This window comes from Nerophis lumbriciformis, linkage group LG05 (assembly GCF_033978685.3).
Source record: "Nerophis lumbriciformis linkage group LG05, RoL_Nlum_v2.1, whole genome shotgun sequence".
Taxonomy (NCBI): Eukaryota; Metazoa; Chordata; class Actinopteri; order Syngnathiformes; family Syngnathidae; genus Nerophis; species Nerophis lumbriciformis.
The window spans coordinates 45,939,146-46,010,487 of NC_084552.2; the positions used below are offsets into that span (position 1 = coordinate 45,939,146).

Here is a 71,342-nt window from a genome sequence, read left to right on the forward strand (position 1 = left end):
GACTCGAGTCACATGACTTGGACTCGAGTCAGACTCGAGTCATGAATTTGATGACTTTAGACTCGACTTGACAAAATGTAAAAAGACTTGCAACTCGACTTAGACTTTAACATCAATGACTTGTGACTTCACTTGGACTTGAGCCTTTTGAATTGACATGACTTGACATGACTTGCTACTTTCCCCAAAACCCAAAGATGAAAAAGTTATTCGGGAGCGCTCCGTATTTTTCATTGTGTACTTGTCTATAAGCGTTGTGTGTGTCAGCTGGTGTGGCCTCAGTACAACAGCCAATCAAATTAGATCTACCGGTACTTTGTTTTCATCACACAGCATTCATCCAATCAAATTGCAGGACAACCAACGAAGAAGACATGTCCAAACCACACGCCAGTGAACAAAAAATGATACCTAAAATAATTTTGTTTGGGTATAAAAATGACGAGGTGGTCAACACAAAACGGTTTGCAGTATGCAACACATGCGGTTCGAAAATGACTGATGGAGAGGCAACAACTTCCAACTTCGTCCGGCATTTGAAGTTGCACAAAGAACGGTAAGTTTTGAATGTAAGATAACGTTTATTGGCTAAGTAACGTGACTTTTATTTGCTGTGTAGTTAAATCAGTGAGGCTGTAAACTCACTGCTAAGGTTATAACGTTATTGCAAACACGGGAATCTGTTGCAGTTCACTACCTTATTCATACTTTTTGTTCAGTGATTTTTTTTAAGCAGGGTTACGTTAGTCAATATATCACACGTAACGTTAGACGGCGGTCAGCAGCACCGCGTATTTTAGCCACCTAAAAAAAGACAAAAATAGTAAAATAAAGGTCAGTTAAAATGTATACTATATTATGAATATGTGTACCGTTTTAGCTAGCTTTCTGACATACTGTTGGTTGTTTACCTCAGTGGTCCTCAACCACCGGGCCACGGCCCGGTACTGGTCCGTGGATCGATTGGTATCGGGCCGCACAAGAAATAATTTTTTTTCTTTTCTTTTTTTAATTAAATCAACATAAAAAACACAATATACACTTACAAGTAGTGCACCAACCCAAAACAACTCTCTCCCTCCTTGTTCTGGGCATTGAACATGAAGACTCTTCCTTCACTGTTCCGAGTGGCCATGAGAGTCTTGGCAGTGCCTGCCTCCAGTGCTCCAGTGGAGCGAGTTTTCAGCCATGGTGGCATCATACTACGCCCCCATCGTGCACAAATGACTGACAGACTCTTGGCTAATTTGGTCTTTTGCAAATGCAATGCAGCATAGGGCCCTGACATATAAAAAGTACAACTTTTTTGTTATGTTCACGTATATGTCATGTTTTTTCAATGTTAACACTTTTGTACAAATAAGTACATTTGCACTTTATTTTTCAATGTGTTTGTTCTGTAAAGGAATGAGTTAATGTTTAAAATGACTGGTTAATAGTGCTATTATAAAGTGCAATGTCAGCACAATTTTCTTTCCTGCAATTTAAAATGCACTTGTTTTAATAAATAAATACAGCGTTTGAAAAGCATACACAATCTGTGTTAATATATTAGTCTGTGGTTAAAAGGACTTGAAAGGACTCGAAACTCAAAATGCAGGACTTAGGACTTGACTTGAGACTTTCCAGTCTTGACTTTGGACTTGACTCGGGGCTTGCCTGTCTTGACTCGGGACTTGACTCGGACTTGAGGGCAAAGACTTGAGACTTACTTGTGACTTGCAAAACAATGACTTGGTCCCACCTCTGTTAGATACCCTTTAACCTGCACGCTGCCTCCCGCTGTCGTTTGCATATTGTGATCATGACAAAGCAATTAGCTACCTGCTGCCACCTACTGATATGGAAGAGTATTACATGGTTACTCTGCCGAGCTCTCGACAGCACATTGATTGATTGATTGAGACTTTTATTAGTATGTTGCACAGTGAAGTACATATTCCGTACAATTGACCACTAAATGATAACACGTACCAAATAAGTTTTTCAACTTGTTTAAGTCGGGGTCCACTTAAATTCATTCTTGATACAGACACTCAACAACGGCACATTATTTGCGGCTTATAATTAATGGTTTGCAAAAAATATTTTTAACCCAAATAGGTGAAATGACAATCTCCCACGGTTCACCAGTGGTTGTGACTAGGCCCACGCAGTCACGGGGAGAACATTCAAACTCCACACAGAAAGATCCCGAGCCCAGGATTGAACCCAGATATAATGTTACTTAATACTCATTACAATATGAATATGAATCTATTATAGCGTTGCAAAGCAATATTGGTACTGGTTTGTTTCCTTTAGCGGCGTAGAATATTGACATACCGAATAAAAATGTGTAGTTTATGGAATTTTACCAAACACGTGCTTAGTATGAGTTTAATGGTGAACATGCTTGAATTAAGTCAATATTTTTAGTATCGTGGACGTGTGAACATGTCGAGGGGTTGGGTACTGGAATGTTTGACTCTCGAATGCCTCCGTGAACGTCTCTCCGCCGCCATGTTGTCCCCTCCTTCATCACGTAGACCGCCTCTTTCCCTGCCTCTCAGCCTTTTCACTTGTCGGACGCCACGGTGAAGTGTAGACCCAAGCCTTTGCTTTTCTGGGGGTGGGAAAAGCAGAAGTCTTCCTCTCTATCTAAGGAAGATCCTCTTCGAGACCACTTTGACTGAGACCCGTGACATTTCATCTGCCTTTTATCGCCGCCGCCTTGCGAGCTCAGTATGGATCCAATGACTCAGTCCGCCCAGATCTCGTCGTCACAGGGCTTGGGAGATGGACAAAATTCTGCTTCGAAGGAATCAAAGCCAACCGGTGAGACATCATTTTTAAACCCGTTGTATTCTGACACCAATCTCTTTTTTTTAGCGATGTCTATTGTTGGACTAATGTATGTGTTGTCGTCGAGCCTACAAAAGCCGTTGCGCTTTTATTTTTGTCTGTCGAACAGTGCGTGGCCATTGTATGGCTTTTATTGACTACACATTTGACAAAACACTATACCAATGTGTCAGTATTCAGACACATTGTGTGTAATTGTTGCCAATATGTGTTACTGTTTGCAACAATACCAGCTTGCATGCAGCTTGCACGCAGTTCACCTAATTAGCGTAACCGTAATGCTTACAATAGTAGCGTCCCACAAAATGAATAACAACCGTAATCGTAATGCACACTTTTTGATGACATTTTTGTTTTGGGCGTGGGTCTAATTGAGCTGTGTGGCATGCACTGCAGATGAATTGCAGCGCAAGTGCCAATAAAGGCGGCATCTCTTAAAGCCACAGCTATCTAGATGTGTCATGAGTGATGACACTCCCACAACAAGATCCTTTCATTAGGAGAAATGTAATTTGCCTCTAAATTAGTTGTCTTCGCGTTCATGCTGGTTTTTCAGGTTACACTGTTGAGCTGGGATGAAGTAAAGGATGATCATATAGTTTTTGGTAGTCTACTGGTACTTATTGTTTAGAGTGGCATTTTCATTATTGCTTGAACATCCTTTAAATTTCATGTTTGATGTTTTTGTGTTTTGGAAAGGCTAAAAACCATTCCAAATGTGGTTATAGAAGTCAGCTACACTTGCTTGGGTGTGGCATGTAATACCTCATTCTACTGTAGCTCATATAGTATAGTTTGTCAGAATCTAGGAAGTGACCTGTTTTAATGGTTTTTATTTACTACTTTTACAATTATAAACATATTTACAATGTTCATTTAATTCATTCATCATTTGTGTTTTATTGTATTTAGATGTGTCAAAATGTAAGTTGATTTAATGTTTTTTTTTTTTTCACCTTGATGGCCAAGTGTCAGGTAGTATTCCTTTACTAGTAATATGATCCTCCTTTACAAGCAGCTGCCATCCTTCATGGCTCAGCTGTTCCACCAGGAGATACGCATGCACAATCTATTCTAATTAGGGATGTACAGAAATGAAAATGATTTGCTGCAACACAAAAACCGAACATGAGGAAACTTAGACGGAAACACCAAAATAAATTATTATGACAATTATTACCATTGCATGTATTATAGCTATGACTGCGTACTAACCTGCCTAAAATCAAGGCATTGCAATTGCTTAAATTAATATGAATCATTCAAAGAGTAGAATAATCACACAATTACAGTATTACAACAATATAAAACAAAAATGATAATGTACAGGCCAAATACTGAGTGGCGCTACAGACTCTTCGGGGGTGTACTTTTCTTTTCTTGCGATCGGAATGTTAGGATTTCAGGTGATTAAACCCGACATGGAGAACGTCTTTGCAGAAGATCCATCTCTTGATATTTCCACATTGCACATTGTCTGATATGAAAGTATGCCCACACTGCATACATGTTGCCTTCACTCCAGATAAGTGCATGCTTCCTGCTTACATTACAACATCCGGTTTCAGCATCGTTGTTCCGGTGAGAAGTGTTTAGCCAAAATTTGCTGCATTACTAATTTTAATTGAGGGTGCAATAGAGAGAAGCGTCTGTATGTTAAAAGCTGTGCCAATTGTTTTCCTTGAATGTCTCTGAATGACAATGCCTTTAATCCAGGACAGCTGACTGAACAAAGCTGCACCGTTCTAACACGGCTGAATGAGTCTCTTCAAAACACAGTTTTGAAGACCCTCCCTTGCATTCTCATTGGGGATTATTCCAAAATGCAGCTTTTCACGTGTCATTTACAACATAAGGCGCCAACAAGCTAAACATATCCCCATTCTAACACTTCTAGACTACATTGTGCATACTTATTGTTTCTTTATTATATGACCTAGCAATTGCATCTTGAATAGGAACAAGCTCATTTGACTGGACGTGGCCACTGATGAGCGACGCCAGTCGCAGAGGAAGTGGCACACTTTAAAATGAGGACCTAATTTCTCCAACGGCTTTGCATCACCAGAGGAAGTTTGGTACAAATTACATCTTTTATGAGACTGTGTGCAATCTTAGGAGAAAACTGCTCACGTGAAAGCTAATAGTATGGTTGGGTGCAATAGCAAATTCCAATATGGTTTTAGCACAGAGGTGTCCAAAGTCTGGCTCGAGAGACCATTTGCGACTCACAGGTGTGTTTTATTGGTGTAATGTAAAAATTGAATTAACTTTGACCAGCATTAAAATATTATGAAGAAGGATTTGGGAATGTCTTTGAGTTGGAGCAGAATCAATCTAAACTATGCCATGCAATATTACACTTGTTAATGTCATGTGAGTTTAAGTATCCCAGATTACTTTTGACTAATTTAATGCAGATAGAGATACTATAATGTAATAATATGCAGGGTTTTTGCTGCAGAAGTGGAATCCTGTTGCACAAGCACTGCCTATAAAGAGGCGACTGATCAATTGGATATAGACAGGTGCCAGAATATGGTGTTCTTTCAGCCTCCTGCTTTTCATACTTGGCTTGTTAGGTTCCCCCTCCTCTTTCCTGTAATACTTCTCCGCCCTGTTTTGAGCACGTCACAGACGCAGTCAAAGAGCCCTCAGTGGGAGAGCAAGCTAGTTGATAACTGTCACACAAGTTTAAGAATAGTGGCCATGGATGTTCCATTTTCACAGTTTATGTTGCAGGTGTGGTATATAAGAGGGTAAACCGCCTTATGAGCGCAAAACAAGGAATGCTGCTCCACAAGGGTGCACCAACCCCAACCTGCAGATCCTGTACCACGTCCACATGCTACACACCCCTCAGTCAATGTGACACACACACACACATTCCTCGCAACAAAAAGAAAAATAATTCATGTCCACTCTAACTGACGTGCTTATGGAACGGCAACCTGACTCTGGATTAAAAAAAATCTTGTCTCGAAAGCCCCCCCTCCAAAAATAAAATTCCATGCACCCTTTGACTCCACATGTATAGTCTAGTCAGATTTAGGTTGACTTCTCATTTGTCTTTTTAGCTATAAACTTCAATTTCATCACCATTTATGCCATTTAAAAAAATCTTTGTTTGCTAAAACACCAGTAAGATTTAGCCTGACTTTCCTCCTTTGTCATCAGATTTCAAACATTTAAAGGTCAATTTTGTCACAAGTTACGTCATCAAAGAACCTTTTAATTTGCTGATCAGCAGTGCAAATTCCACATTCAAGAGGAGAAGAATTGAATACTGTAATTTTTGCTTTCTAGAAACTTATACTTGATGTTTCAAGTTGTCTTTTTAGCTGTTAAACTGCAGCACAGGGAATGTAGTTCACGTAATATTGCTGTGTCATGCATTGCACCACGAGGCAGAAAAAGTAAGTCAGTGTTGTAAAGTGTGGTCTGTTTTAGTTAGGGTTCAACCTGCATGGTAAATGTTGTGATACTATGGTAGCTTGTGTAGCACATAAAGTTGAATAAGTAATATGTTTGCATAATTAATTGCTTATTTGAATGCTTTTGTCATACAGTACACTGAACAGGAGTTCATTTTTTTCATTTTTTCCCAGATTCCTTTCTTACCTCTTCGCCTGTATCTCTCATTCAGTCTTCACAAGGCAAGTGTTTGCTTCTCGTAAGGCTGAACGCCTGCTTTCTTCTACTTCTTTCTTGCTGGCTTGTTTTGCTGCTCAGCTGCTCCTCTCCATCCCTCTTTCTGGTAGCCATCTCTTGCTCCTCACAGGCCAGTAGAACTACATAATATACCTCTAAAGCTTGATTTTTAGTTCTACCCATCCTTCTTTGCAAGAACTTTGTCATGAAATGCTAGTCACAAGTTTGAGTCCGGCATGAAACATCATGTGAGATGCAAAATCGTGCAAAAAAAGTTTTCCTTGCACCAACAGGCGATCACATGAATTGGAACCTTTTTTTTTCTTTTCTACCAAGATAGAGACGGGTGGGCCTCTACAGCTGCTGGTAGCCTGATCTGTTTTTTTTTTATCGCCTGCGAGTGAGCATTATTGAGGTCAGCCACACTGACTGCAGGTTTAAGATAATCCTGAGATTGGCACCTTATTTTAAGAAAGCAAGACAAGTTCACATTCTTTGCGCAGGTGTAGGAATCTAAATATGGTTCAGGTTGGTGTCCTTTGGGGGGCTAGATTGGGCCCACCTTCCTTCTGACCCAGTATCTTAACTCTCCATAATCAGACCCAGCAGCAAAGGGGCCTCAGGAGAAGATGAGTGGCGCTGATGTAATCAGCTACTGCCCAGTGGCCGTCCACTATTTAGCTGCTTGTGGCTTTGTGCACATCTTTGCTTCAGCCATTAAGATGACATTAAGTTTTTTTCCATTCTTCTTTTGCTTATTGTCATGGGTTAGTGCTGTATTTAGTAGTTATGCTAGAATAGACATATAAAGTATTTATCCTAATACTTATCTATTACACAATCATTGCATGGTTTCACTTCATGTTAAAGCAACTTTGTGTTAATTTGAGTAAGAATACTTGGGAGTATGTCGACAGTAAAACATCTGATAACATCTCAATAGTTTATCTAAAGGAATACAGTTGTATCTCTAGACTGGCACAATATTATTATGTTTAGTTGGTTGCAAATAATTGGGTCAACTGTGCAAAATTGAACGATGGATGCATTGATTTGATCATGTTTTAAAGCAACTGAGGCAAAAGGGAGGCAGCACTAGGTTACAACCAGCAGAGCATGGGACACAAGATTAATTGGTGCTGTGATGCAGCTCGTGCCTAAAAGACTTGTATTGCTAAACAGCCAGTCTCATCCAGTGAATTAATATAATTTAATTAGCACTAGGAAATATATTGTATCAAACAATACACAAATGTACTACAACTAAATTAGTTTTATGAAGTACTGTAATCATGTACAGCAGACCTATTCAACTGGCGGCCTGCCAAAGCTTTTAATTTGGCCCGCTGAACATTACCGTGAAACCATTCAAACTAGGGTTGATCATGTATGAAGCACACTCGCCACCCTGCAAGGGGCAACAGTGAGGCATATATGTCCCAATAAAGCAGCAGTGGGGTGACTAGAAGACAACTGAAAAAATGGCACTGTTGACCCTTAAAAATCGAAATAAAATGGAAACTGACTGAACAACAAAGTTTGAATGTTCTGCCCCGAGCCACTGCTTGAGTCATTGTTTTCGGTCGAACCTTTAAAGCGGCGGACACACTGTTCCAGATCATCAACAACGGTAGAAATCCACACGTGTAAGCTTCATCGCGAAACTTGGTCAGATCTTTGTAAGTAGATATTGTGCATAAAGATATTTTGGTTTTTTTTGTATTGAAATTGCTGACTTCATGGTGTCTTTTGTATTTGTGGTTGTGTCTGAGTAACTCTCACTGGCAATCAAAGCTAATTTAATATATACAGAGCTAAATTTGACCAGTAGAAGGTTTAAATGTGTTGAGCCACAATCATGTTTGCTGTAGATGTTTAATTTCTATATACGTATTGCTAGGGCTGGGTGATATGGACGAAAAAGTATATCTCGATATATTTTTACTAGGGATGTGCGATAATATCGTACTGCTTTTTACAGCTTTTCACACACAAAGTGAATGCCTTGTATACTTGGTCAACAGCCATACAGGTCACACTGAGGGTGGCAATATAAACAACTTTAACACTGTTACAAATATGCACCACACTGTGAACCCACACCAAACAAAAATGACAAACACATTTCGGGAGAACATCCGCACCTTAACACAACATTAACACAACAGAACAAATACCCAGAACCCCCTGCAGCACTAACTCTTCCGGGACGCTACAATATAACACCCCCCCGCCCCCCTTCCCCGCCCACCTCAACTTCCTCATGCGCTCTCTTGGAGAGCATGTCCCAAATTCCAAGCTGCTGTTTTGAGGCATGTTAAAAAAAAAAGCACTTTGTGACTTCCCTAATAAATATGGCAGTGTTGACATTTTTTTTCCATAACTTGAGTTTATTTATTTTGGAAAACCTTGTTACATTGTTTAATGCATCCAGCGGGGCATCACAATAAAATTAGGCATAATAATGTGTTACCGGTAATTCCACGACTGTATATATCGGTATCGGTTGATATCGGAATCGGTAATTAAGAGTTGGACAATATCGGATATCGACCAAAAAGCCATTATCGTACATCTCTAATTTTTACTTAAACTCGATATTCAATAGACTGTATATCTCGATATATTTTCCGGTGAAAGTATAAATATAAAGATATTCATTTTTGAGCTAAAGATTCACTGAAATTGAACTGAATGACAACTGTACTGTAAACAGTCAGTGGCACTTTTATTAACCCAGTTAGTCAAGATGGGTATTAACAGCACAGAAAATAACCTGTTTAAGTAGCACAGAATTACATAACATAAATAAAATAGAAAAATATTATTTTTACGTAAAATAAATAACATAGCTATGCAAATAATACAAAATGTATCAAACTCAAGATAAAAAAATAATAATTTGCAGGCACTATTTAATTCCCAGTCGACGATGTAATTGACTGTCACACATGTACGGTTCTGGTCAGCACCAAGTCAGTGACTTGACTTAATTGTGCGGCTATGATCTTCCTCACTTCAGCATTCATTTTTGGCAGCATTTCTCGTACAAAATATTCCCGGTTTGGCAACTCAAGAACAGTTCTGATTTGGGCTTACATGGTAAACAACTCAAATTAATGTTTTATCCAGACGCATGCATTTGTCCAAATGTGGCCAAGTAGACACATTGTGGATTTCCTGGATGTCTACATTGCTAAAAGAAAAATCTAAAGAAGAGAATCCCTCTGCCATGTTCCACTAGTTTTTTAAATATATAAATCGCACGCTTGAATATTCCCTCTTTCTTTTCTCCGACTCTCTCGTCGTCATTTGGGATGTCTTTTGTGTTTTCCTTCCTGGTTCGATGACCCGCCCTATCTTGCCTCTGATTGGCCTGTCCCTAAGGTTTTGCCATAATCTCAACCAATCGTGACTCATCATAGTAAACAACCAACCAATCATGGATGTTCTTATACGTGCAAGCACGTCTTAGAAGGACGTAGGAGAGGGGTTTAGTAGCCCATGGAGTTTTGCGAGGCAGTGGGAAGCGGGGGAGAACAAGGAACACAACAAATAAGCGGTGTTTGGTCATTTTAACGTGAAATAATTTATAACGATATTACGATATTTTCTTGATTCACATCTTGTTTAAAAATATATTGATATCTCTTAAAAACTCGATATATCGCCCAGCCCTACGTATTGTGTAAACCTCTGTAGTTTGTGTGAATGTATTAACCTAAACCTTCTTTCTATTTTATTTATGTAAAATACACTATGGACGTTATACTTTTGTAATGTTTGTTTTATGTTTATAATTTCAGTCTTGCAAACTTCAATGAGGTAAGAAGTGTAAATAAAATTGAGAAAGGAAAATAATTCAAAAGGAACATCAATCCTTCAAAAGCTTCTGTTTCTTAATGCTGTTAAGTATTTTTCTAGCTGCACACGCTGGAAACGTGTAGCAAGGGCAGAATAATAAATTTAGTGACGGTGCAGAGTGAAAGGTGATATTTTTACTTTGCAATTAACAGTTTCAAAGGAATATAACCCGTGGATGCACTTTCTGACAAAACATCCAAATTTCGATGTCCGGCCTCTGAGCTCTTGGGCTCTTGAAACTGCGGCCCACTTCATTATGTAGTTGAATAGCCCTGATGTATAGCATTTACCATGGAGAGTGGACTTCTGCAGTATCTCCTTTAGGTGCACTCCATCTTTTGTATAAATGTACGCAGTTTAGATTTTTTTATCGTGCCATTGGCTGGCGTTCTTGACTCATTCTGCTTCGGTATGGTGCAGACTCGCTCAGCTGCTCTCCAACAGTTTTGCCAAGCCGAATACATACTCGGTCACCTTTTTAAGTTCTTTCTGTAATTTAATGAATATAATCTGCTTCTTCTTAGCACTCTTCTTTACTCTTACTTTCTTCGTTCCAATAGTTGGAAAAGCACTGTCCTTTACAGTCTCTTTCTTTGTTGCAATGGTTGGAAACAAAGTTATATTGATGTCTTGCTTAGGGGGTTCACTGTTGCGTTTACTACGCCAATTAGCGGTAAGGAGGCTCGTAACTCAAATTTTTGCTCGCATCCTAAAGCATAATAATCAGCCAAGAGACATCTCATGTCTGTATTCTGCTCAGTAACATCCGCATTGAAGCAGGACTTGACAGCATTCAGGGGTAATTCTCCCATCTTAAATATACCAATCATTTCATTTTTGTGAAATGCACTTCCTGAAGTAATATGTTAATTCAACAGACCTTAGGCCTGGGCGATATGGCCTAAAAATTAAATATTAGGGGGTTTTTTTCACAAAAAATTAGATTTACGATTTTTTTCCCTGATTTTTTTCCCTACTTTTTAAAGAAACCAATGAATACAACTGACAGTGGTAATTCTAAACAAGTATGGCTATTATTTAATCATAAACTAATAGTTTGAATTGACACTGCATCTTACTCTTAGCAAAGTTCTATTTTTTAAATTGTTGTACTTTTTAGACCAGATTTAATTTGTACATTATATGCAATCATTTTCAAATAACTAAGTGAAGAGCTTCCTCTGGGAGGCAATACTTCTGCTTGAATAAAATAGTTCTGTAAACAAAAATATAGCATGGTACATTTCATGCAAATAAATAATCTCCAACATCGAGATTAATAAAGTGCAAACTTAGAACATCTGTCTTGAAAAAGACTTCTGTAATAAAAAATAAGCTAAAAAATATGTAAGAAGTCCGTCCATTATGTTCATCTAGCTCACATTTTAATGATGCAATGCATGAACGCTTTGGCTGCAGTAAGAGTAAGGTCTTAGTCAATGATCAATAATGCATGGACGTTTAGGTGACATGTGTGACCTCCCCTACTTGTTCTTCTTCTTTGCTGTCGTCCTCCATGCGTGTCAATGCAGACAAAAAGCTGGTGCTGGGTCCCGACAAGCCCTGTGAAGGCACAGTGACATCCCTTCGCTTTTCTTCACAACCTGGCTCTTTTTCTCCCTATAATTACGGAAGTGATGTACAGCCAGAGTCTCCAATAAAGACGTCTCCTGTTTCGGAGCGCATAAAGGCTCTGGAAGCTCTTGCAGCCAAAAAGGAGACTGATTTTAGAAACAATGATTCTTTACACTTAAAAGATCGTCACCACGACAAATCTCCCTCTGATATCGCAAAGCCTCCTACAGGGTTTCAGAAGCTTTCCACTGAGAAAAATGTACCAATTGTTGAAGTGAAAAGAGGCTCCACTGATTATGATTCACCAGAATCCCCCTTTGAGGTTCTTGGGGACTTAAGACAAGTGAATGAATTTGAAGAAACCGAAGAATGGATGAAGGCTCATCTTCCGCCAGTGCCAGACTTCGATGCTGAAAGATTAGTTAAATGCACCATCACTTCAGAATTGAAGCTAAAGGTGGTCAGTCCTGATGCCCCTCCTTCGATTACTAGTGTCCCGGACACTTTAATGGATTTTCCAAGTGATCACAATCAGAAAGGTTTGATGGATGGTCCACAGAAACTGGCAAGTGTTGATGACCCAGACTTTGACCTTAACTTTCTGCCAACTACTGACATGTGGGTTCAGAAGGACCAGTCAGGGTTCCTTGATCCATCAGGGCAGGATACAATGCTTCCAGATTGCCCTGTAGCTACTCTGGATGTCATGGGTGACAAAATGATCACTTGGACTGAAGATTTGGAGCCAGCAGAGGCCAGGGAAGTAGACAGCTCAGAGGAGTCTGATGAAACCGTTATTGAAGATGGCTTCACCCCTGTTGTACCCCCTCCAAACTCTACGTCTTCTCCATCGGACATTACCTGTCCTGAGACCTCAGGGCTTCCAGAGGAAAGGGTGATGCCCCCTGCAAGATCAGAGAGAAAACTAATGCAGGTTCCCACAATTAATGTGATAGAAACGGAAGAGCCAAACTGCAGTGATGATGAGATGGAGATAGAATTTGAGACAGAACACGAAGCCTATGATGAGGTGGTCAAACAGGGTACAACAACTGCAGAACCTGCTTTAGAAGACCGCAATGAAACACATAACAGAAGGCCCCTTGAAACCGAATTCTTAGAAGGCTATTCTCCTCCTTCCTCTCCCATAGAATCAGAAGATGAATACTCTCCCAAGCAAAAGATAGTCAAATCTCCTTTTGATATTGTCCATGAGAAATCAGCGCCAACATTTATAGACTCTGGATGGGATGTGTCCTATCCACAACCTGAAAAATGTAAGACTACTGCCACCTCTTCAGATGTAAAGCAAGATGTGAATGTACCTGACAAAGATGAGTGGTCAACTGAATTCCAACAAAACTTTACTAAGACACACCAAACTGATTTTAGTGTCCGGGAAAGCCCCAACAACAAGGCAGTAGCTGGTTTTTCTAAAAGCTTCATGCGGGATGACACGTATGATGGGCAATCCTTTGATTATGAGCCTTTGTCTCCCTTCTCTGAGCTCGAGATAAAGCCAAAAGGTCTAAAGGATCACTTTCTGTCAGATTTTTCTGAAGTGGTCACTGAAACCCAGGATGCGTCACATGAGATAAAACTAAAAAGTGCAAAAGAACGCTTTATGTCTGACTCGTCTGAAACCAAAACTGAAAGCCAAGACCCATCGCAGAATGATAACGAGACAAAGTCAGTCAACCATCGTTTTTCAAATAGTCCCTCACAAATTACGAACAACAGTAACACCGGAGATGGTGCACATGAAAAGCCCACCAAGGTGCAGCAAGATTCTAAAGTAGCTGACTCCTCAATTTCTGAGCCTGTGGATAGCTTTGTAGAGTTCATGCGAGAGTGCCTCAAATCAAGCGATTGTGACGAGTCAAATGACACTCAAGATGTCGTGTATGGTCAGCAGTCCCCTCCCACGATGGTGATGGATATTGAACAGGAACATCTCACCATTAGTGCTCTCAAACAGTTGGGCTGCAGTCAAGAGGAAGAGGATGACACTACATGTATCCTGGTTGCTAATTCTCCACATATCCAAAGCAACACACTCTGCTGTGACAGCACGTACTCTGAGGGTGTTGAAGCCATCGACATATGGGTTGCAGAAGCCTATCATCTTGCGGAGCATGTCTTGACAGCAATACTAACCCACGTATCAGGTAATACTAATTCCCTTGGTTAGTTCCCAGAGCAGCTTTCACTGGCGGTGTCTTTTCACTCAAATAGTCCAAGGAAGAAACCAGCCTTGCGTAAAATTCCAAATTCAAATGTATATGTCTCTACCCCCAAAGGATGTTGATTTGGAATTTGGATTACAGCAAGTGGAATTCAATTAATTGCAATTCAAAGAAAATCCTTCTAGCTAAGTGACAGGAACTGAAAGCCAGTGCCCATCGCAGAATGGTAACGAGACAACGTCAGTCAACCATCGTTTTTCAAATAGTCCCTCACAAATTACGAACAACAGTAACACCGGAGATGGTGCACATGAAAAGCCCACCAAGGGCAAATCCTTATAGCTAAGTGACAGGAACTGAAAGCCAGGACCCATAGCAGAATGGTATATGTCTCTACCCCCAGAGAATGTTGATTTGGAATTTGGATTACAGCAAGTGGAATTAAATTCATTGCAATTCAAAGAAAATCCTTATAGGTAAGTGACAGGAATAATTTTTACATAAAAAAAATAAATACTACAAACACTAAAATAAACACACAGTCCATTGTGTTATTATTATTAAATATGTTAATATTATTAACATGAATAAATCAGGGATTTTGTCCTTGTGAGAATGAGCTCACGAAAATTATCTAGTACAAATGGTCCTTTTCCATGTTGCTGTTGTCACAAACTGAACTTTTTCCTTGAAACCAGGTCTGTTTAATCAAATTTGTCAACAAAGAGGCTTTCAAACAAATGTACTACATTATCTTGGCAACCATTTTAAATACTTGTACAAAGTACAGCAGTCTAGGAAATTCATTTCCATCACATTCCATAATTTGAAAGTTACTATACACCAAATTAAATTATCTATTTTTATATAAGATGCTTTTATTTTTAATGGTCAATGAAAAACATTTGCTGTAATTGAAAAACAATGTGTACATGAGGTTTATGGGAATATATTTTTTATGAAGTTTGTGACAATTAAAATCATCAATTGCCATTTTAATTCTACTGTAATTTGAATTGCATTTTAATTTCTCGTTTGCAACCTCAAATTAAGTTCATGGGATTGAATTGGAGTTTGGGAGACATTGTCAATGCAATTCGGGATTTTGCACAAGTCTGGAAATGTATATATCCTAGTGAGAGGACACCTATTTAAGTTGGTATTCTGTCAGAATGTCTACCGTACATTTTTAGACAAAATCAACACATATAACAGTCTAATATGTCCTAATCCGTGCTGATACTTTGCCCCCTGCTCTGGTCAAATTCTTACAACAACAAAGTATCAGTTAGTGGAAGGTACACCCTCTTCTGTGTTCAAACATGATCCAATCGCAACTGACTGTAAAGGTGCTGGTATGCACTTTTAATACTAGTTTATTTTAAACATTATTGTGGTTTTGTGTATGAGCTGGTGATCTTGAATGGTTCTCTGTTTTGCAAGTGTATTCAAATAGTACAACTATAGAGTTTCAGTTTTCAGTGTGTGTGCGCTTGAAATTACGAAATGGAAGGGACTGTTGTAATAAGTAAAGGGCGCTAACTTTCCCAAAGTGCTGTAATATGTATTTACAGTATATCCTGCCGTTTTACGGCTTTGAGAATGTAAACTACGGATTTTGTCAGCTAATTATAGCAATTTAGCCAAGTTGATCTACTTATTTTAGCTATTGTTGAATGTATAGCCTATTATAACATGACTGCAAATTGTTAGATGCTTGTCTGGGACAGTTTTTGTGTATGTGCTCGCACTCTGGGCGTGTACACATGGACGTGACATTTTTTTATTCAATATAATTAGTAAATGTGAAAAATTTAGACATTTTAAAAGTATATATATATACTCCTAATGGTAACAGAGGCTTGCCAGTGTTATATTTTGAGCATGTTGCAAACAGCCCCTTTAAAGGGGAACTGCACTTTTTTGTGAATTTTGCTCATCATTCACAATTCTTATGAAAGACATGACGATGGATGGATTTAAAAATAAAAAGCATTATATATATTTAAATAAACTCGATCAAAAGTCTCCTTACAAAGGAGCCTATGAGATCCGTTTGATGCCTATAGAGCCCCTAAAACACATCCAAACACCTCTATTAGGGTTTTATATACATGATGTAAGTATATACGGTATGCAATGTAGTTACAGGCACATTTATAATATTTAATATTTACATATTTTGATCATTTTAAGCATACACGGCGCATTAATTTCAAAAACGCATTACAACGTTAGCTTTTTTTTTTCCTTCATCACTGATTTCTGCTCACTGCAGACTTAATGAGAGCCTACTAACATAATAAAACATTACTTACTGTGCAAGGTCTGCCGTCATTAGGATGCCGACTGCTGGGATGTTCATATATTCCCATTTAGATGAAAAATTGTGTCATAGTCCTCGCGAAGGAACGGAGAGGGTGGGGGCAAGCGCTTTTAATGACTGTCAGTGTCCCAACTTGTCAGATTATATTCCCAGCCATTGACTTTCCAGATGAGAGGCATGATTTATTATCTTAAAAAAAAAATTACAAAGAGCAAGTAAGCAAGGAAACAGCAGACCACTCGATGATGTAAACATAGGGACACACGGAAGTGATTACGTTGCCGCTATAAATACCGGTAGTTTGTCTGCGTTAGCGCTTATAATAATATTACCAATACTGGGTTAATATTCAAGTCACAAAACGTAAATTGAGTATTGTTGGTGCGTTTTGAATTGTTACTTATCAGATTTTATGGGTGGAATAGTGTAGTTCCCATTGGGTCCGCTGTAAGCAGACTTTTATTTACGTTTATTTAATATTTATAATGCTTTTTTTTTTAAATACATTCGTTGTCATGTCTTTCATAATGATTGTCAACAATAAAGTGTAAATAAAAAAGTGCAGTTACCCTTTTAAGTATAGTCTTTCATATACATAACTTGAATATTTTTATACATTGAAATTACTGGTGGTGGAACAGCTTTAGGAGTTGCACAGTGAAAGTGGGCCATTACACAAGAGCACATTGGTTGTTGGTTGTTAAGACCAAACAAGTTGACGACTGCTGCTTCCCTGTGGGTACCTGCTCTGCAAAGCATGCTGGGAGCACAAACACACAGCCCTTCAGATACCGAGATAGAAAACCTCACATATTTCTGAGGCCTTAGGTATTACTATTTCCAGTTTGACCTGTTCTGCCTTTTATTAGTTCATTTTCATATCTGCTTATGCCTAAATGTGCCTAAATAGTCTCAGGCCACTGCGATGATCCAGGGGAAGTTTTTGGCGACGTGGTATGCACTATTTACCCAATCTGACTGTTGGCTTAACGGCCTGAATTAGCAACAATAGAGCCCCCTTTGTTTTCCTCTGAGGGCTTCAACTGTGCTGCTGCTGCCGCCGCCGCCACTTTTCTCCTGAACATTTAATCTTTCTGGCATGATCTGAATTATTAAGACGTTTCACCTTTAGACCATTTATTTTAACACATAATGATTTGCCTTTCGCCGTTTGACTACAAAATAGCAGGCAAGGAGAAACAAAAAACATAGGTAAGAAGAAAGAATGAAACCTTGTCATGGCCCAAGATTGGCTCATGGCCACAAAAGTTAAAGTCAATTGTCATAAGGCAAGTTGATTGAGTAATTAAATAGGTTTCAAGACAGTCAAGGAGCACTTTCCTTATCTGGTTCTTGTGTTATTTGTGTTACTACAACACTGTTGTCCTTGTGGTGTTTCCACTGTTACACTGGGCCTTTTAACACACAAACACACACCTCGCCCTTTATTTCTCTCTTGCACACAACTGGTAGTTTGAGAGTGCCAACCCATTCTGACGTTACATAACGGCCTTGTGTAAAGGCAATCACTTCTGCATCCGCGACTCCCCACAGAACATGCATACAAACATGATTGTGGTGTGCTAATTGGCGATTCTTTTCGAGTCCACTTGCTTTAAAATGTGCCTATTCAAGTCAAACAGGTTGGCCTTTTAAGTTATTCAGAAAATATATAATGTTTTTGGTGGTACACAATATGTAACCTCCTCCACTTGTCCACAGTCAAGGATCTGATTCACTGGCGGGACCCCAAAAAGTCAGGCTTGGTTTTTGGACTGTCCATGCTACTGCTGCTGTCGCTGGCCGCCTTCAGTGTCATCAGCGTGGCGTCCTACCTGCTCCTGGCGCTGCTCTGCGTCACCATCACCTTCCGCATCTACAAGTCCGTCATCCAGGCCGTGCAGAAGTCCAGCGATGGCCACCCCTTTAAGTAAGGCCCTAGCGATCGTACAATCTAAGGCAACATTAGGTAGTGCTTGTCTATTTGCATTTGCAACTTTGAAACACAGAACTGTCAATACTGCCAGGCCTACTGCCAAAGTCAGCTCGGTGTGGGAAACGCATACACGGCGTATCATTAAAACATTGAAACAGGCCGTCGCTGTAGATTCAAATGACAAAGTCACTGAGACGAATGCGGGCAAGCTCCAAAGACTATCACGTTTCTGTATATTAACTTTGTTCCTGGCAGTGTCTGCTTGGTGAGATGACCTCCACCTCTAAGGTATTTATTTATAGCTACCCTACATGGTGTCCGCGGGGGTCCCATTACATTTGTAATACATAACCCAAACTATAGTCGATAGCAACAAAATACCCTTTTGTTTAAAATCAAAATACATTTTGTTTTTACTGTTAAATGAAAGCTAGTGTTTCAACGCACTTAAAAAGAAAGGTCATTTGTACAGTTTACACACTTGTCAACTTGTACATATTTGTCGTACTGTTACTGCACGCATTTTGACCCTAGAATACGCTTGTAGGCTTTGCTGCTCTCCAGGCTGCGTTATTTATAAAACTCTGCGTGTAGTCTATTGTAAAAACATTGCATACACAAAATCCCCAGAATCTAAACAAATATTCAGGTCTATAAAATGGTGCAGCACACACTCTTCATTATAAATCACAGCTACTGTAAATTATGTCAATGAAGGAAGAGAAAAGGAGAGGGCAGAATTTGCAGATTGGGGCTTATTAGAGCATTGAAACAAGATTATTTATGAAAAGCTAATGAACAGCATAATCTAATCTAATGAAAAAATAAATAACAATTGGAATGCAATATTTGACCAATCACATCACCAGTAATAGTGTCAACTCCACTGTGACTGAGAACCGTTGCTGAGATGAAGAAAAACACATGTTCATGTTTTAGCATTCGGTTTGCCAACTCTTTTTTAAAATAATTGATTATTTTGTTTATTTTGTCAGGCAATGCCAAAGAAGCCATTCTGTCGTATGACATAAACAGTAACCATGAGCAATATTCAAAGTTATTGTGGGCAATTGGCACAGACAGATACCAGACGATTTCAAAATATTATTGCCACATTACATTTTTTGTACAGTTTATCTTATATCTGTACCATTAGAAAATATTTTGATTTGTAATTATAAAACATTTTGATTACATTGTGGCTGTGAATATGCAGCGTGGCTGTGTCAGAGCCAAACATTTACAAAATCTATATTTTTAGGTTTTTAGCCTAAAAACTGCATTTTCGCACTCAACCCTGATGCAAAGCTATAAAAGCAGGTGTGTCCCAAGTGCGGCCCGGGTGCCCTTTTTTTCAGGGTTGGCAGGTTTGCAGTTTATAATGTTGTCATAATCCTCATTTCATGTCCATCTCCCTGCAGGTCGCTGATGGATAAGGATGTTCGCATTCCCCCAGAGACCTTCCGCAAGCACGTTGACGTCAGTCTGACCTACATCAATCGAGCCCTGAAGCAGATGAGCCGCCTTTTCCTGGTGGAGGACCTTGTGGACTCCCTTAAGGTGAACGGCTTTCCATTTTCTTATGCCGTCTGTTCTCCATATGGAAGACCACTAATTTTATTTAAGGGGAGATGGCTCCTAATATTTTTTAAAGCTAAAGACAAACATCCACTATGTTCGTGAAGCAGGTTTTCCGTGGGGCATTGGAAGTAATCAAATAGATTTTGCGAAAATTAAGACCTTAAGTGGCATTAAAAAGCATTAAATAGGATGTCCAGAGGCATTAAACTTTTTTTATACAATTGTAGGACTTGGCCTAAGTCAATCAATCGAACGGTAAATGAAAACAAACTCAGTAACTTTGCCGTCATCAATACCTTTCTACGTCTGTTTTTCTTTGGCTGCGGCTTTCAAACCGGATATAAGAGGTCTTGTCTGGTTCGAAAGCATGAAAAGCTCTGCCTCAATACGGCAAAATGAAACTGCTCTGGGGACAGGAAACACTGCCATTCTCTGGGCACTGTAGTTGTGTAGTCCTTAAAGGGGAACATTATCACAATTTCAGAATTGTTAAAACCATTAAAAATCAGTTCCCAGTGGCTTATTATATTTTTCGAAGTTTTTTTCAAAATTTTACCCATCACGCAATATCCCTAAAAAAAGCTTCAAAGTGCCTGATTTTAACCACCCGTCCATTTTCCTGTGACGTCACATAGTGAAGCCAACACAAACAAACATGGCGGAAAGAACTGCAAGCTATAGCGACATTAGCTCGGATTCAGACTCGGATTTCAGCGGCTTAAGCGATTCAACAGATTACGAATGTATTGAAACGGATGGTTGTAGTGTGGAGGCAGGTAGCAAAAACGAAATTGAAGAAAAAACTGAAGCTATTGAGCCAAATCGGTTTAAACCGTATGCAAGCGAAACCGACGAAAACGACACGACAGCCAGCGACACGGGAGAAAGCGAGGACGAATTTGGAGATCGCCTTCTAGCCAACGATTGGTATGTGTTTGTTTGGCATTAAAGGAAACTAACAACTATGAACTAGGTTTACAGCATATGAAATACATTTGGCAACAACATGCACTTTGAGAGTGCAGACAGCCCAATTTTCATCAATTAATATATTCTGTAAACATACCCTCATCCGCGCTCTTTTCCTGAAAGCTGATCTGTCCAGTTTTGGAGTTGATGTCAGAAGGCCAGGGAAGCTAGGGTCGATAGCTCGCTCGTCTGCGGGAACAAACTGCCGCCATTGCTTGCCGTGCTAGCGAGGTCCTTTGTCCCTGAATTGCTCACACACTCCGGCAGATTCAATGGGGGTCTGGCGGCAGATTTCTTTGACTTTATCGTTGGAAATGCATCTGCTTTGAGTGTCGCAGGATATCCACACATTCTTGCCATTTCTGTCGTAGCATAGTTTTCGTCGGTAAAGTGTGCGGAACAAACGTCCAATTTCTTGCCACTTTCGCATCTTTGGGCCACTGGTGCAACTTGAATCCGTCCCTGTTCGTGTTGTTACACCCTCCGACAACACACCGACGAGGCATGATGTCTCCAAGGTACGGAAAACAGTCGAAAAAACGGAAAATAACAGAGCTGTTTTGACCCGGTGTTTGAGAAAATGGCAGATTGCTTCCTGATGTGACGTCACAACGTTTTTCTGCAACATCAAGGTATATATTGACGCTTACATAGGTCTGGTGATAATGTTCCCCTTTAACTCTGACACCATGTCATGAGGATGAGGAAGCTGAGCTTGTTTTGTACACGACTCCCTCAACTGTCTCCACTTCAACACACATGAGCTAAATAGGCTAACATTAGCAACTCTTGTTATGCAGGGACCTCACATGACCTACGGTGGCCTACAAGATAATTCTCACAAGACCACAACTCTTATTTTCTGACATTCCCACAGTTAACTAGAGTTCTTTCAGCTGCCTGACATTTTATACATAGCGTGCTATCTACTATACCTGTTTTAAACAACTGACCTGGTGTAAAATACAATCTATTCAAGGTGTTAAATTATCTCAGCTTTTTTTAATGTATCTAAAGAATGCAAATACCATTCTATGTTGTTTTATAAAATGTTTCAATCAGTCATCCATTTCCGAACACATGCATAATTTGCATTCCTAGTATGACCTAGAGCTGAAACGATTCCTCGAGTATTTTGGTTACAAAATATATTCAAATAATTTTTGCTGCCTCAAGGCTCCGTATATATATATATATATATATATATATATTATTATTTTTTTACGGCATTTTGCCTCTTTTAGTAGTCAAAGCTCACGTGTCCACGCACAGACGTATACCTTTGTCTTTAAAAACGCAGACTTTTACAAACTCTGGCCAAAGTGTAGAGATCCAAAACTCTTCACGTAGCATATGCGTGTATGCGGCACACATGGAGACTTGTGATGACGTCACGGTTGTACGCTGTCATTTCCAAACTCAACAACACTGCCTTGCTGCCTTTAAACACGCTATAAGAGGAGTTAATGTATGTTTGAATGTAAACATGCTGCTCTTTTCACTCAACATTAATAAAAATACACATCAAAATGGGCTTTGCGACACTCCCGCCGGCGCAAATGACAGTCAGCTGTTTTGGATACGATCGCTTTTGGACTTCCACCTGATGGGACAACTTTGACAAACAAGACTTTTTGCTGTGTGTTATAAGAAAGATGCAACATTAGCTCATGTTTTTAGTCCTTGTTTAACGACAAATCTTGAAGTTAGCTTACTTGTCTTGATTCCATGAGCCGGCGCGACCCTGCTCACGCGTAAAAAACGACAAAGCAACTAAAAAAAAACAATGTAGCGTCCTCCTCGCAGTGTGTACTGATGTTAAAGACAATATACACTTCATTACACATGTACTATATCGTTATATCGATGATTAAATGCTTTATAATTCCATGAGAGTTTTGCAGCGGCACAAGCTCGTCCTTGTGCTTTATATTGGCACTTAAACATGCAAAAAAGTTTCCTTGGCTCGTTAGTGCGTGCTAATTTTAGAAATAATGTACACTTGACTGCACATGTAATATATCACCATGTTGCTAAAGACGTTATTATTCTATGAGTGTTGGGTTTCAGCAGCACAGGTGTGCATTTTTTTTTTAATGTTCCCAGGATTCTGTGTGTAGGTGCAGGCTGTTTTAAAGATAATGTACATGTCATTGTACGTCTAAAGTATATCAAAATAAACAAAATAGGAGGTGTATTGCCACCAAGTCAGCTATTACTGCTTTTTTCAGGTTTCTGATTGGACAAAATGTGCATGAGAGCAGGTTTATGTGTTTGTGTGTATACATAGACAGTTTTGAAACTACACTTGTGTGGATGGAGATTGTTTTAACCCCAAATATGTGTTTTTGAAACTCTCCATGTTCATGTGGACATGGCCTTACAGGCACTACCTAATCCAATTTTTATGGTTGATATAATGAAAACTGTTCTTATTGTTTTATTTTTAATTTTCTCAGGGAATATTAATTTTGAACAAATTTTATATATGTTTTCATCTCAAACATGTTATGATGGCAAACTGAACATTGATTACTATTTTGCATGCAAAGAATGCAATGAACTGCTGCATTCTGAAAATGTAAAACTGTTGTTGTCATTATTAAGTGGTTTGTCTTTTTATATTGTTTATGTATTGTTAGCAGGTTGAAAACAGCTCTGCGGATTTGCATGGAGAAACCACCATTTAAACGGCACCGTATAATAATCATCAAAAACGCACGAGAGACAAGAACTTTGTTTATGCGGTCACACAACACAGCACATAGGGCTGTGAGCGCGCCTGTTTTTATTAGCACACACAAATTAGCACAATCAATCACAGACGCATTTCAGCTGTGCGTGTCAGCCTTCAATAATGAAAACCGGCGTTTAGGAAATGAAAGACAATTAGGCCAAACACAATAATTGAGGGCACATCTTAACATGTATACCGGTAATTAAACCTTAATTAAGCAAAAATATTGCTCCGGCCGGGCTGTACGAAATAATATAAACCCATTTAATAAAGTCAAAATACAAATAAGTGAAGTGAAGTGAATTATATTTATATAGCGTCTTTCTCCAGTGACTCAAAGCGCTTGACATAGTGAAAACCCAATATCTAAGTTACATTTAAACCTGTGAGGGTGGCACTGGGAGCAGGTGGGTAAAGTGTCTTGCCCAAGGACACAACGGCAGTGACTAGGATGGCGGAAGCGGGGATCGGACCTGCAACCCTCAAGTTGATGGCACGGCCACTCTACCAACCGAGCTATACCGCCCCAATAAGGCACCAAGAAGTATCCCACACTTCTCTTTTGTAAAGTACATTTGTGATATGGGCATCTACATCAACAATATGATTTGCCTGAGAAGCTGGACAGGACCAAAAAAAAATATATATATATATATATATACCTTTTTTTTTTTTTTTTAGCAAAACAATTTTTTTTTTCCTCGATTAATCGATCGGGATATTCGATAGAATACTTTATTACTAAAATATTTGATAGCTGCAGCTCTAGTATGATGTTTATTTATTATTCCATGACGCCTTTTAACACATTTTTAAATTGTATCCTGATTAAAAAAATGTATCCTCCAGTCTGTGGCTGTTATATTGTGTCTATAAAGACAGTTGTCAGCTTTTGACTATTTCTAATAACTAACAGCAGTAGGACATGGCATGGCATTATAAACGGCATTAAAAAGCATTCAATTAGATTTGCTGTAGAAACCCTGTGAAGTCCAATTGAGTTTTCCAGCCACATCTTCCAAAATTGGGAGCTACTGTGATTTAGTTGGTTCTTTTTTCAGTTTAAAGCACATGGAGGTGAATTTTAAACACTTATGGTGCTTAATTTTGCTAAGCCGCTTTCTTTGTTTGCTCTTCTTTGTGCAGCTGGCTGTGGTCATGTGGCTGTTGACCTATGTTGGCGCTGTCTTCAACGGCATCACCATCCTCATCCTCGGTAAGACCAAGCTCGAGATGCCCTAATTTGGGAGCTAAAAGGCAGTCTTACGTGTTTCTGAATGTACTGTATAGACTATTGAGTAAGGAAATAACCAATGAAGTTACTTACCAGTAATGCATCATCATTTAACCCATTTACAGGAATCCAGTCTAGTCTACCGGTTAGTCATTTATAAACCTTGGCACCGTAAACGTACTGTACAAATAAAAGTATTATGTGCTCTGTCTGCACTCATAATTGTTTACATTAAACTTGTCCCATAGCACTCATAGATTGAAATAGTAGGAGGGTTATGCTGCCATGCCCGCATGCATACAGTAAGTCTCTCTTTGGCCCTTTTTACCATATTGGTTAAAAGAAATTGTATTGTAATACTATAGCATAATAACTCAAAACAGACATGTGCAAGAAGTTGAATGTTGCCTCTACGCAGGTGACCCTTGCTCACAGTGTTCTTCTCAATACTTAAAAAGTGCCCACATACATCGACATACATGGTCGACCCCTTTGAGATACCAAGGGGTCATTTCTATAAAAAATTGTTCAGTTTATGTTGTGTTGTATAATTGTTCCATCCATCCATCCATCCATCCACCCATCTTCTTCCGCTTATCCGAGGTCGGGTCGCGGGGGCAGCAGCCTAAGCAGGGAAGCCCAGACTTCCCTCTCCCCAGCCCAGTATAGTTGTTGTTTTTTTTAAGTAGTGTGAGACACCACAACAGCAAAGTAAATGCTCTGTCTTGGACATTAGAATTTACAGATAGTGATGTATTACTCGATGCAAAGTAAGTTTCAAGATAAAAGCATGGCAGTATCGACATGGATTCTACTACAACTCACAAATTAAACCCTTTTTTTTAAAGATATTTAGTCACCGAGAGAAAAATTAGTGCATGTAGGAAATATGTATTATCATTGTAGTCAAGTCTTACAAAAATCTCTTGAGTGACCTGCACAGGTCACTGCTGCGCACCTTTTACGACACTGTGGTGGTTTCTGCTGTGTTCTATGCCGTCGTTGGGGTGGGGGCAGCACTGTCAGAGACAGTAAACCGATTAGGAGAGGCTGCCCACTAAACAGCATTGAGGAGGTGGCTGACAGACGGATGCTGCTCCTTCAGCATTAGACTGTTACATCCACAGTGCAAGGAGAGCTACCCACTGCTCCTTGTGTCTCTGATGAAAGTTAAAGTTAAAAGTTAAAGTCCCAACAATAGTCACACGCACACACACACACACACACACACTCGGTGTGGTGAAATTATCCTCTGCATTTGACCCATCCCCATGTTCAGCGGCGGCCGCACTCGGGAATCATTTTGGTTAGGGATGTACGATATTGGCCAACTCTTTAATTACCGATACCGATATCAACCGATACCGATATATACAGTCGTGGAATTAACACATTATTATGCCTAATTTGGACAACCAGGTATGGTGAAGATAAGGTCCTTTTCAAAAATAATAATTCAATAAGATAAATAAATTAAAAACATTTTCTTGAATAAAAAAGAAAGTAAAACAATATAAAAACAGTTACATAGAAACTAGTAATTAATGAAAATTAGTAAAATTAATTGTTAAAGGTTAGTACTATTAGTGGACCAGCAGCACGCACAATCATGTGTGCTTACGGTCTGTATCCCTTGCAGACTGTATTGATATATAATGTAGGAACCAGAATATTAATAACAGAAAGAAACAACCTTTTTGTGTGAATGAGTGTGAATGGTGGAGGGAGGTTTTTTGGGTTGGTGCACTAATTGTAAGTGTATCTTGTTTTTTTTTATGTTGATTTAATAAAAAAAACAAAAAAAAACGATACCGATAAAGAAAACGATACTGATAATTTCCGATATTACATTTTAAAGCATTTATCGGCCGATAATATCGGCAGGCCGATATTATCGGCCGATAATATCGGCAGGCCGATATTATCGGATATCTCTAATTTTGGTGATTTAACCCCCAATTCCAACCCTTAATGCTGAGTGCCAAGCAGGGAGGTAATGGGTCCCATTGTTATAGTCTTTGGTATGATTTGCCCGGGGTTTGAACTCACGACCTTCCAGTCTCTAACCAGGCCACTGAGCAAGCCACGAGTACATTTGCAAGTAATTGCTATTTTTGATTTTAGTCATGTCGAAGTGAGTCTGCCAATACGAAAGGCAACGACTTAAACGGGTTGCAATATATTGACCTATTATGTCAGCGTTGGCATCTTATTGCATTGTTTGTCCCTCTCTGCAGCTGACATCCTCCTCTTCGCTGTGCCGCCCATCTACGAGAAGAACAAGGTAAGGAGTTGGGCATTGTGTTCCACGCCATGAGGATGATAAAAGTCTGAGGCAGGCGCATGATGACATCAGCTGCCTGTCAGCGCAGCAGTGCGCTCACTTGGATGAGCGCGGTCTGCGTCAGACACTAAAGGCGTTCTTTGTCCATCCTGTTGTTGTGGCCTAACTAACCCCCGCCGAGAACATGAAGTCATCGAGTGGGGGAAAAAAAACAAAAAACCTTTGCCAAATAGTGAGCCGTTGTTGTGCTCTCTCGCCTGCAGACCCAAATTGATCAGTACATCGACCTGGCACGTAACCAGATCAACACCACCATGGCCAAGTGAGTTGTGTGCGGCGCTGCATGTCATGTGACAAATTCTATGTGCTGTGTCAATTAACTTTCTTTTTCAGGTTGCAAGAGAAACTACCCGGCGCCGTGAAGCGCAGCAAAACTGAATGATTGACCTCCGTTAAAAGAAAAAGAAATCCTCACAATCCTCTTCATCACCCTCCTTGCCTCCCCCCCCTTAACGCCTCATCACCCACTCTCAACCAAGTACCACCTGTCTACACTGAACCTGACTAGCTAGGATCATCTCTGAGCTCCTCGATATTTAATGTCAAACTACTGAGCAGCTTCACTTGCAAGCATTAAAAAAAGAAGTGTGCCAGTGAGGAATGCGTGGCCATGACCTCTCTGTGTGGGCGTGGCCACATGATGGAGTGCGGGCAAGCGGAGCGTGGTCAAGTGAACTAGACTGAATCTATGACCTGGTTTCAAGGGTGCATGTTTGCGGCGCTTAAAAGCAAATGTCTGTACTAAAAAAACACACTATTTCCGTAGAAGGTCAGGTAATGATGCAAGCCGGAAACATTTTTAGGAAAAACAAACAGTGTATTTAAAGATAAATCAAGACAAAAATGGATATATGCATACTAACCTTGTAGGTGTCATTGTGGCTATTCTTATCCTGCTGTCTCTGCTCTGCTTAGATTGAGTCCTCATTTTTAGAAGCAGGTCATGGGCTTGCTTGAAAAGCTGCACAGGCAGCACTTGGTGTGTAAGTTTCTGCAATGCACTGAACTTTTATGTTGAAACCCAGCGAGCAGGTGGAAATAAAAGCATTTGGAACACTGAGCCAGCTGTGATAATTTAGTCTAGTTCACCATCTTTGCAGCCAGCAGTCCTCGCTTGTGGTGCATGCATCTATACAGTACACTTAAAGATCTACTTCCTGCTGTCACTGAGGAGAATGGAGCTCAATGAGCATCATAATTAGAAGCAAGTCAGGGATCAGATCATGAACCTGGGGGAAAGCGGTGACCTCGATTGCTAACGTTGCAATTAAAAGAAAATGTTAAATGTAACTCTTTTTAAATGCTTTACCGCGATTTTGAGACAAATACTAGTTTATGTAGCTTTTTGGAGTAAGGAGGCTGCTTTTCCCCCCGATGTTTTGGACTGCTGTAAGGATCATACGCTTGGAAGCAAATTCTCACCCTGAATATAGGCTGTATCTTATTCCCCTTCTCCACTTAAGTTTATGTCCATTTTTTAAATGACTCGTGATCGTTTCAGTGGTTTGATTAGTTTTATAGCGCTGCAGTTATACCGAAGGGAGTGAAATGAGGCTACGTGGCTGTGTTTCTGTTCATGATCCCAGACGTAAGTTTGCATGCAGTGAAAGTGGCTGATTATGGATGAGTGTCCTTTCAATGCAGTCCAATGTGTCCGACCGACTACTATTACTTCTACTGCTAAATGTGTTTTCACTGGTCTGACATTCCGTGCCATGCATGCCATCCGTGATGTCATCCCACCCCTCTCCTCATCATGCATGGTTTTTCATTCATACTTTGGATGCTAAACCCAAATTATGCAGAGACTATGTGCATTTCAGTTTGTCTCATCATAGATTATCAATTGGCATGATTATTGACGCTTTAGTTGCTTTAAAGCTTCCTGCAAGGCTCGATAGGTGTCCGCCATACAGAATCATAGCTGGCTTTCTTTTGAGTGTAATACTTCTATAAGTGCACACACACAAGCTATATAATGGATTATTACTCTTAACCAGTTTGCTGAAAGCATGTTGATTTCCTCGGTTCATTGGGAATGGGAGAGTGTGACAGGAGCGTTGTCTTTTTTTTTTTTTTTTGGTTTCCCGTCAAGCCGTGTTGTTGCTTTTGACCCGTTTGTACGATGTTCACTAAGATCAGCTCTGTTTTTGTATTAGCTAGGACTTTGGTTCTACTTTGAGAGAAAAAGAAAATTAAAAAGAAATGTGATCTCTGTATTCATGTCAAAGTGAAATTAATAAAAACACGTAAAAGGACTGCTCTCTTCTGCTTTGCTAAACCCTCCTGAAAAACATAGTTTTCCAGCATGCACTGTTGCCTGGGATGGATAGATGATGCATCCAGGAGAGTTCGTACCGGTGTTTGGGTTGTGGGGAGATTAGATTTTTTTAAAGAATTGGCCAGCATGTAAAAATGCATGAAATGTTGTCACATGCAGACTTGACATCACATTTCAAGTCACATAACAGGGCGAAAGTTATGGTGCCTAATAAAGATAACACATTCGGGATAACAGTGCCTTTATCGGATGTGCACATTGGCCAACCTACTTGGACACAAATCGGAATGTACTGATAGTGAGGAATGAGGATTTTCAGAGCTGTGTTGTGAGTTTAAAAACATCTAAATGATCTAACCCCTTTCAGACTTCATAGAACTGCAACGGAAAATTGTAATTGTTTTGTCACTGTCTTAATCATATATGTTGTTAATTAAGTCATATTTTGGAGATATTTCCAGACATGCATTGGTTTAGCATTGGAAAGGTGATGACAATTCTAAGGGCTCACGCATAGCTCTAAGTAGCCTCTAAATCAGGCCTGGGCAATTATTTTGAGTCGGGGAGGGCACATTTAGAGAAACAAATGTCTGGGGGCCGGTATATCTATCTATCAATGTGTGTGTGTGTGTGTGTGTGTGTATATATATATATATATATATATATATATTAACATTTTTAATAGTTCGAGTAACCGAATAATGATGACCCTCGTCTAATGCTCATGACTACTAATTATGAGCATCTGATGAAGGTCAGTTACGTTGATTGATTGAGACTTTTATTAGTAGATTGCACAGTACAGTACATATTCCGTACAATTGACCACTAAATGGTAACGCCCGAATAAGTTTTTCAACTTGTTTAAGTCTGGGTCCACGTTAATCAATTTAGTTCCCTGACCGGGAATCGAACCCAGGCCGCGGCGGTGAGAGCGCCGAATCCTAACCACTAGACCACCAGGGACACTATGATGTGTTCTCATGATGTGTTCAATGTGGTCATGTAAAATGTGTTATAAGTAGGACATTTAATAACCTTAATACATCAAAATGTTAATGTTCAAAGATGTGTTTGTTTTCACAGCAATATAAAAGATAAATGGGTTATACTTGTATAGCACTTTTCTACCTTCAAGGTAATCAAAGCGCTTTGACAGTATTTCCACATTCACCCATTCATTCACACACTGATGGCGGGAGCTGCCATGCAAGGCCCTAACCAGCACCCATCAGGAGCAAGGGTGAAGTGTCTTGCCCAAGGACACAACAGACTTGACTAGGATGGTAGAAGGTGGGGATTGAACCCCAGTAAGCAGCAATCCTCCGATTGCTGGCACGGCCACTCTACCAACTTCGCCACGCCGCCAAAAAAGACAACATAATAGCTGACAACAACAAAGTAAAACGACTTTTTAGAATTTTAGGACAGTTTATACTGACTGAATGGTTTAAAAATATGTTTTGTCTGGGGAAAATGAAGCTCACCCCCTTGAGCTACGGGGCTAAGAAGCCCATTTAGATTTTGTCCAAGTATAAGTTAGTTTTGCATCAGTTTTTCCATAAAAAAAAAACAATTAATGTTTTACAATACATATAATGGGACAATAAACCTTTTATGCTCTGTTGCACCAGAAACAGCAGAAGGTGCTTCATCTGTGTTTGACCCCTCAGCAAACTCTCACCCCCAGCAGTCCAGTGATGCCTTTGATGGTGAGCGAGTGATGTAGGACTGCTTGATTTATTAGTGAACTGCTGTACCACTGGCAGTGACTAAGACGTTCATCATCATCTTGGCTATTTCAATTATACAGTGGTGTGCCGTCAGGGCCAGCAATCATGATCATTAAAGATAAAAGGTTTTTTTAATTTACTTTCCCTAAATATCAAGATAATTATTTATATTCTCTTCAGGGACGGCGTGGCGCAGTGGAAGAGTGGCCGTGCACAACCCGAGGGTCCCTGGTTCAATCCCCACCTAGTACCAACCTCGTCATGTTCGTTGTGTCCTGAGCAAGACACTGATGGCTGCTGGTCAGCGCCTTGCATGGCAGCTCCCGCCATCAGTGTGTGAATGTGTGTGTGAATGGGTAAATGTGGAAGTAGTGTCAAAGTGCTTTGAGTACCTTGAAGGTAGAAAAGCGCTATACAAGTACAACCCATTTATCATTTATGTCATATTATGCTCGTTACAGTGCTGTTGTTTTTAGTTTTAGTTTGTATCCAATCAGAATTCAGCTAGCTTATGTTGCCATGCTGTACCAAATCTGCCAGACGCCTTCAGAATCAACAATGCGGGCGTCCGTGCACTGTAAGTGAACGGGGGACATACAGTTGATAGACAGTTGCAATAGCCAATCAGAGCACGAGTTGTTGTCAGTAAGGCCTTCTAGATGGCCTCACGTTGAACGTGACATTTTGTCCTGATACTCATCGGGACTGTTAGCGGATGAATTTGAGAACACATAAGAGTTGATAGACAGTTGCGATCAGAGCCGGCCCAAGGCATAAGCGTACTAAGCGCTTGCTTAGGGCCCCGCGGCCACCAGGGGGCACCCAAAAGCAATTAACAAAAAATTATTATTTTTTATTTTTTGCATGTACGAGTCTGACTGATGATTTCTAAATGATCAAAGATATACAAAAACACAATTTTAGGTCAACATTTTTGCACATTGCTGTTTCAGGTTTTTGTTACCAAAAATAATAAAGTGAATCAGAATCAGCTTTATTGTCCAGTTATGTTTAACACACATGGAATTTAACTTCAGTAGACTGCGCTCTCTTTGTACAAAGTAAACATTAAATATGAACAATTAACTAAAAATATAAACTAGTAATTAAAGACTAATATGTACAAGACTGATGAGACAAGATGACACTTTTACTGTAAATACAAAGCTTTATCACTTGGACTGTTCAACCCCAGGCCACTCTTGTAGCTGAATGTTTTCTACATTTTAAGATTAGGAACCATATGTGGCACTCTGGACATCATTCGTTCATTCATTGGTATTATTTATGTTCTTAACTGGGCCACCCCCATATCTTTATAAATGACATGTCATTTGTAAAGACATGCCAGGCTGACAATAGGATAATGTAAACAACACTGCCAGAGCCGCAATGAGTTTATATATTATTTATATATTATTGGCAGAAATAGAGGGCCCCAAAATCAAATTTTGCTTAGGGCCCCATGGAGGCTTGGGCCGGCACTGGTTGCGATAGCCAATCAGATCACAAGTTGTTGACAGTAGCCTATCTAAATAGCCTGATGTTAACGAGACTGATTGGATACTCACTTGTCATTCCAAAATGAGTATCCATTCATAAGTTTCAATTTAGTAGGATGCAGGAAGTGTTGTGCCGTAGCCAGACCGGGATAGCAGAGGAGGAGAACAAAACGTTGATTAGGTGGCAGATATATATTTGCAAGGCCATTTTCAAGAAGGATATTTAAAGAGAAACTACATCTTGTGAGACGATTTCGGCCAACCCCGGAAGCCAGCTCAGCTGTTCTGGCGATCAAATGCTCGCCATTTCCACTCGAATAAGCCGACTGGCTTATACGGCGTCGAGTAGGTGCTACAAATTGTGAGTTCAATTATTTATTTATTTTTTCACTTTTAATGTTTTTGGCAATTTGACAGTACCACATAAGATATGTTTTAATTGCTGATGCGTTTTAATAGATTTTTAAATGTGCCAGAAAATAACCCGTTATGTACACTGTTGATGTGATTCAATGCCCAATAGTGCGTAAACGTGTTCCTGTATAGTATTTCTCCAGCAATGGTCATATGGGGACATCAATGATGGTATTTTGAGAGGTAATCATTGAAGTCGGACATGAAGGCCTAGGTGGGAAACGCACGGTCCGCCACTGATATCCTATAATAGCAAAATATATGCTACATTTTTTATAAGTCAATCAGACCACCTTGTTTATTGTATAACAAAGTATTCAATGTGCTCTTTGTTTTTCTTGCACATTTAAGTTAAATTATATTGACCTGTGTTCTATCTGAACCGCCCATACGCGTGAGCAGAACTGAAAGGCTTAAATGTCCAGAGTGTGTGGATGTTGGAACGGTTTGAATCAGATATGGATAGTTTTGTATATTGCCCATTCATTTTCAATAGGGGGAAATTCCTGGTAATCCCGGGAATTACCCGGTAAACAGCTCGAATGTCCAGGGCGAGCGCAGTGTGTGGATATTTAGAAAGTTTCAAATCGGATGAGAAAAGTGGGATATGCAGTAGATTGTATAATGCCCATTCATAGTCAGTGAATAGAAACTTCCAGGAAACCTGGGAATTTTGGGAAAGGGAAAATATGTTTTGCATTCGATATATTGGATGGGTAGTGTGGGTGGATTGTTTAAAGGTCGGAATTGGGTTTAGAAATTATGCAAAATTTGATAATATAGGGCATTGTAGAACTTTGAATATGTCCATTCATTTGAATGGGAATTTCGGGAAAACCAGGAATTTTTGACAATATTGATACTAGCACAATTAATTTGTCCTAGATCAGTGGTAGAAAATCCGCGGCTCTAGGGCCGCATGCAGCTCGTCACCCTGGAGCTTTTTCAAAAATGTATGAAAATGAAAAAATGGGGGAAACGGGGGACATATATTTTTAGTTTTAATATGGTTTCTCTAGGAGGACACACGTGACACAAAACTTCCTAATTGTTAGAAAGTCCACTGTTTAATATGTTTGCGTTCATGCTTCACTAATGAGAGTACTTCGCGAGAGCGTTTTGTCCTACTGATTTCGGCGGTTCATGAACGCACCGTAGTTGTGTGGCCTTTGACGTAGCAGTTTGTTTACATGATGGGTGACCATTACATCGATCGCGAGCTACCAATCGATTGGTGAAGCTGTGTCATTCGATCGCAAGGAAGAGATAATAGAAAAGTAGACGTAAACATTACTGATCATCAATTTTTACTACGACGTTACTTGGTTGACATCGAGGATCTTGTGCAATGACGCTGGCTGCTGCGAGCTTAGTAAGAAGAAAAAAAACGATCGTTCGGAACGTGAGAAACACTTTATTTCAACAAACTCACTCTCCATACCGGCTGTCAAAACTGTAAAGACCGCCTGTTTTCACAATAAAAGTGCTAATCCATCCTGCCTGCCCTAACAAAATAAAAGTCTCAAACTATCGCATTAAGCTAGCAGCTAAGGAGTTAACTCCAATGTGTCTTATAAACGGTATAAAAATGAGTATGGACGATGGACAAATAAAAAGCTAAAAACAGCTACTTTCATGTGGTGTTGGAAAGAGAGGAGGACTTTTTCCCCTTCACAATGTAAATTCAAAGTTGTGGAGTTTCTCAGCAACTACTGCGAATCCTGTCTGATTCCAAGTAACGCAAGTCATCGGTATAAGGTGATACACCAGTGTGTGTGTGTGTGTGTGTGTGTGTGTGTGTGTGTGTGTGCAGTATAGGCTAAACGTTTGGACACACCTTCTCATTTCAATGTGTTTTCTTTATTTTCATGACTTTTTACATTGTAGATTGTCACTGAAGGTATCAAAACTATTACACCTGTGAAGTGAAAACCATTTCAGGTGTCTACCTCTTGAAGCTCATCAAGAGAATGCCAAGAGTGTGCAAAACAGTAATCAGAGCAAGGGGTGGCTATTTTGAAGAAACAAACAACAATGTAAATAGTCATGAAAATAAAGAAAACCCATTGAATGAGAAGGTGTGTCCAAACTTTTGGCCTGCACTATATATATATATATATATATATATATATATATATATATATATATATATATATATATGTATATGTGTATATAAACATATGTGTGTGTGTGTGTATATATATATATATATATATGTATATATATATATATATATATGAAAAAGTGTGGGCATCCCTGGTTTACATGTATAACTTTCTCCGATGCTGGCACAGAAAGACTGTTTTCCAATGTTGTAAAAACGTGTAGAATAAATACCACATTTCAACATTTCTGTCAACGAAGATTTGCGTCAGCCTGCGACACACTTTTCTTTCAGCATGGCGTGGTGTAAGTTGTAAGTAAGGTGGCTGTTGCAAACAAAACAAATACCTGTGCAGCAGATATTGTCAAACATGAACAACATTAAATCCAAATACCACACCCACCTCACAAATAAGAGTCTAATATCACTAATATAGACACTTATAAAATGCTTTGAATATTTTGCGGCTCTAACAGACTTTTAATTTGTATTTTTGGTCCAATGTGGCTCTTTGAACATTTTAGGTTGCCGACCCCTGACCTAAATGATATGAATGGGATGGTTTTGGAATTTTTAGGATCGGTTAAAAAATGTTGACATAGTTCGAATTGAAAATGGGTATTTTGGAATACCTGGATTTTCGGGAAAACCAGGAATTAATACGAAAAAAAGCAATGTTTTTGAAGGTGGAATGGTCAAAAACAGTTGAAAAATGTGGACTGTGAAAACTTTCCAGGAAGAGGTGAAAATAGTGCTTTGGATAACCGGGAATTCTGGGAAAACCTGGAATTTTTTTAACTTGGAAAATGATAGTTTTGATTTTTCAAGGTGAGTGGAGTGTGTGGATGGCAGAACGGTTTGAATCGGGTGACAAATGTGGGTTGTGCATGTTTGAAAATTGGCCCATTTATTTTCAATGGGCAAAATGTCCTGAAAAGCTGGGAATTATGGGTAATCCGGGATATTTTTAAAACATTTTTTGGCAGAGCTCAGAATTCCCGATCGCGCCGAACGTTTTGATACTTGAACGTTTCCGATCGGATGAAAACTGTGGACTGTAGAGCGTGCCAAACTTTTGCGGCAGAATAATAATAAACAGATATGTGTGAATGCCCAAGCATTCACACAACGATACATCATTTACATGATAATACTCTGACTTTTTAATTAGTTAATCGTAAAAAAGGAAACTAATTTGTTGTATTAAACCCGGCGCTGTCAAGAACACTGAAAAACAAAACATTGAAAGTAAGAAATAATGGGGTAGTGGGGCCCACACCGATATTCTTTTAGGGAGCCCAGAATTCCTCGCAACGGCCCTGACTGGGGTGTCCAAACGTTTTCCATCAAAGGCTGCATACAAAAGCCATCCATCCTTTTTCTACCGCTTGTCCCTCTCGGGGGCGTGGGTTCGCTGGAGCCTATCCCAGCTGCAGTCGGGCGGAAGGCGGGGTACACCCTGGACAAGTCGCCATCTCATCCCAGGGCCAACACAGATAGACAGACAACATTCACACTCACATTCACACACTAGGGCCAATTTAAAGTTGCCAATTAACCTATCCCCAGGTGCATGTCTTCGGAGGTGGGAGGAAGAAGGAGGGAACCCACACTTAATTTTTAATAGTGCAAAAATAGTTAAAAACAGTATATAGTTAAATACAAAGCTTTGTAGTATGAATTATTGGTATCAACCTTGCAACTTTTCCTCTTTACATTGGGCTTCTTGCTTTGTTTTCCCTATTTTGTTAGGAGTTATGTTGTTTTGTGAGTTTATTGCAACCCCAGCGTGATGGAAGTCAACACGCAATGCATTCTGGGACAGCTATCCAAAGGAAACATTTAAATAAAAAAAGACAACCCATTGACGGTTGTCGGTGCCAGGAAGGAAGTTACAGCAAGCTTGACGATACAGTCACGTTTTATGTTCAAAGGAATGTTTCAAAAGTCAAGTCTCCAGGTGCTGAGTATAATACGTATTTATTGAAAGGCGAGAACTGAGATGACCCTCTCCCATGGAGGCCACGTACAGATGACAGGCAAGTTGACGTCACAAAAACACGAAGATGCAACAAGTCAACAATTTGTTTGAAATCATTTAAGTGCTGTATTAAAACTCTTGGGAGTGAAGCAATGCACGTTGTTTAATTGAAGTGTACCAATGGAGTTGGAAAGAGGACTTGTGTGAATCACAATATTTGCTGGTCACTTCTTGTTACACTCAATTTAGCATTCCTCTCTCAATCATTTACATAGAACAAAATTCAGTGCCACTTAACGCAAGTCACACTCTGGGACCGAAAAAATCAAATAAATTACTACTTCATTTCAAATATTAACTTATAAATGGTAACAATTCACTTGAATGTTTGTAGTTTGGCGACTTCCAATCGGTAAGCTATTACCGATCTATTCGTTTTCCTCTGGCATCGTACTAAAATATTTCCAAACTGGCTCAAATACAGGAGGTCCTCGGTTCACAAGCGAGTCCCGTTGATGCGACGCGTTGCAAATCGATTATGTTGACGTCAGATGAAGTCACTATCACAACACAGAACATAAGAAGGAAATATAATATACAGTAATTAAAATATTAAATATAAGGATTAAATGAAACTGTAATAAAAAAAATTATATCACTATATTTCTTTAGGCGCAAATTCTTCTCACGTTGAAGGATACTATCTTTATCCTTGATGCTGGTTACGGCGGCTTGACCAGCCATGTGGCCCCTGCTGGTGTTTCTCCCCTTTAAATGCATTTTTGCGATATTTGATTTCACTTAAATGGTGTTGGTGGTTTTCCTTTTCTCCAGCAGGAGAATCTGCCTTACGCTGAAGTGAGAGCCATAAAGAAGGGCGAAAAGTTGGCGAGGGAGAACAGCTATATGCACAATTTCTCCACCTTATGAATGAAACGACTCCTCAAACCAAAACTGCTTGTGTCGAAACCATGTTTTTAAAGTAATTCATGGGAGTGTGTTGCCGCTACAAAACGTCGCAAACCAAGGACCACCTGTAATGTCATTTTTGTTCCGTATTCCTGCTTCCTAAAACCACTTTGGGAACAATGACGGAATCCCTGAGATATTTTCCGGGTCAGGAAGTGACTTTTCTTTCTAATTTCTGTGTCTACTTGAGTTGCATTCGTTCATTTGAAAATTGGGTGTCAAGAGTTTGTTGCGCTTGCATGTGTGGTCTTACAAAAGTAAAAGAAATGGTAATATTTCTTACGTTTACACCACGTTTTGTGCAGCTTTAGGCCAAGATGGTTGGATGATGGAGGCCAGCGGAGAGAACTCTAGTATCACAAGTGCTGATGTAAACAATGGGTATTAAATAGATGCAAAGTCCTGCTGGAATTCATTGTCTTAAGCAACACTAGTTCACGCAGTTCATTCAGGCGGCCGCACAGAAGGGATGGTCCATACATTAGTGGGTAAAAAGTGCTGATTCTCATACATTTTTTTCTTCCGACGTCCTGAGAGTTGAAGATCAAAAACAAATACCTCAGATCGCTTCCTTGGGAGGATTCCACGACAGGTAGGTGGTCAATACTACAACTACACTTTTTCCATTAAAAAAAAAAAAAAAAAAAGTCGACAGCCTGGGTCACTTTAGATGATGCTGCAAGTTTGGTGAGGCTAGCAGCAGGCGGACTAAATCCAGTCTGACCGAGCTGACGTCTTAGTGTGCGTTCACACTTGTCATTTTTGGTCCGGTTTAAATAAATAAGTACTTAAACAGGGTGTTGCTTGTTACAGTTTGGCAATGTTGTCAGAAATGCCATCTCCAAGTCCAATCAAGGCGTGACTTTTTTTTTTTTGCATATGTTTAACGGAGACCATTATTTGGTCTGCTGACAACAATCAATGCAAACCATAGCACACTAAAGTAACCACCATTGGACCTTTTTTTTTTTTTTTTTACATTTTCGTTCCGGACCAGAGCACTAGACTACAAGTGTGAACGCACCCTAACAAAGCAGAGCTCAACTGACTGTATTGTGCGGCCTTCAGCATCTTGATGTCAAAATGACTCTTTGTTGCAATGTGTGCATGCACTAGTCTGTCATAATGTGAGCAGTTAAGAAGTCTTTTCTATGTGTCAACATGGGCTGGGGAGGTCCCTATGTCGGCACGCGCGTGGTCTTGGGACAAGAAACAGTCATCCGAGTGGATGAAGTGCATGGAGTTCTGGTCATAGGTCAGCATGGCGTGCTGCTTGTCCTCGGCGCTGTAACAGAGGGACTGGGCGTGCACCTGCTGGATGTGCCTCTTGATGGTGCTTACCTTCAGCGTAGCCAACGTGGCTCCACACACCATGCAGATGAGCCCGTGTCTCTGGCAGTCGTAGTCCATCAGGAAGTCTGAGCGCCAGCGCGCCTGATAGTTCCGCCGCTGGTCCTTCCCTGGGTAGTGGCTGTGACGGGAGGTCGTGGCTTTGTCCTTTGCTGCGCTCTCATCATCATCATCCTCCGTCGTCGCTTGGCTGCATACTTTCATGTCAGGGGAGTCGTCCTCATTCGGGCTTCCTGTGGTATTTAGGACAGCGGCTTCACTTGAGCTCATTTCTGCAGATTGAGGAGGTAAAATAATGGTAGAGAGGGTGCTTTTGTGGTTATACAATCTTGCCAAAAAACATGAACAGGAAGCATAAGCTAATGTTTGTACTAAACACAAGTCCTTCCTGTCACTCAAGACCTTCAGTATATCAGTATGTGGAATTAAATTATGGAATGGATTAAGCAAAGAAATCAAACAATGTATTAATATGATCCAATTCAAGAAACTCTTCAAACGTAAAGTGTTTACAAAGCACAAAGAAGAAGAACCATGATAAACATTCTGAATTTATTTCATCCATCCATTCATTTTCTAAATACCGTATTTTTCGGACTATAAGTCGCAGTTTTTTTCATAATTTGGCCGGGCTCCAGTGCGATTTATAAATGTTTTTTTCCTTCTTTATTATGCATTTTCGGCAGGTGCGACTTATACTCCGGTGCGATTTATACTCCGAAAAATACGGTAATCTTACTCATCTCACCATATGAAATATAACTTACTTCACTAATTATTATTTATTCATTTTTATTGTTATTACTTATGGAGTATATTGTGAATAAATTGAGAACAGGAAGTGAAAAAAAGTTTTAGCAACCGCTATGTAAAGGAAAAGGGGTAGGATTATATAAACTCTGCTTCTTCCTACTCCTTTTCGAACATGTTGAATAGAGAAACTGGAAATTGTGATGTATCATGTTGTATGCATGCATGTTCCAAATAAACTCAAACTCAAGTCATTTATGTTGCCATCATCCAAAGGATGTGAATACGTATGTACATGTGATTTCTTAGTTTTATTTTTAATACATTTTAAAAAATCCCCCCAAATTGTTTTTTTTCACATTGTCATTATGGGGTGCTGTGTGTAGAATTTTAAGGACAAAAAATATTTGGAATAAGGCTGTAACATAACAAAATGTGGACAAAGTGAAGCACTGTATCATCTCTGTCATTCGTGATGTTTGCGGCGTGTTGAATGTTGATTTCTCCACTGAGCGTTTTACAAAGTTTAGCTTCACCTAAATGTCCTTTTTTACGCGGTGCCTTGCTTGGGAGATCTACAAAGTGCAAAGAATTACTCCTAAACGATGTTTTCCCTTGTCGGTGTACCTATAGCGGCAGAAGATTACATCTCATACGAGGCACACACTGCATTCATGCACCTATTCCAGCAAGTGTATTTTTCCACCGAGCACGCTGTAACTAGTTCTCGAGCAAAATCTGTTTAAGAGCCAAAGTTTTGTTTTGGAATAGTTTATGGCAGCATGGAATGTGGTAAACCGACGACTACGGATGATGTTTGATAAGAAATTATTGAGTTCGAGCCCATTATCGAATCCTCTTATCGAACCGATTCCTTATCGATTCTCTTATCAAATCCAGATAGGTTGTTGTATATGGAAAAAAACACAATATTTGGTTTAACAAAAGCTCACTTTTATTTTATAAGAAAAAAATTAAATTAAATAAATAAATAAATATTGACTGTTAACCCCTTAAAAAAAAAAATATATAGACTGTTGTTACCCAAAGTATATTAAGTGGGATTTTTCAGAAAAACAAATATATACAGTAACCCAAAAACAACCTGTCTCTTTGATCACTGTAGGTGTATAAAATAATAATATAGTGTTAAATAAAATCAGTCCCTTGGGCACAAAACTGAAAATAATACAGCTCTCCAAAAAGTGCACTTCTGCTGCTATTGGAACATACTAACTACACACACTATGACACTAAGAACACCACAGTCATCAATCAACAATTCTTCCCCCCTTACATGAGAGCGAAGCCTGGCAATAATTGCATATTGCCTGTTCTGCCCTCACTATACGTGTTGAGGTTATACAGCTTGGCAGACAGCTAACAAGCAATCCAAAGCAGATTAATTCATTTAGGCTCTTTATTGTTGTTGCTCTTGCTTTGTCTTTTCCTATCTTTACTTTTGTCTTGCACTGGACTGTTATTTTTTATTTTTTTAAACTGAAATACACACAATGACAAATGTATAAGCTATGTGATTCAATTAACATACTGAAATGTAATACACAATATGTAAATATTAGCTTCACACAAATATACAGTACTATCATCAAACAAATACTTCTGAGTGTTGAAACTATTTCGATGGTGGAAATATACGACTGGCAGACATTTTAAGTCCTCAAAACATCCATCGAAACAGTGCACAAAAAGCGTTTTTCAATAAACATCCTAGTATCAAACTTAACCACTTTCCACCTTAATATTGAGTTACATAAACAATTTAAACAGTTTACTTACAGACTTATCTTTTCCAAGGCTTGTAAGAGCTAACACAACTTGTCTACTTCTCAATTGTCTCAACCTGGAAGTGCCCAAACTAATGACGCGTAGTATTTTCATATCGCCACAAGGTGTCAGTAAGAGTCTACAATCAAATGGGCATACCATTGCAGGTCCCACAGGGCATTTCCTGTATGTGGGAAGGGATTCGTTCCCAGGGATTCGAAAAAAGAACCAACTCTTTTTCTTTACTATAGTGGCCTCGATAACGGGAACCGGTTCTCAAAAAGGGATTTGAGTCCATGGAATCAGTTCTTTTCTTATCGAACAACCGGGATAACCGATTTCAAACATCATCCCTACCGACGACACCTGAACTTTTAAGACTTTGACTGTGAAATACTCCAAAATGAAAGGCTGTGAAGGAGTGAGTGATGCTCTCACCGTCTTGTGCTGTGGTGTGGTCAGTAGAATAGTCTTTGGTCCAGGCTGCCGCCATTGCTTCTCTTTCTTGTCGACTTAGGCCGGTGGTTTCGGGATGACATTCCTGGATGTGCTGTCTGAAGCTGCTGACCTTGGTCTCATTCAGAACCTGAGAGCACACCATGCAGTAGGTCCCACGGCCCTGGGGCCCGTACGCTATTAGGTAGTCAAGGCGGAGCCGCCAGGGGTTGCCCCCGCGCAGACGACGCCTCCTGGGCTGGTGCAGGGGCTGCAGTCCCGCCGGAGTTTCCACCCCGCCATCTTCGCGGATGAGACAAGCATCTTGAGACAGTGAGCCGTCCACTTCCTGGCTCAAGTCAGAGTTGGTGTGATTGGACTCAAAGTTGTCGTCTTTGGTGTTTGCCTCAGATTTGATTGAGAGTTCACGCTCATCTGTTACAAAGAAAGGGAATAAACAAATTCTAAATAGTCAACAACTACAGTGTGACAAAGCATTACGGTACTTGTTCTGGGTTGATTAATGGCTCTGCGGAGCTCTTAGTTGGCCTATGGAATGTTAAGGCTGCACAGCTCAATCTGTTACCATAGCAACACTGAGCCACATAAACTTGGATGGATTTGTGCTGATGACATCAGCCTTTCAGCACAAAGAAACCAATATTTTAAATTAAAGAGGTTTTCTCACTGTGAGTCTGAGCCCAGGCCTGCAAGATGCAGTGCTTCTCCTCCGAGCTGTAGACCAGCGAGTCCGGGTGGGTGTCCAACACGTGACTCTTGATGATGTCCAGGTGAAGCGAGGGCAGCTGGGCTCCGCACACCATGCACAGCAGTCTACCAGGCTCTGCCTCATACTCCATCAGGAACTCTTGCCGGAACCAGGAGTGCAGCGAGGCGTTCAGGTACAGTTCCAGGGTGCGCGTGGAAGGCCCGGCTACGTCCTGCTCCATTTTCACCGCCTCGTTCTGAGTTTCTGCTGCTTCAAATTGAGGAGAGGGGCTGAGAGCGAGTTGCTGCTGCTGCTGCTGCTCAGAAGCTAGAGCATGTGCAGCCTCTGCAAAAAAAAAAACAGTAAGATGTGTAATTATTAGGCCTTTGCTGTGATACCACAAGAGGGCAGTACAGATGGATGTGGAAAAAGAAAAAAACATTCAAATTTCAGGTTTAACATGTAGAAAAAGTCCTAGTGAGTAAAGTGGTACACACCCGCAACATGATGGCTCGAGTCAAGCGAGTCGTCATCTCTCTGAGGCGAGGGTCCGTATGAGTTCTGACTTCCCCCGAGGTTCAGGTGGCTCTCCCACCCTGAGCGGATCACCTCCTTGTCGGCGGCGCTCCACAGCAGCGAGTCCGGGTGCTTCTGCCTGATGTGCCTCTTGATGGTGCTGAGCTTCAGGGTGGCCAGCGAGCTGCCGCACACCATGCAGATCATCCCGTGCCGCTCGGGGTCAAAGTCCATCAGGTACTCACTGCGCCAGTACTCGTGGTAGTAGCGGCGGTGGTCGCGTCCCGGTATGCGACTCATACCTGGCCTTGAGGCGCGCCGCACCCTGGCTTTGCGCCTTGAAGGCCGGGGGTTTGGGGAGAGGAGGAGCGGCTGGTTGGGATCTTCAGTGATGCTCCAGTAGCTGGTGCCTGCCTCTGACTCTTCGTCAGCGTGACCATTAGCAAAAGTGTCTTCCTCTGAGAGAGCCAAACAACAACACAGATCCACTTTTAATGTCCATCACCCATCCAAATCAGGTTTAAGATACAGTGTCAGAAATAGAGGTCCATTTCTGTTTGTCAAGGTCTACCGGTATTCATAAAACACAGGAGGACTAATTATTGGACTGCAATTTGTACCTTTTTAGGGGCAAAAAACTGCACTCCTAATGCTACATACAAGTGCTTTCCCATAGAAATGTACACCTAATAGTCAAGTCTATTTTATAACCCAATGTCTTGTCTTCTTGTCACTTAATGCTAAGCTAACTGGCCAGTTAGCTTGTGATTGATAAATTGTAGAGGAACCATCCATCTGAACCATCCATTTTCTACCGCTTGTCCCTTTTGGGGTTGCGGGGGGTGCTGGACCCTATCTCAGCTGCATTCGGGCGGAAGGCGGGGTACACCCTGAACAAGTCACCACCGCATAGAGCTAGCGGATCTTGAAAAGTGAACGTTTTATATTAGGAATGCTTGATTTGTTGGCATGAAAAGAACCACATTACCTCGAGGCAATCTGCTACGAATACGCTGGTTTGCCCGACAAGTGCTTGAGCCGATACCATGATGTCACGTGTAACAAAGTAAATGTGGTACTGTTTGACTTTACATGAATTGTTACCCTATAGTACTGACGGAATTTGGTCGATACCTATAAAAGTACCAAATTCGGTACCCACCCCTACTTGTGACATCTAAGGGCGTGAACCTGACAGATAACTATAACCTCATACCTTAATCCAAAAATATATATAACTGTGGAAATAATGAAATATTTAAATGCATGTTTAAAAAATCAACTAGATCCTCACCAGTTGTCCTTTGTAGATCTTTTATAGTCAATAATATAATTTCTAATTAATATAATCTTACGCCACACCCAGAGGCTCTCCCTGACACACTGATTCTCTACCTGTATTACAGTTCTTCCAATTGTTAAAATTGTTGTTTAAATAGTAATAACAGGCTAATACATATTTCACTAATCATCACTTTATGACTTTAACTGAGCTTTTCAGTCTCTCCAATTACATTGCTTGAAAAGTCTCACTACTCTGTGTAATATCGTCTTCATAAGACCTTTTAAACATCATATCTATTATAATGTCATATATGTTGACATATGGCCGAGTAAGATTAGGTGTTGTGTAATCGTTACACATGCTAAGATTACCCTTTTAAAAAACTAACAGCAAGTCTTGCTGCTGTTTCAAACTTTTTGTGGTGGTGGAATTTTACTGATTTTTAAAGTGACCGTGCCAAGATTAAACTTTACTCAAAAGACGTGGTTTCTAAATATGCATGAAAACTAACGGCAAGACGTTATAAACAAGTCATATCTATGGAGATTGTTTCATAGATCCCCTGTAGTGTCTCGTGTCAGAGCCGCAGACTGAAAACACGAGAGTCAATGATTTCAAAATCAAACATTTTACTCCTCCTCTGTATAATTTTTGAGTGAGACAAATGCGTCCGTCTCCAATATCGGAGGACACACATCTGCCTGATTCTTACACCTATGGAGACACCCATCCATCTATTCATTTGCTATAACACTTATTTTCATTCTGGTCACTGATGAGATTAAGCCTATCCCAGTTGATTGAGGATGAAAGGCAGTACCGACCCTGGAGTGTTTACACATGGTCGAAATTCTTGGTACACTTACGCCAAAGAAAGAAAAACCCACAAGAATCCCTCAAATGTTTGGAAAGTCACAAATGGATAAAACAGAAGAAGTTGACTAAAAATAACAAAATAAATCAGGCATTGCTTTTAAATTGTGGGCTGAGTGAACTTTTTCAAAAAACAAATGACAATTGCCTGACACCCTTTTTCTCTAAATATTTTTTCCAATCAATTACTGTACTCAAGTGCTTCCTGTATTTCTCAATAATCTAACTATCTCCTGCAACCGTTGTCAGGTTTGATGGATGCCTTCTGCAGACTGTACATTGCAGCTATTTCCACAATGTCCAATTAGATTTAAAACAGGCCAATTCAGAATATTTCAACCTTTGGCCCTTAGTCTTTCTTGGGTGTTCTTGGCTCTGTGATTGGCTCATTGTCCTGTTGAAGGACACATGACCTGCGACAAAGAAACAGCTTTCTGCAACACATTTTGCTCCAGAATTCTTTGGTAGTCTTGAGATGTCGCAACATCCTGTGTCGGAAGCACATAACCTCTATGTCACACGGGATGTTCTTAAGTCTGTATGCTTCATCTGTGTGTCTGCAAACATACAACCGATGTGATCTGCCAATAAACTTCAGGCTTGTCTCGCAGAAGTAATATTCAGTATATATTTTTAATTATTACTAGTTGTGATACTTTCTTTTTTTCACAGAATGGTACCAACAATTGTATTCACGTCTGTATTCACACTCATGCACTGTTTAGATCAGGGGTCTCAAACTCAATTTACCTGGGGGCAACTGGATGCAGAAACTGGGTGAGGCTGGGCCGCAAGAAAATATTTCTTAAAAAAATCTAACAAGCACTTTTTAATGAATTCACCTTCTTTGAATGGCTATCCCACCCTAGCAACATACTTGCCAACCCTCCCGATTTTTCCGGGAAACTCCCGAATTTCAGTGCCCCACCCGACGATCTCCCGGGGCAACCATTCCCCCGAATTTGTCCCGATTTTCACTCGGACAATAATATTAAGGGCGTGCCGTGATAGCACTGCCTTTAACATCCTCTACAACCTGTCGTCGCGTCCGCTGTGTCATCATACAAACAGCGTGCCGGCCCAGTCACAAATTGTATGAAGCTTCTGCAGACACACGTAAGTGACTGCAAGGCATACTTGATCAACAGCCATACATGTCACACTGAGGGTGGCCGTATAAACAACTTTATCACTGTTACAAATATGTGCCACACTGTGAACCCACACCAAACAAGAATGACAAACACATTTCGGGAGAACATCCGCACCATAACACAACATAAACACAACAGAACAAATACCCAGAATCCCATGCAGCCCTAACTCTTTCGGACTGCAATATACACCCCCGCTACCACCAAACCCCCCCCCACCATCCCCAACCCTGCCCACCTCAACCGACGCACAGGGGGGGTAGCGGGGGTGTATATTGCAGCCCGGAAGAGTTAGGGCTGCATGGGTTTCTGGGTATTTGTTCTGTTGTGTTTATGTTGTGTTACGGTGCGGATGTTCTCCCGAAATGTGTTTGTCATTCTTGTTTAGTGTGGGTTCACAGTGTGGCGCATATTTGTAACAGTGTTAAACTTGTTTATACGACCACCCTCAGTGTGACCTGTGTGACTGTTGATCAAGTATGTCTTGCAGTCACTTACGTGTGTGTACAGAAGCCAAATGCAACATGTGACTGGGCTGACACGCTGTTTTTACAGGTTGTAGAGGGCGCTAAAGGCAGTGACATCACGGCACGCCCTTAATATTGTTGTTTGGGTGAAGACATTCGAGAGAATGGTTGCCCTGAAATTCGGGAGTCTCCCGGAAAAATCGGGAGGGTTGGCAAGTATGACGCTGTCAAGTGCCATTCGTATAAAACTCACGGCCCGCACTAACATTAAATTTTCATATTATTATTTATTTATTTATATTACGGCGCGGGCCGCAAAATAATGTCTCGCGGGCCGCGTGTCTGAGACCCCTGGTTTAGATGTCCAATTAGCCTAACATGCATGTAAGGTAGTACCATGAGAGAACCCTTGCAAAAAACATGCAAACTAAACAAATTAAAATCCCGATCTCCTGACTAAAAAAGCAGACCTGTAAACCACTACAACCATAGTTATACTATAGGGCAGGGGTCCCCAACCTTTTTTGCACCATGGACCGGTTTAATGTAGGCATTATTTTCACGGACCGGCTTTCCACTTGTGCCAGAGAAATACAGCAAAAATAAGTGCATGAAAAATACAACTCACTATAACGCTTGTTTCTTTGCAATGAGATCCCCAGCAGGTTGATGGTAAACTGCAGTAAGAAAACAGCCTTTGGCTACAATTTGTCACATTTCTATTTTTATATGTACATTAAAGTGCATCGTATCATGTCACAACGTTATAACAAATGGCAACTTCCTATGAGGAGTTTTATTGTACATCTATAAACAAGCTTATTGGTGTGTCTAGTGGGACAGGTGTAAGTTAGTTGTAGAAAATGCAGTCGTTTATAAATTATTTAATGTTTCTGTGCGGCCCGGTAGCAAATGCGTCACAGACCGGTACCGGTCCCTGGACCGGAGGTTGATGACCACTGCTATAGGGGATCGGAGGGTGCTAGAACAAATCAACATTTTTACCAAAAAAAAAACGGATTGTGGCCCAATGTGATTTTTTGGGGGCCCTGAATTCCCGGCGGCGCCCCCTGTATCACGTTACTGCTGAAAAAACTCGTACGCACTGTCAACTTTGCGTGGTAATCTGTAAACATTGAGTTTATATTAAGAAGCTCATAATATCATTGCCATGTTTAATTCCTTGCATATGCTCTATGAGGTCTTTGAAGTCTTTAATAATGGTTTATCGTTAGGAGTGGTAGTTCCACCATCCTCCGCTAGAGGGCGCCCGTGTACGTGCCATGGCGCCGTTGAGCCTTTGTTTACAGGAGCCACACAGAGGGGCCAAGCCGATCTAGCGTATTGTCCCCGACGACAATCCGACGACAATGGCCGTCCATTTGACAGTACCACGCAACAACACAAAGTGTGAAATGTACCATTACCTCCCAAGTCACTGTGTACGTGGGTCGTTTCTTCCTCCTCCCCGCTGATTATTATTAATGAGAGCAGCTTAGCCTGTTCGCCACGGCGGAGGTCCACGGGCTCGCTGTCCCCGGGCGCCGTGTCTTCCATCACCGGCCCGGCCGCGGTTTGACGCCTGGGCCGCTCGCCGTCCTCCTCGTCGGAGTGGGACATGTCACTCGCACACGGACGTGTTGGCGACACGCATCTGGCATCGCACAGCAGCACTAACGATGTGTGTGTAGTACGACGTGCGTGTAGGGCATCCAAGTTAACTTTTCACCAATTCACACCAACAACATGGATCCCGAAAAACACAAACGAGCCGTTAAAAAACGTCCTGTTTCGTGTCCAAAAAACCCCCCCGCCTGGGCCTCCAGTCATGTATTTTAAGGCTCTTGCTTGTCTTCGGGGTGGGGAGCCGGACTAGGGGCCCCTGGGGCTCCTTAAGGGGCTCCTGGGTAAATTTAAAGAGACAGTAGCGTCGCCGACGAGAAGCCCACGCCGCCCAGTGGGGCAGCAGGCAGCTAATGCAGATTAATCCGTTGGTTCCAGTAATGCTCTTGTCACAAGAACCACGACATTTGGTTCTGTTCAAACGCAAGCATCAATGCTATGTGTTAGCATCGTTGCATGGCGTTTGTTTTAGTACTGTGTAGTAAACATGTTGTGACTTCAAAGACCATTTCTGCTCCTTCAACAATATCACTTCTTATATGTGATTATAAGTCAGTGTTTTTCAACCTTTTCTGAGCCAAGGCACATTTTATTCATAGAAAAAATCCGGAGGCTCACCACCAGCAGAAAACATAAAAAAATTAAACTCAGCAGCCGTTATTGACAGTAAAAAGTTGTTCTTGCAGTCGTTGGATATGAATTTGAACCATAACCAAGCATTCATCACTATAGCTCTTGTCTCAGAGTAGGTGTACTGTCACCACCTGTCACATCAAGCCCTGACTTATTTTGAGTTTTTTGGTGTTTTCCTGTGTGTAGTGTTTTAATTCTTGTCTTGCGCTCCTATTTTGTTGTTAATTGTCATGTCATGTACAGATGTACTCTGTGGACTCTGCTCCACACGCTGTAAGTCTTTGCTGTCGTCCAGCATTCTGTTTTTGTTTACTTTGCAGCCAGTTCTGTTTTAGTTTCTTTCTGCATAGCCATCCCTAAGCTTCAATGCCTTTTCTTAGCCTCACTCGTCTTTTGTTCATTTTTGGTTTAAGCAATAGATACCTTTTTACCTGCACGCTGCCTCCCGCTGTCGTCTGCATATTGTGATCTCGACAAACCATCTACAAAGCAATTAGCTACCTGCTGCCACCTACTGATATGGAAGAGTATTACATGGTTACTCTGCTGCACTCTAGACAGCACAGACACTCAACAACGGCACATTTGCGGATTAGAATTACTGGTTTGCCAAAAATATTTTCAACCCAATTAGGTGAAATTACATAATCTCCCACGGCACACCAGACAATATCTCACGGTACACCAGTGTGCCGCGGCACAGTGGTTGAAAAACACTGAAGTAAGTAACATAGTACAATCTGCACTGCAGTAACCAATGGGGTAGGAGCCCTATATTTGTAAAATATGTTTAGGAGCCTAAAGTTTTGGAGCAACAGTAGCCTGTTTGTCGATTCTTTTTGTGTGTTAAATTGTAAAACCATTCTAGGGTGCCGTAGCTTCAAATCCAGCAGGTCATAATTTTCCAGCAGGAAGATGCCTTGACAAAATGTGTAAACTGCACGTTTTGTAGGTATAACACTATAGTGTATGCCTGGGATTGTTCATTTTACTGCGTAAAACTGACCTAATAACTGAAAGACTGGTTCATGTTGTGTTAAAGCCCCAATGAACCATGGGTCCATAGGCGGCGATCTACATTTCTGCCAGTGGGTGCTCAGTGTGTGTGTATACAAAAAAAAAAAAGACGTTCAGCCAAGTTAATATCCCATATGATTTGTGGCTTTATTATTTTGTAAACAGACCAAACTCGCCACAAAATTAACTAGAACAAGAATGATTTTTCAAAAGTTATTTTAAAGATTGAAAGTTGCCATCAATCCCATGTGGGTGCTCGGCATTGGCACCTATGCATGGGTCCGACACATTTTAGGTTAGGATAGGATAGAAGGCAGCACAGTGGAAGAGGGGTTAGTGCATGTGCCTCACAATACGAAGGTTCTGAGTAGTCCTGAGTTCAATCCCGGGCTCAGGATCTTTCTGTGTGGAGTTTGCATGTTCTCTCTGTGACTGTGTGGATTCCCTCCGGGTACTCCGGCTTCCTCCCACCTCCAAAGACATGCACCTGGGGATAGGTTGATTAGCAACACTAAATTGGCCCTAGTGTGTGAATGTGAGTGTGAATGTTGTCTGTCTATCTGTGTTGGCCCTGTGATGAGGTGGCAACTTGTCCAGGGTGTACCCTGCCTTTCGCCCGAATGCAGCTGAGATAGGCTCCAGCACCCCTCCACGATTTTTTTTATTTTAATTTTTTTGTCTTAAAATAATACAATCAGCTTACGGACTGTATCCCTGCAGACTGTATTGATCTATATTAATATATCATGTACGAACCAGAAATATTAATAACAGAAAGAAACAACCCTTTTGTGCGAATGAGTGTGAATGAGTGTAAATGGGGGAGGGAGGTTTTTTGGGTTGGTGCACTAATTATAAGTGTATCTTGTGTTTTTTATGTTGATTTAATTTTAAAAAAAAGTTTTTAATATGATTATTTTTATTGTTATTTTTTGTGCGGCCCAGTACCAATCGATCCACGGACCGGTACCGGGCCGCGGCCCAGTGGTTGGGTACCACGGCTCTAGAGTGTCCGCCCTGAGATCGGTACGTCGTGAGTTGAAACCCTGGCCGAGTCATACCAAAGACTATAAAAATGGGACCCTTTACCTCCCTGCTTGGCACTCGGCATCAAGGGTTGGAATTGGGGGTTAAATCACCAAAATGATTCCTGAGCGCAGCCACTGCTGCTGCTCACTGCTCCCCTCACCTCCCAGGTGGTGGAACAAGGAGGTGGGTCAAATGCAGAGGGTAATTTCCCCACACTTAGTGTGTGTGTGACTATCAGTGGTACTTTAACTTTAACTAATACTAAGTTTTTTCACTTCCTAATATTACCATTTTAATGGGCAGAAAATAATACAGAATGTAGCAGATTTGTATTACAAAATGTCAAATAGAGGGTTACTTAAAGAAACATAATCACAGAAAAACAAGAGGGAAACATCAAAAAACCACAAAGGGATTAAATGCAACACAGAACTGATGCAACCAGCTGCCACCACTTCGGTGGCGCCATTTCTACATACATTTACACAGTAAAAAACAATGGAAAGTGGAAACCCCAAAAAATCTGCAATAAATAAATAGTGTGCACATACGATTGTGTCGTGCATAGACAAACAACAAAACAAAAACAAAAACACAATTTCAACACCCACATATAGTACTGTACACCACGGTGGCTTATGCAGTGCTCCACGCCAACGTCCGCTGCGGTGGGAAGCCACACGGCCAGAAGCAGGAACAGACCCTACAAAGCAACTAAGAGAGCCGACTCCATTTTAGGCTGCCCACTAGCCCACCACCAATGTTTTTACTTTGTTTTTTTGTGGACTTTTTGCATCTGCACTGCAACCGCATACCGTAATTTCCCCATTGTGGGATGTGTAAATTATATTCTGTTATATCCTACTAGCAAGTGAGCAGTTGTTCACTGAATATGACCCCTCGTTGTTGCAGTGGCGGGCAGTGCGTTTCCCACCTAGGCCTTCAGTGATGTCCGACTTCAATGATTACCTCTCAAAATACCATCATTGATGTCACCACATGACCATTGCTGGAGAAATACTATACAGGAACACATTTACGCACTACTGGGTATTGTACAAAACGGGTTATTTTCTGCCGCTTTTAAAAATAAATAAATAATAATGGGTTGTACTTGTATAGCGCTTTTCTACCTTCAAGGTACTCAAAGCGCTTTGACACTACTTCCACATTTACCCATTCACACACACATTCACACACTGATGGAGGGAGCTGCCATGCAAGGCGCTAACCAGCAGCCATCAGGAGCAAGGGTGAAGTGTCTTGCTCAAGACACAACGGACATGACGAGGTTGGTACTAGGTGGGGATTGAACCAGGGACCCTCGGGTCGCGCACGGCCATTCTTCCACTGCGCCACGCCGTCCCAAAATCAGTAAACCCGCATCAGCAATTAAGACATATCTTATGTGGTACTTTCAAAATTTAAATTTCAAAAAACATTTTAAACGTGAAAAAATAAATAAATAAAATATCTGAACTATTATTTTCATAGCTGAGCTAGCTTCCAGGGGTTGGCCGACATCATCTCACAAGATATAGTTTCTCTTTAAATATCCTTCTTGAAAATGGCCTTGCAAATATATGTGTTGTCTTGTCTAATCATAAAAGATGCAGATGAGGCGTGTTGGCTGAGTTCTTAATGTTTACTCCACAGCGTGCTCATCAAAAACGCCCCGCTGCCGGCATGGCTACTTCAACATAAACGGGGCTACTGCGCATTCTCTTCACTACTGTGGCATGCTGGGTAATGGAGTTCTTATGTTACCTGGCTCATAATATCACCATATATATCTGCCTTAGGCCATCTAGAAGGCCTTACTGACAAAAACGCGTGATCTGATTGGTTATCGCAACTGTCTATCACTGTATGTCCCCGTACACTTACAGAGCACTGACGCCCGCATTGTTGATTCTGAAGGCCCCGGGCAGATTTGGTACAGCATGGCAACATAAGCTAGCTGAATTCTGATTAGATAAAAACTCAATGAACTAAAAACAACAGTGCTGGAAGGAGCATAATATGACATTAAGAGAATATGAATACTTTTCAGAATCAGAATCAGAATCAGAATCAGCTTTATTGTCATTACGCAAGGTAACGAGATTGAGGCCATTCCATACAGTGCGATGTGTGCATGCTAGAAAAACAATGTGCAAATATATAAAAATTTAAAAAATGTAGAAGTGCAATGAATATGGTGTGAAATGAATATATACATGAAAAAACAAAACAAAAACAGGGTGGTTGGTGGAATGGGTTATTGCACCGAAGAGAAGGCAGTTATGAGGGACAATGGGGCAGTCCGTTCAGGATGGTTATGGCCCTGGGGAAGAAGCTGTTCTTTAGCCTGTTTGTTTTGGTTTTAGATCCATCCATCCATCCATCCATTTTCTACCGCTTGTCCCTTTTGGGGTGACGGGGGGTGCTGGAGCACCCTGGACAAGTCGCCACCTCATCCCAGGGCCAACACAGATAGACAGACAACATTCACACTCACATTCACACACTAGGGCCAATTCAGTTTTGCCAATCAACTTATCCCCATGTGCATGTTTTTGGAGGTGGGAGGAAGCCGAAGTACCCGGAGGGAACCCACGCAGTCACGGGGAGAACATGCAAACGCCACATAGAAAGATCCCCAGCCCAGGATTGAACCCAGGACTACTCAGGACCTTCGTATTGTGAGGCACATGCACTAACCCCTGTTCCACCGTGCTGCCAATACTTTTAGATAGTAAGGGAAAATAAATTAAATATTACTTTTATCTTTAATTATGATCATGATTTCTGGTTATGTTAGGCCAGCAGAGAAGCCCTATCTGGCCTTGACGGCACGCCACAGCGTTGTTGACATATGTTTTTTTTTGCAGTGCATGTCAAATATAGGTCAGCTGGTGAGTCAGTCAGTCAGTCAATCAATGGCACTTTGTCCTGCTCTTCCAAGTTGGACAATCAAATCATGCATTACTCAATGTCCTTCTTACGTATTTTGTGTGTCTAGAATGCATCCTGGGTGTGTATGTAGGCCTTTGGTGCAGGGACATTTGTCCTATCAATTAGATAATGGACATTTGTTATGATAGCATTGTGAAGAATGGCGGCCACACACACACACGCACACGCACACACACACGCACTGAGGTCCAACATCCTGGTACTTGTGTGCGTTGTCAAGGGAGCCCGAGCACGGTTGGCTGGCGGAAGCGAGCTGCAGTGTGTCCTGCCTGATCTGTCCTCGCGCCACAAAACAAGAAAAAACCTTCCCCTAAACCTAGCCGCCCTGGGGACAAAGTTAGATGTAACCCAAAGAAAAGGTAAATGACCGTGCATGCTTTAATTGCTTTCGCGGGTTCTTTTTCGCTGGTAGGCGCAGGCAGACGGCGAGGACAAGAGGAGGAAGATGTCCATTGAGAGACATAGCTTGTAGCCTGCTCCAATGGCGCACTCGGGTCTTCTTTACGCTAGTGTGTATTTAAACGTGCCAGAGTCCTCTGCCGACTTCGTTTTGAACCAACCAAGAAAACGTTCGATTAATGGTAAATATTTGTCGTCAACGGGCAGAAATGTAGAGTGATTAAAAAAAAAGGACACGTTTAAAGGGGCAGTGTACCCTGACTCCTTTGTACTTCCGGCTTCTTTTACGTTGAACAAGACGTGTAGGTGAAAAAATACAACTGTTAGCCATTTTTAATAGTCTCAGTGTGTACATCATGTATCATCTCAAACCTTACATAAAGTGGACAAACATGTGATATTTCTTGTTTTATGAGAAAGTATGTTTGTATTTATTACTGTGAGATTCATTCAGATTTTTAGAGAATACAGAGGATGTCACAGTCATGGCAACTTTATTTATAGAGCACAATTCGTACACAATGCAATTAAAGTGATATGCATAAAGTTACAAGAAGGCAAAAATAAAAATATAAAATAATCATAAGTTAAATTTAAAATCAGAAAATAAAATAATCATAAAAATAGTCGTGAGATTGACAGGCGGATCGGTGCGGCGTCTTCAGTAATGCGGACGCTATATCGATCCGTTGTGGCGAAGAAGGAGCTGAGCCGGAAGGCAAGGCTCTCAATTTACCGGTCGATCTACGTTCCCATCCTCACCTATTGTCATGAGCTTTGGGTTATGATCGAAATGAGTTTCGGGGCCCTCCCTTAGAGGTAGGGTGAGAAGCTCTGCCATCCGGGAGGAGCTCAAAGTAAAGCCACTGCTCCTCCACATCGAGAGGAGCCAGATGAGGTGGTTCGGGCATCTGGCCAGGATCCCACCCGAACGCCTCCCAAGGGAGGTGTTTATGGTATGTCCGACCGGTAGGAGGCCACGGGGAAGACCCAGGACACGTTGGGAAGACTATGTCTCCCGGCTGGCCTGGGAACGCCTCGGGATCGCAGAGCTGGACGAAGTGGCTGGGGAGAGGGAAGTCTGGGCTTCCCTGCTTAGGCTGCTGCCCTCGCGGAAGAAGATGGATGGATGGATAAAAATAGTCATAATTAGAATTAAAATCAATCATATAGTGTAGCTAAAATACTTTCAGTTGTCATTTGTACAATTAAATACAAGTGTTTTCTGCCTGGATTTGAACATTGCCAACGTTGAGGCCCATCTTACATCTTCTGGAAGACTATTCCAGATATTAAGAGCATGAAACTGAAACACAGTCTCACCATGTTTCGACCTGACTCTAAGCACCAGTGGGGAACCACTCCCTGAAGTTCTCAGACCTCGAGAGATGGTTCAAGCATCAAGGTTTGTGGCCAATCTGTGGCCACAATACTGAACAGCATTTAGTGGCCAATACTACTGTAGTGTTGACATTTGTAGCTCATTTAGCCATTGTTATGGTTGAAAATGCCTACTTTAGGCTAATAATCTGCAATAGAGTGAAACAGCAAACTTCGACGCTCGATGGGGTGGGGCGACTGTATAATCTTTACAGGTGTGATCCACAAATGGACTAATACATGTCCTGGTTTGATTTAAAATTGATATCTAAACAGTCCTCTACATCATGCTGTTTGCATTTTGACATCACAAAACAAAGACGACACCAAACAATTGATCAACAGCTATTGCAAGGCTTTAGACACGATGTCCCCGTATTTAGAGAATTCAAATTATGTTCACCTGGAAAAGTTATTGTCCATGAATATCCCTTGCATTTTTTTTAGTAGTGTATATTAGTAAGGACTTCCAAAAATAACAATGTCACTCGTGATTCCTCACAAAAAATATTGCATCAATTATGTATTGATCTTATTTTGACCTTACATGCTTCTTTACCTTAACAGCGGATGGTTACCCTAAAGGCAGCGCTGGTCGTTATACGGTCAGTGATGAGGTCAATGCATATGTCAGTTTAAAGATGAGTGAGTAGACCCCGACTGGTGTGCTCGCTGGCAAATTTCACTTAAAAACTGTTACCAAGTTTTCAGCAAATAAATGACATTCATTCAAGTAAACACCTGTATAACATTCTGACAATAACATTGCATTTGTGTCCAAATATTGGGCTCTTTTGTAGATTTTATTTAAATAATGCACGTGAGTAATAAACTGTGATTATTCATGATTAATCCAAATTCTAAAATGTGATTAATCTGATTTAAAAGGATCATTTGACAACACTAATATTTATTGTTGTTCACAGGGAAACTAAGGGGAGATTCATATAGTAATTGTTCTATTCTCACTGAACATAATGCCTAATGTTTGATCTGCTTCCTCTTCCTTCAGAACACCTGATTCCCAATGTGATGCTGTCCCCAGTATGACATCATGAAGAAGACCAAGTTGTGTCATTGAGGAATGAATGAATGGATCCATGTGACCAGCCATTTTGATGAGATCTGACGGGCGTCCAAGCTGGCAACAGCATGCCATGCATCAAACGGAAAGGTGGATCTGCATCTCAGCGGTACAGACCTGCCTCCGATTACGACGATGCCACTTTGGCACGCAGAAGGGAATACTGGCGAACCCAGAAGCGACAACAGAGAGCCCGGCTTTCGGGGCAGAGAGAGAAACCAGTGCAGGAGAGTTTGGTTAAAGTTTCCCGTCTGAGTGCTCCCGTGGGGGGGAATTCTACTTCATCTGTGTCTCAGAGGTCCAAAACCACTGAGAGGGTTGTGACCAGGTTGACCAATGGCAGCAAAGCTAAAAACACACCGCAACTCAGATCACACCAGACGACACACATTACGTTATGCTCTCAGAAACCTTCACCTCCTGATGTGCCCTCTCCGTGTGACCTTGCACTTATCAAAACTGAAGACACAGCACCTCAAAGGAGAAGTAACAATGCCAACTCTCTCTCTATACTCCAGTCTGAGGAGGAGAGGGCGGCACGACGCAGAGAGCACTGGCGGATGAAAAAACGAGAGCAGCGAGCCAAGATGGCCGCAAAGCTCGCCAAAGCTAGGGAGTGGACGCAGAACAGAAATGTCACATCTAAGAGAACTGAAGCTGCTCATCCTCTTGCAAAGGTGAAAACACAAACGTCCTATAGGAATACAGCCTCCAAAATGGGGATTCCTGATGGGAACTCGGGGAGGAAGTCTCCAAATCTTGTACTGTCTTCTGTCCCTCGAGGGATTCCCAGATGCAGAACACCTCGGCAGAGATTTATAGAAGCTCAAAGACATCTAAAACTTAAATCATTATGTCTGACATCAACTTTTAACATGAGACACGTTCTTAGAATAGACTCCTGCGACACACCGGAGCAGATCATTGCAAAACAAAGGGAGTACTGGCGGGTTAAAAAGAGAGAACAGCGCGCAAAGATGACCATGGAGGCCAAGGCCAGACTCAAGGAGAAAGACACCCTGATGCGACGTGTCCGACGCTACCAGAACATCCTGGAGGACATGAGGAGGGCCCGAGCACTGGCCCAGTCGTCAGGAAGCAGCCTGCGCCAAGCGTCTGAAATCATCGGGGGTTTCATCAAAGAAGATGGGACGGTGTCTGATAACGTTCCTCAGTTTGTTCCCCTATATCAAAACACATCTAAAAGTGGTGAAAGGCTTCACACTCCAAATCCTGTTGATGCTCAGTGGAGACCTCTTTGTGTCAAGCAGCACCTCCCTCAGGTGAACGTGTCCCTTGCTAGAGTGGCCACTAAAAGCACAAACACATCAGCCATTCCAAGTGCCAACAGCCATCTCACTCTTACTCGTCCTCAAACACAGCAGAATTCCCTTCTTGGGACTCTGCCCCAGGGTGGTTGTGTCATGAGAATGGCCGTGTCAAATAGCGTGCTCGCCTTGGATCCAGTATTAACGGAGGAGAATAGGATGGCCAAAAAGCGGGAGTACTGGAGGGTGAAAAAGCGGCAACAGCGGGCTGCGCGGGCTGCCCGACTGAGGCAAAGTGTCTCTGAGGCGAGACATGCAGCAACACTGCAGAGGAGGAAAGCCATGAGACAAGAAGCAGCAACAACCACTGTGGCACCAAGCAGGCCTCCAGTGGAGCGTCCAGGAAACCAAGCGCCTATTTTTAACGACAGCCAGCCTGTCACGCCACTTTTAAATGCCATCAAACAGGAGCCCACACCAGCAGCTGACCTAAGTCATGTCCCTCAAGCAGCCATATGTCCAGACCTCAAACCTCCAGCCTCCCCATCACCTCCAGTGCCCCAGCCTGAGCCAGACCCAGCTGTGGCTGCAGACAGCCAGGCTACCACTCTGCTAGCTGTGGCCTCCATGAAGAGACTGCTGGAGGAGTCACTAAGCACCGTCCACAGTGAGTGTAAAAACGAAGAACCCCACATTAAGGCTGAGATTAAAGAAGAGGCTTTAGGGCCTAATCAAAGTCCTGTGGCTCCCATCGTTGCTGACCTGACACTGGAGGTCAAAACGCAGCCCCTCTTCAAGGACGACCAAACATCTCCTCTTTCTACCTCAGACATGGTCCTCCTGCAGCCCACATGTAAGCGCTCACCCCAAAGCACTCCTCTGGTCAATCGGGCAGACACCCCCAGGCTTCGTCCCACCAGGGCAGTATCCAATCAAAACTACCGCTCTACAGAGCCACCCAAGCTCCATCACCTCTGCCAGCACAGTAGACAAAACCAAATCATCGGTGGTTGTCGGCAGGCATTGGACAGAGTGGAGCAGAGCGCCATGAGCAGTCTGCAGCAGAAGAGGGAGTACTGGAAGCTCATGAAGAGGCAGCAGAGGGCTCGTTTGAAAAACCAGGTGACCGTTTGTTTTATGATTTCCTAAAAATCGTCATGTCTAGAGCGCTTTGTGTAAAAATTTAACAGAGACTGTAAACGTCTCTCTGGGATTCGACACTGCAGCAGCAAAAATAGTACCAAGTTGGGGCGCAGGGGAGCGTTTGAAACTGAGTAGATCTTATCACTCGCCAACACCAAGGTAAAAGTCTTAGGAAATGTCTGGTAATCAATAAGTCTTGTGGTTCTTCTGATTGATCCCCAAATCTTAGGTCTTTTGCTTCCAACTTCTATGTTCTTGTATGGGTTTAGTGTGGAAGAACTTGAGATGTCCCAGTACTTGTGTGAATCTCCATGTTGCAGGAAGTCATCATTTTGTGTTTTGCCTTTCAGGGCCCAGCTCTTGCCATCAAATCCATCAAAGTTGTGAAGTCCCCTGCAAAACTTCTCCCCAAAGCCTCCATCCCTTCCTTTTCTACAGGGAGAAAAATTCCCGTTCGACTGGTTCTCGGGTCCTTGTCTTGTAGTGCCGAGCAGTCAGTGGACACAATCAAAGTAAAGCCCACCGTCACCAGTGAGCCATGTGATGTGAACGAGCCATACACAACGTCAGCTTCACTTAAGTGGATATCCAGAAGCAATGATTTCCTCCCGACCCTAAAGCCCCCGGAAAATCCTCTTTCCAGCATTAATCTGCACCCTATCGAACCCCCTGGCCCTTCCACAAACACCACTCTGCGTCCGATTAAAATCACCCAGAGCACAAAACATTTCCAAGCACTAGGACTTTTAAGTACTGTGGGTCCTCCGAAGCCTCTTCCTAGGGAGTCCAAGGAGGACTTTCAGAAGAGGAAGAGGGAGTACTGGAGGATCAAAAAGAAGGAGCAAAGAGCCAGGAAGGCTGTTGGGGATCAGGGGATGGCTCCCAGGACAGCTTCCAACTGCAAACCCATCCTGCAGGTACAACCTATTGACAATAAATATTTCTTCATTAAAAAAAAAAAAATATTTACAGAGATGTTCAGGGCTGCTGAAGTAGGTCAGCCGGGGCCACCGTGGCAACGTCACACACTAATCTCGTTGTCAAAAAGCTGCTATTGCAAGTTGAAATGACGATATGTTAAAATTCAGGCCCAATTTGTCATCTTCACATTGAAATATCTTTTTAAAAAGTCTATTTGACTGTGTTATTGGGATTGTATTCCCTTTGAGTAGTTGGCCAACATTGATTCTAGCCTGATAAAGGCAAACTTTAAGCTTATTTAACGTAACTGTTTCACATACAATGCACTTTGTGTTGTTATCACATCAGGATTCCAATCAGTGGTTGACCTCCGATCCTTTAAGTGAAGAGTCAGAACATCTCATCAGGTACTTTATTTTGCTGGTCTTGGTATTTTGTGTGTTATAGTTGCCACATCAAATGTTTTTGTTTTGTTGCAGCAATTCAATGCAGACTGAGGCCTACTCAGATTACACAGTGCCACTTAAAAGTGAAGTATTGACACAATTTAAATCAAAAGAGACGGAATTGTCAGTAAAAGCTAATTTTGTCTGTCTGGCTTGCTCAGGCGAGCTTTTGTTTGCCAACGACGAGCACCATCCCGGCAGTGAGGAGGGTTTCATATCAGAGCCCACGTGGAGGAACATCTACCTCATGGACTACGACCCCCTCAACCAGCTGCTGGTCTGCATGGTGTGCGGTAACCTTCAGTACTCCCACAGCCTGGAGGGGGTCCGGGCACATATCGAGGAGGCACACCCGCACACACTCACCCTGGAGCCCACCGAGCGACGATGCATCTTGGAGGCCTGGGATGAGCAGGTGTCCCAACGGGAGCGCTTTTTCACCAGCCAGCTTCAGCAGCATGGAGCTACTCTGCAGGGTAAGATGCCATCCTCATGCCTTAATACACTTTATACCTTGAATGTGTTGTAGTTCTGTAGTTGCCATGGTGACTCTTTTCTCTGCCTTTCACTATGGGTCGCTGATAGAGACAGACAGGGGCGCCAAAAAGGGGGGGTAAAGGAGACGGATTCTAGGGGCCCATGATGGAGGGGGGCCCAGAGAGGCCCCTAATGATGATGAAATTATAATACAGAAAAAATAATGACACTGTGTTGGGGGCCCTGTAAAGATTATTTTCATGGGGCCCAAATTCCCTAGCGGCGCCCCTGGAGACAGATAACAATGCTATACTATTTGTAGTAAATAACTAGTACTATTCAGAACTATTAGGTGAAATTTGATCATTTTAACACAGACAGACCAGCCCGGACACCTCATGTCGTAGTGGCATCAGTATTTTGCTTTGTCAAGAGGTGACTAATTCCAATAGTGCAAGCAATATACAATGAGTTCTGCACACTGGGCGTATCGATGTCTGTACCGATAGTGTCGATACCAAGGTGGGTATTGGTATCGGATCGATACTAGCCAAATTGATTGATACTTTTGTTGCCGTTTCTCATCTGTCTGTCCAACAAATTACTAGACTTTCCACAGAGTTTATGCGAACGTAGCATCTTTCCTAGGTTGTAAGTGCAAACAGCGCTATGTCTGCTCCTCACTCAGGCACACTTTGCTTCTCCCCATCTCTTCTCCATTGACTACTGACTTTATTTGTCACAAATAAATGCATGCAATTTAAGTTATTTTTGTCGCTCTAACATTTTTGTATTTACATTTTCTTATGGTGTTGCGCTTTTGTTATTTTACGTTATCTGTGTTGGCCTTGCGATGAGGTGGCGACTTGTTCAGGGTGTACCCTGCTTTCCGCACGAGTGCAGCAGCGAAAGGCTCCAACTCCCCCCTGCGGCTCCGAGAGGGACACGCCGATAAAAATGGATGGATGTTAACTCCCTCGCGAGCGATGGGTGGGAGACCCCTGCTATAAAAACTTTTTTTTTTTACCTGTGTTACATTGACATCATGACATGTGGTTAAATGTATAGAGGGGGAAATTAGTATTTGACCCTGTTTATTCCGCAGTTTTGTTCCCTTAAAAAAAGATATAAACAATCCAGATTTTTGTGGTGGTTTTTAAGGCTGCAGTTATCGATTATTTTTGTAATCGATAGGGATGTCCGATAATGGCTTTTTGCCGATATTCTGATATTGTCCAACTCTTTAATTACCGATACTGATATCAACCGATATATACAGTCGTGGAATTAACACATTATTATGCCTAATTTGGGCAACCAGGTATGGTGAAGATAAGGTACTTTAAAAAAAAATAATAATAAGATAAATAAATTAAAAACATTTTCTTGAATAAAAAAGAAAGTAAAACAATATAAAAATAGTTACATTGAAACTAGTATTTAATGAAAATTAGTAAAATTAACTGTTAAAGGTTAGTACTATTAGTGGACCAGCAGCACCCACAATCATGTGTGCTTACGGATTGTATCCCTTGCAGACTGTATTGATATATATTGACATATAATGTAGGAGCCAGAATATTAATAACAGAAAGAAACAACCCTTGTGTGTGTGAGTGTAAATGGGGGAGGAAGGTCTTTTGGGTTGGTACACCAATTGTAAGTGTATATTGTGTTTTTTATGTTGATTTAATTTAAAAAAAAAAAACCCCAAAAAACGATACCGATGATAAAAAAACCCCGATACCGGTAATTTCCGATATTACATTTTAACGCATTTATCGGCCGATAATATATCGACAGGCCGATATTATCGGACATCTCTAGTAATCAAGTAATCTATTGATTAGTTTGTTTGATTAATCAAGTAATCGGGTAAAACACACTTTGTAGCTTCAATGTGTATTTTGGGGGGAAAAGATTAAAATAAAGATTTTTCTGCTGCCACATTCTTCCTTCTTTTAACATGTGTGCATTAATTTAAAAAAAAAAAAAGTATTAGCTGTTAGTTGCCACACAGATCACAGCGCACACAAACCTCCGCTCTCATGTGCGCTCTATTTTAGTGGCAGTGTGGAATCTATGTCCACATATTTATAGCTCTGGGCACTCACTGCAGTCCAGATTTAATATGCTTTTTATTTTTTACTCTCTTAAAACGATTAATCAAAGCAACAGAATATAATTCAAAGCTTTTTTTCCAAATCAAATCAATCGATTAAGTCGATTAATCGTTGCAGCCCTAGTTTCATTGTAACAGAGAGACAGAATGTCAAAATATAAGGGGGAATAAGTATTTGCTTATGATTTAGTTGTTGGTGTAGAAACCCCTTGTTGACAAGCACAGAGATCAGAAGTTTTTTTTACAGTTGGTCACAGGGTTGCAAAGCTCTGTGGCGATTTTGGTCCAAAAAAAAGCCCAAAGCAGAACGTTTTTCATTTCCATGTTTGACAATTGGGATGCTGTTTTTGGAATGATCTTCTGCATTTGTCTGCCTCCAAAAACGTTAAGTCCGTGTGATGCCCAAGATTTCAATGCTGGTGTCATCATGTGACCGCATCACATTCTCCAAAGCCTTGTTTGATTCATTCAGATGTTGATGATCAACCCATTATTTGAGATGAGCTCCAGCCCCCCAACAATCCAGAGAAGAACAAGTGGTAAAAATAGATGGATGGGATGCACCAATTTTAGTCTATTTCTCAACAAAAGCTTTATGTTGGTCTTTAAATCAATTCCTGTCTTGTGTAGGTCCACAATCTTTTCTTTGAGGTCCTTTGACAGCTCTTTGGTCTTGCCCATGGTGTCGGGAGAGGTTTGAATGGAAAAGTTGCTAATTTGTGTGCTTCACGGACAGACACCACCATTTTTCTTGTTGGTTTGTAAATAATCAAATACCTTTTTCCTTATTCTGTCTCTCTTACAATAAACTTTATAAAGGGTTAAACTTACCAAATCAGCAGGGTATCAAAAATGTATGTTTCCCTTTGTAAATTGCAGCCGAAATTTTTTTATGAAGTATATTTATACTAACATGTGTTTTTCCTCACATTTGTTTTACAGAAACATATGGGAAGTGACGTACGTGCAGGTCCCCCCCACCGCCCCAATCAGAAGAGAGTAACTCTACATAACTCTACCTTGTTTATTTATTGTCTTCATTTGTTTCTTCAACATCGCGTGAAAGTCTGGGGCAGTACATCTGGATTGGCAGATTGGGGTAGTGGTGTCCTCTTTTCAATAAGAGGGACCGTAGGGTGTGTTCCAATTATAGAGGGATCACACTCCTCAGCCACCCGGGGATAGTTTATTCCAGCCGTGAGTCGAGCTTTGGATTCAGGAGGAACAATGCAGTTTTCATCCTTGCCGTGAAACAAAAGGACCATCTTTAAACCCTCGCTAGGGTATTGGAGAGGTCATGGGAGTTTGCTCAACCAGTCGACATGTGTTTTGTGGATTTGGAAAAGGCATTCGATCGTGTCCCTGGCGGTATCCTGTGCGGGGTGCTCCAGGAGTACGGGGTCCACAGTCCGTTGCTACAGGTCATTCGGTCATGTCAGACGTTGAACTGCGCCAGGGCTGCCATTTGTCACCGGTCCTGTTTGTTATCTTTATGGACAGAATTTCTAGGCGCAGTCATGGTGTGGAGGGTTCCCAGTTTGTTGGACAGAGGATCGCATCTCTGCTTTTTGCAGATGATGTGGTCCTGTTTGCTTCATCAGGCTGGGACCTTCAGCATTCACTGGGGCGGTTTGCAGCCGAGTGTGAAGCTGCTGACTTGAGGATCAGTACCTCCAAATCTGAGGCCATGGTTCTTAGTCGCAAAAGGGTGGACTGCACCCCCCCTCGGGTTGGGAGTGAAGTTCTGTCTCAAGTTGAGAAGTTTAAGTATCTCGGGGTCCTGTTCACGAGTGAGGAAATAATGGAATGTGAGATTGACAGACGGACCGGTGCAGTTACTGAACCGGTTTGTTGTGGTGAAGAGGGAGCAGAGCCAGAAGGCAAAGCTCTCGATTTACTGGTCAGTCTACGTTCCTACCCTCACCTATGGACACAAGCTTTGGGTAATGACCGAAAGGACAAGGTCGCGAATACAAGCGGCAGAAATGAGTTTCCTCCGCAGGATGTCTGGGACCACCGTCAGAGATAGGGCGAGGAGCTCGGTTATCCGGGAGAGGCTCCGAGTAGAGCCGCTGCTGCTTCACGTCGAGAGGAGCCAGCTGAGGTGGCTCAGGCATCTACTACGGATGCCTCCTGAACGCCTCCTGATGAGGTGTTTGGGGCATATCCAGGTGAGAGGAGGCCTCAGGGCACAGCTGGCGAGAAATTCCTCGGTGTCCCGCGGTAGAACTAGAGGTGGTGGCCGGGGACTGGGAGGTCTGGGCATCTTTGCTTAGACTGCTACCCCCGCGATTTGGACTCGAATGAGCAGCAGAAAATGGATGGATGGATGGATCTTTTGTTTAAAAAAAAATAAAGACAAAACAATGAATTTGAACACCGCCCACACACTTTAATTAGGTTTTCACATGCCATCAAGTGTGCTACGCTTGGAAAATCATGGCATGTATTTGGATGAACCCACCCAATGAGCACAATAACGGATAATTTGTTGTTGAAGAAATGTATATATTATTTTGTGCATCTTTGACAGTACTCTAAGCACTTAATCATTTTTTTAATATCCTGTCATGTTTTGTAAGACATCTGAATCTGTGTTGACAGAGAAGGGCAAAAAGAAGCATACAGTGGTACCTCGAATTGTACGAAAATCTAATAGTTATCCCGTTAGAAATAATGCAAATCAAATTGATCCATTCCAAAAAATATTAACCCAAAACAAATTTGATAGAGAATAACAATGTGAAATAGATACTGTATAAATGACAAGGCTATATGAATATCATCACTTTTTCAAGAGAGGGGACAGAAGAGCCGTGTGTGTGTGTGTGTGTGTGTGTATATATGTATGTGTATATGTACAGTAAAGGCCAAAAGTTTGGACACCTCATTCATGCGTTTTCTTTATTTTCATGACTATTTACATTGTAGATTGTCACTGAAGGCATCAACACTATGAATGAACACATGTGGAGTTATGTACTTAACAAAAAAAGGTGAAATAACTGAAAACATGTTTTATATTCTAGTTTCTTCAAAATAGCCACCCTTTGCTCTGATTACTTTTTCGCACACTCTTGGCATTCTCTCGATGAACTTCAAGAGGTAGTCACCTGAAATGGTTTTCACTTCACAGGTGTGCTTGAAGCTCATCGAGAGAGTGCCAAGAGTGTGCAAAGCAGTAATCAGAGAAAACGGTGGCTATTTTGAAGAAACTAGAATATAAAACATGTTTTCAGTTATTTCACCTTTTTTGTTAAGTACATAACTCCACATGTTCATTCATTTTGATGCCTTCAGTGACAATCTACAACGTAAATAGTAATGAAAATAAAGAAAACGCATTGAATGAGGTGTGTCCAAACTTTTGGCCTTTACTGTATATACATACATATATATATATATATATATATATATATATATATATATATATATATATATATATATATACACACACATACATATATATATATATATATACACACATACATATATATATATATATATATATATATATATATATACACACACATACATATATATATATATATATACACACATACATATATATATATATATATATATATATATATATATATATATATATATATATATATATATATATATATATATGTGTGTGTGTGTACAAATGTATATGTATGCATCTGTGTGTATGTATATAAGTATACGTATATAATTTGTTTCAGATCCAGGGGTATCCATATCACAGAAAAAACAGCACAATAACATAAGTAAAAGCAATACAAGCAGCAGAATAACAAAATAATTAAAATCAGGAAATACAAAAACCTCCACAATATTCTATGTCAGGGCTGTCAAACTAGTTTTTATTGAGGCCACATCGCAGTTATGGCTGCCCTCGGACGGCCGTTTGTAACTGAATAATATTTTAATATAAATGTATAAGGAGTCGCCTTAATATAATATTACACAATTGCCTACGCATTTTTATAAAATTTTTATGTACACTGCAAAAAAAAATAAAAAATCGGTAAAAAACTGGCACCTTCGTTGCCAGAATTTTACCGTAAAATGTTCGGTGTTACAGTAAATTTCTGGCAACAGTTTTTTACTGTACAATCTATTGTCTTTATTATGGTATACAATTTGATGGTTAATATAAATCAAGTAGATATTTGAGTAACTAATTTCTTTATAAATTTGGTGGAATGTATAATATATTTGTTGCATTATTACATTTTAAATTAAAAAAGTTATGCAACTGCCTGCAGTACATGTATTTTTCTGTCAAAAAGGAAAGAATGAATACATTTAGTTTAAAAAAAATGAAGTACGTTATGGATGCACATTTTTTCCAGGTTTTTGCGAACCACATACAATGATATAGCTTTGGGTTTGACACCTGTGTTTTATGTCCAGCATACAGGCATGGTTCCACAGTCCGGATGTAAATCTGACAAAACTTTGAATAGGGTTCGTCAGACCATTTAATACATTTTCATACTCAGCTGTTATACACATGAGATTACATAAAGTTGCAGAACAGGTCGGGACCCCAACACTGATATTTGGCATGAACCTATACATGAGATTACATAAAGTTGCAGAACAGGTCGGGACCCCAACACTGATATTTGGCTTGGACTGGAGCTCCTTGAGGCTCTCAGCAGCAGCCTTATGCTGTCATTGTAAGCCACTATGAGCTTTCTAACACTGGCTTGTTTACACCGACACCACAGGTGGGCAATACGCTTTAAAAAGTGTGATCTTCAAGGAAACTGACCACATGCTGAACCTACGACACAGCATGTTTGCTTGACCTTATACAGTATGTTTCATTCTAGTGTAGTCCTTTACAAAGTTAACTTTAAAGAGGTTAGATGTGTAAACTTGCCCACTTGAACTTTACTGTATATGTCAGCAGCAGCCTGGCTTCCTTTTTTGTAGTGTCCTCTGTTAATATTTTCCCTCTGAAACCTCTTAACTAGGAACCTTTACATGACAATCCTATAGTAACAGATGATACATTTAGTACTTCTGAGTTCTTTCTCGAATTCAATAGTGTTTCTCACCTTTATCAAAGTGCTGTCACGTGTAACATTTTTCGGCCCAGTAGTGGGGTATTTTGCAGCCGCACTCAATAAGAAAAGCACAGACTGAAAGGGTATTTGCCTAAAACTGAGAAATACGTAGTGCGCTCGAAGGACCCATCCACACAAGGAACACAGTGCTTAATAGGAAGAAATGAGAGACACGGAATTGTTCATCGGTCTGTGTGCGTTCTATGAACAAATTAACAACCCACAAACACACAATAAAGATGATTAAAAGATTACCGGGCTGCCATCTGTCTATAGTGTGCCAACTGTAAAAACTATCGATTCTTCGGAGTCGTAACTGCGTGGGGATTCTGAATGGCAGACTAGTTTGTAAAGTTCGGTGTTATAACAGGCATTATATGAAAATAGACATTTTTAGCAATCATTTTTGTCAAGCGGAGTACACAAAAACCGAGGTACCACTGTATTTGTATGCATCCAATACACAATAATAACTACAATTAATAGGCCCTGGTTAGGTATGTGACAGTTGTAAATACAAAGATACTGTATTTGAGATGCCAAATGTCCACATTTTTCAGTAACCTTTATTTATTATTTATTGCATCATTGGCTTTGCTGGAGATAATTCCTTCTTGTCAATGGCTGCAAGGGATCCTCTCCAAGTGTCTTGTTTACCAGTTCAAAGGGAATGTTTTCAAATGCCTTTCAAGAAATAAAATATTTTCTACTTTCTGTAAGGTCTGATTTTGCTAGGTTAGGAAACAAAGACAAATGTGACTCGTCCTTGTTGTGAATTTATTTGTTGTTTCTGCATTTTGTCCATATAACTTATTGAGAGTCATTCAGAGCCAGCTCCTCCTACTTCATGATGGGATGTCTTCCTCACCTCGTCATCCCACTACTACTTTTCAGCTCCTCTTCTTCCTCTTCTAGGGTGGACTTGTCCCTTTGGGTTTCCGGACCATTGCCGTGATGTTGGTCCGTGTCTTTCTGGGCTCCGGCCTGGAGCTCTGTGGGGCCGGATTCCAGGCGAAAAAGGGTCGGGATGTGACCCAGGATAGGGTTGGTCTCCTGGAGGCCGGAGATCCACTGGTTGAGGGTGGCCTGGTCTCGCTGGCTGGTCATACACATGGCAAACACAGGCCCTTCATCCACTGTGGGTACAAACACACGCTAGAGGATACACTTTTATAGCTGCTGACAAAATGTGAACATCTCACGGTCTTCTACGTCAAACGTCTCTAAGTCTCCCAAGTCACGGTCATAGCTGAGGTCGAGCTGCAGAGGGTAGCCGAAGGAGCGCTCTGGATCATAGGGTTCCTCCACCTGGAGAAACACTGAAGAGTCAGCCGAGCTGAGAAAAGCTTTGACCCATAGTTTGTGTCACCTTCTCCTCGGGCGGCGTGGGGTCAGCTCGGAGAATGTAATAGTGGACACACGTTTTCCTCAGCCACAGCCGGAAGGGTCCCTCCACAAACACTGGCTTGCTGGGGTTATGTTTGGCTAGGAGCTCCATCTGGTTGGGACTCTGGATGCCTGATGAAGCACAACAAACTGTCAACATGCATGACAGTGAGTAATGGAAAGAAAGAAGTGTGCACATACCTACTATAAGTGGAAGAGTGGTCTGATTCCCACTCTCTGTGACGATGGGCATCTGGTGAGGACAACAATTATATCCCTCCTATAAAAAAAGGCTTCTACATATGTTGTAGCTTTAACTACTCACCTGATAAACAGTGACAGCAGCATCCAGGTCATTGGCGATGCGCTTGAGGCTGAAGCGAGCCAGATCCACTGAGTCTTCGGGCAGCTGATGTGGGATGGGGAAGGGGTTGGCGTGTTTGAATCTAGGGAACCAGTACATTATGCGCTGGTATTTCCTCACAGGATGACCCTTCTCTCCAAATATCTGCACCAGCAGCACCTTAGTTTCCATGTTCGGTGTGATTCCTGTAAAAAAAAAAAAGAAAAAATGAATTCCAGCTCTGGAAAATATAATGTTTGAGAACTTTCTTTGTTGGACACACACCATAGTTCTCCATCTGTTCTAGTATCTGCACCGCACACTCCTGCTGTCGGGGGTAGTGGTTGAACATGCGCTGGATGAAGTTTGTGGGCACAAACACCTCCTTGGGAAAAACATCCAGGAGCTTGTTGTAGACGGCCAAGTCTTTCTCCACGCCAAACTCGGGCATCCTCTTAAGAGCAGCGTAGATAAACTCCACGTGACCCCGCC

General features: G+C 41.2%; 4 protein-coding genes and 1 non-coding gene across 8 annotated transcripts in view; 2 read left to right on the plus strand and 3 right to left on the minus strand.

The window, feature by feature from the left end:
• Nucleotides 1–2,496: 2,496 nt before the first annotated feature.
• On the plus strand, nucleotides 2,497–29,505 carry rtn3 (reticulon 3). Of its 3 annotated transcripts, XM_061960019.2 has the most exons (9): nucleotides 2,497–2,817; nucleotides 6,453–6,500; nucleotides 11,892–14,102; nucleotides 18,169–18,376; nucleotides 19,804–19,942; nucleotides 24,816–24,885; nucleotides 27,141–27,187; nucleotides 27,451–27,509; nucleotides 27,581–29,505. In XM_061960019.2, the coding sequence occupies exons 1-9, from the start codon at nucleotides 2,727–2,729 to the stop codon at nucleotides 27,627–27,629; spliced, it is 2,922 nt and encodes a 973-aa protein (XP_061816003.2). In that variant the 5' UTR covers nucleotides 2,497–2,726; the 3' UTR covers nucleotides 27,630–29,505. The 3 variants fall into 3 exon arrangements, with proteins under 3 accessions (XP_061816003.2, XP_061816004.1, XP_061816005.1); XM_061960020.2 differs by lacking the exon at nucleotides 11,892–14,102 and having other exon boundaries at nucleotides 2,518–2,817; XM_061960021.2 differs by lacking the exons at nucleotides 6,453–6,500; nucleotides 11,892–14,102 and having other exon boundaries at nucleotides 2,522–2,817.
• A 917-nt stretch (nucleotides 29,506–30,422) lies between these two features.
• Nucleotides 30,423–30,494, minus strand: trnae-cuc (transfer RNA glutamic acid (anticodon CUC)). Its single transcript has one exon. It is a non-coding gene; the product is annotated as a tRNA-Glu (tRNA).
• A 6,587-nt stretch (nucleotides 30,495–37,081) lies between these two features.
• Nucleotides 37,082–49,589, minus strand: zfta (zinc finger translocation associated). 2 transcript variants are annotated; one of them, XM_061959350.2, is made up of 5 exons: nucleotides 48,986–49,589; nucleotides 43,761–44,237; nucleotides 43,243–43,608; nucleotides 42,558–42,989; nucleotides 37,082–39,814 (listed from the first exon to the last, which is right to left on the minus strand). In XM_061959350.2, exons 1-5 carry the CDS (start codon nucleotides 49,176–49,178, stop codon nucleotides 39,381–39,383), a joined length of 1,902 nt encoding a protein of 633 aa, XP_061815334.1. In that variant the 5' UTR covers nucleotides 49,179–49,589; the 3' UTR covers nucleotides 37,082–39,380. The 2 variants fall into 2 exon arrangements, with proteins under 2 accessions (XP_061815334.1, XP_061815333.1); XM_061959349.2 differs by having other exon boundaries at nucleotides 37,084–39,853; nucleotides 48,986–49,586.
• Nucleotides 49,590–54,889: 5,300 nt separating this feature from the next.
• Nucleotides 54,890–66,892, plus strand: LOC133605612 (uncharacterized). The gene is made up of 7 exons (XM_061958839.2): nucleotides 54,890–55,177; nucleotides 57,610–60,071; nucleotides 60,443–61,009; nucleotides 61,362–61,420; nucleotides 61,493–61,542; nucleotides 61,621–61,935; nucleotides 65,001–66,892. The coding sequence occupies exons 2-7, from the start codon at nucleotides 57,750–57,752 to the stop codon at nucleotides 65,015–65,017; spliced, it is 3,330 nt and encodes a 1,109-aa protein (XP_061814823.2). The 5' UTR covers nucleotides 54,890–55,177; nucleotides 57,610–57,749; the 3' UTR covers nucleotides 65,018–66,892.
• Nucleotides 66,893–68,618: 1,726 nt separating this feature from the next.
• The window catches only part of ecsit (ECSIT signaling integrator), a 3,466-nt gene continuing 742 nt past the window's right edge, over nucleotides 68,619–71,342 (minus strand). The window contains exons 3-8 of the mRNA XM_061960013.2: nucleotides 71,136–71,342; nucleotides 70,833–71,056; nucleotides 70,709–70,760; nucleotides 70,491–70,639; nucleotides 70,324–70,429; nucleotides 68,619–70,257 (exon numbers count right to left, since the gene is read on the minus strand). The exon at nucleotides 71,136–71,342 is cut by the window's right edge and continues 193 nt beyond it. Of these exons, the coding sequence (XP_061815997.2) occupies nucleotides 69,986–70,257; nucleotides 70,324–70,429; nucleotides 70,491–70,639; nucleotides 70,709–70,760; nucleotides 70,833–71,056; nucleotides 71,136–71,342 (1,010 nt within the window). The 3' untranslated portion in view covers nucleotides 68,619–69,985. The remainder of the gene's footprint in view (nucleotides 70,258–70,323; nucleotides 70,430–70,490; nucleotides 70,640–70,708; nucleotides 70,761–70,832; nucleotides 71,057–71,135) is intronic.

Bases quoted from the DNA above. Each gene is read 5' to 3' on its own strand.
- rtn3 (XM_061960019.2), top strand. From the start codon at position 2,727: ATGGATCCAATGACTCAGTCCGCCCAGATCTCGTCGTCACAGGGCTTG. The intron at 6,501-11,891 runs GCAAGTGTTTGC...GTGTCAATGCAG, and splicing joins TCTCATTCAGTCTTCACAAG to ACAAAAAGCTGGTGCTGGGT. The intron at 19,943-24,815 runs GTGAACGGCTTT...TTCTTTGTGCAG, and splicing joins ACCTTGTGGACTCCCTTAAG to CTGGCTGTGGTCATGTGGCT.
- zfta (XM_061959349.2), bottom strand. From the start codon at position 49,178: ATGTCCCACTCCGACGAGGAGGACGGCGAGCGGCCCAGGCGTCAAACC. The intron at 43,609-43,760 runs GTGTGTACCACT...TTTTTTTTGCAG, and splicing joins CTCGAGCCATCATGTTGCGG to AGGCTGCACATGCTCTAGCT. The intron at 39,854-42,557 runs GTGAGAGCATCA...CTCAATCTGCAG, and splicing joins CCACACCACAGCACAAGACG to AAATGAGCTCAAGTGAAGCC.
- LOC133605612 (XM_061958839.2), top strand. From the start codon at position 57,750: ATGCCATGCATCAAACGGAAAGGTGGATCTGCATCTCAGCGGTACAGA. The intron at 61,421-61,492 runs GTACTTTATTTT...GTTTTGTTGCAG, and splicing joins GAGTCAGAACATCTCATCAG to CAATTCAATGCAGACTGAGG. The intron at 61,543-61,620 runs GTGAAGTATTGA...TGGCTTGCTCAG, and splicing joins TTACACAGTGCCACTTAAAA to GCGAGCTTTTGTTTGCCAAC.